Below are 72,089 nucleotides of genomic sequence, written 5' to 3'. Positions count from 1 at the left end.
GGCAAAAGCAGGGACTTTCCTGCTCGGGACATCCTCCCCTTTTGGGGAGCTGTTCTCTCTCTCCCAGGTCGTGTTGGCCCTGAGAGAAGGCAGAGTGCATCTGAGGGCACGTGGCTCGGGAGACTCTCGAGTAGTGACCTGAAGGCCTCTGCTGGACGTCATGGCTGGCCAGGCCCCTAGGGGTGACCTGTACCTCTTTTCTGGCAGATCGCGTGGACTCTGGGAGAAAGTAGTTTGCAACTGACGGGCACTTGGCTCCGGTGACACTCAGGTAGTGACCCTGAAGGCAGCTACTGGACCCAGAGTTCCAGCCCCTTTGGGGGTATTCAGCCACCCTTGCCCCATTCCCTGCTGCTTCCAATAAACCTTTTACTCCCCTTCCTGAGGTCTGCGGGTGTCATTCTTCGCTCACTGTAGACAAGAACTCGCCGGGGTTTTCTCTCAAGAAACCCCCGTTTCAAAAGGGTTGAAGATAAAAAATATATCGCATATGTGACCAAGATAGTTTTATATAAAACTTAGGTAAAAGACTTGGGGTAGGCTTCTATTAAGCCTGCCTCTTTTAAGACCACTGGAGGCCATTCTATTCATAGGTATATTTGGCCCGTGGTTACTAAATTTTGTCCTTAAGTTTGTTTCAACAGAGTTAAAGCCATCAAGCTCTAGATGATGCTCCAGATAATTTCCCAGATAAACATTTGGGAGCTCCTTGGACAGCCTTGGACACCTCAAACATCCAATGATCCAACCCCCACAACGACTTCCTCCTACCCTCAAGGCTGGGGGCCCCACCTCTCAGCATGGAAGTAACTCAAGATTGACTTTCTTTGTCCCCATTCCCTAGGTCTGACCTGTGTCAGAAAGTTAAAAAGGGGGTGGGGGGGGTCCTTTTTATTCTGTGGACAGGGTTACATGGATGGCCTCATATCTTTTGCTCTTTTATGCCCTGTGCTAGTAGCCTAATCGCTCTCATTGGACTTTGTCTCATTAACTGTCTGACCAGATATATACAAACGCGCATACAGGCAATAAGATTAATGGTACTCCAATTCAATACAGTAGTAATCTGGCCATCATAAAAGACCAAAATATGGTATAAACCAAAGATTTATTTTATGAGTAACAAAAGCCAGTGGGGAATGTAATAGAAAAAGTTTGAGGAGATTTAGATACTGGGTTTTGGAGACTGATTTTTATTAGGTACAGGGACTCTGTACCAACCAAGCATGGTGGTACATACCTGTAATCCCAGTATTTGGGAGGATGAGACAGGAAGCTTGCAGACTCAAGGACAGCCTCAGAAACTTAGTGAGGCCTTCTGCAACTTAGTGAGGTATATTTTTTTTTTACAACCAATCAATCAATAAATATGGAGGTATAGCTCAGAGGTAGAATGCCCCTAGTTTCACATCCCAGTGTCAAATACATACACACACACACACACACACACACACACACACACACACACCTCTGCTGAATAAAAAATATTTAGAAAGTGCTATTTTTTAGAGAATCATTGTTTTACAGTCATGCCAAGCTTTTTAGACATTTAAGATTTTCCTTTTTAGTTGTTGATTTCAAATTCTAAAATATTTCATGGGCTCCTGATAAATCATCTGCCTCTTATTTTCTGTGTTCATTTTTTATTATTTTCTGTATTTGTGCAAGCTCCCGCCTACCTCCATCTGTTAAGTGATCTAGTTGAAAAGAAAATTTAAAAAATAATTTTGTGCAAAATTCCATTTCCTTAAAAATGTTCAGTAGCCATTATTTGGCTTACTTAGATGAGAAAGTGTTTTGAGAAGTTTCAGATTCTAGTGCCAATACTTCGATAAAGATTAAGGTTTTCTCATAAAACAGAAAATACTATGCCATCAAAACAACTTGTATTCATGTGTGGCATATTAATCCCCTTTGTGGTTTAGCTAATAGTATGTGAGAACTGTTTTGTCACTTGTAATTCTAGAATATCCAAAATTTGAAACTTTCAAATATTTGCCATTTACAAAGAGAGCTGTAGTTCTTGTAAGCTATAAAGAAGTTTGTATTTCAGTGTAGAGATATTTTGTTCTCCTTCTATGTGAAGAAGGAATAAGGAAATTGTTCTCTTAAATAGCTAAGTGGTATTATATACTTGAGGATTAACCCTGAAAGAATATATTAGGTGTGATTAGGATGGTGATCTCTGCAGCCCTCTCCCTAATTGAAAGAGGAGAAAAATCACATAATATGGTAGCATTGGCATCCATAAAAAGTTTAAAAAATTATTCTTTGTAAAATTTTGATGATATTTAAATAATGAAAAGATGCTAATGATATATTTGCACCTGTCTTTTAACCATCAATAAATGGTTAGCTAGAGGTAAATAGTCGGCTTTGGGATGATTCAAGTGGGATAGGATGGTTATGTTTGAAAATGTTTACTGAAAGTATAAAATAATTCATTGATAAAGCAGAAACTGATATCAGGTGCAGTTTGAGGTTTTTATTTTAGATAGCCCCAATTATGGTTTTCTTGAAGTGAAAATTTTAGTTGTATAGTCCATATAGTTTTATAAAAAGTATTAGTACATCTAGCATGTAGGATATTCTTTCATTTCTTTTCTTTCTTTATCTGAATTAAATCTAACTTTCTGACTATACTATCATAAGATGATACCATTAATTACAAGTCAGTCCTGGAGCTGAAGGAAAAGAACTTGAAAAGACTACTGTAGATAAGTTCTAGAAAATATTTTTGATATTATTATCATCATTAATTTTGTAGCATATATTGAACTCAGAGCCTTTCTACCTCGAGCTATACCCTCAGCCTTTTTTTTTTTTTTTTTTTTTTTTTTTTTAATATTGAGAAGGCATAGGAGCAACACTCAAACACAGAGGCATGGGTAAAAACTTTCTTAACAAGCCAAGCATGGTGACCCATGCTTGTAATTCCAGTACTTGGGAGGCTGAGACAGGAGGACTGGAGGTTCGAGACCAGCCTCAGCTACTTAGTGAGGCCCTCTAAAACTTAGACTCTGTTTCAAAATAAAGAATAAAAAATAGGTCTGGGGGTGTAGCTCGAAGGTAGAATATTCCTGAGTTCAATCCCCAGTACTGAAAAAAAAAATTTCCTCAACTAGACCCTGATGGTACAAGAAATTAAAATGAAGATCAATATGTGAGACTGGATTAAACTGAAGAGCTTCTGTGCCGAAAATGAAACTATCAATAACTTTAATAGAGAGTTGACAAAATGGGAAATCTTTGCCAGCTACTCTTCTGATAGAAGACTAATATCTATAGTATATAAAGAACTCAAGAAACTCACCACTGAAAGAAAAGCAACAGCAAATAACCCAATCAAAAATAGCCATGCGAGCTGGATATAGTGGCCGGCAGTTGTAATCCCAGCATTTGGGAGGCTGAGACAGGAGGATCACTGTTTGCAAATATCCTCAGCTACTTAGTGAGGCCCTTTGCAACTCAGTGAGACCCTGTTTCAAAAATAAAGAATAAAAAATAGGGCTGGGGATGTAGCTTGGAGGTAAAATGCCCCTGGGTCCCATCCCTTGTACCGCAAGGGGAAAAAAATGGGTAAATGAACTAAATAGACACTTGACAAAAGAAGAAATACAAATTGCCAATAAATGTATGAAAAAATGCTCAACATCACTAGCAATCAGAGAGATGTGAATCAAAACAACCCTGAGACTTCACCCAACCCCAATTAGAATTGTAATCATTAAAATGCAAAAAGAAACAAAAAACCCCCCAATAAATGCAGGTAAAGATGAGTGAGGAGAAGTAGGCAAACTGTGGAGGATCCTCAGAAGAATTCGAGTGAACCTACCATTATGACCCAGCAATACCGCTCCTGGGTATCTACCCCAAAAATGGAAACCCAACTACCAGAATAATATGTGCATCTGTATGTTCATAGTCACACAATTCACCATAGCCAAACTATGGAACCAGCTAAGATGTCCATCAACAGATGAATGGATTACAAAACTGTAGGATATGTACACAATGGAATTTTACTCAGCCATAAAGATACAAAAAATTACATCATTTGTGGGGGAATGGATGGAACTTGAGAACGTTGTGCTAACTGAGCTTAATCAGTCACAATAACTGAAAAGTTTAATGTTCTCCCTAATTTGCGGGAGCTAGGGAGAAAACAGGACTTCAGAAGGACTCTAGACAAAGGAGAGAAACCTTAGGTGAGTATAGAAGCCAAGCTAACTAAGGGGGATAGGAGGGAAGAAGGAAACCCCTCAGCAAACTTGATGCACGTACACAAACTTATCAACGTCAGTCACTGTGTTGAGCACTGGAAGGAGGGAGGGGGAAGGAATATGGCAGGAACTGGGGGAGGGCTCCATGAGTGCTAGGAGCATGTCTGTCTCAGTCCCTGAACTTTATTATGATGTGTGATTACAACGCATCAATTAAAAAAATGAAACAGAGTCTTGCTGGGTTGCTGAGAGACCCAGTAATTTGCTGAGTCTGGTTTCAAGCCTGCAATCTTCCTGTCTCAGCCTCCCAAGTACTAGGATGACAGGAGAGTAACACTGTGGCCCCCCCTTGGATACACTTATTAATTTTGTTCAATTATAAAGTATTTGTTAGGCACCTACTATGTGTCAATGCTTACTAGTTGTGAAGCTCTGTAGTTACATTTCCTGCCTTCATAATTTTTTATAGATTTATTGAGTAATGGAAACTGTTGCAGTTGAAATGCGTTTGGTATGTGTGGGGAGAAGTAATTCCCCCATGCAACAACACAAACAGAAAAACAGAGAAAAACCACGAGTTCTTGTTCTGAGCTAAGTATAAATACGCATTAGCCCGAACTCTTGCTGAAGATCTAAAGAAGTTTATTAAAAGATAGAAATACAGAGAATAGAAACAGCTCCATACTAGACTGGCATGGAGGGATGACTCGAATGAGTACACCAAAGGGATCACACGTAGACTCGGCCTTTTTTTATACCCATGACCTCCATCTTGTTCACGTAATTCTGATGTAGTGAATGTCCCTGTTAGGTACCTCCCCTTAACCCTGAAAGGTACCTCCCCCAATAAGGTGTGGAGAGGTGTCTACTTTCATGAAGGTAGACCCCTCCTACCATCTTAGCTAGCTTATCCAATCATGTAGATCTGTCTTTAGATAGAGAAAGGCCTAGTTCTCTTTTCCTATTGACTTGCTAATTACATGTAGCTAAGTCAATCTAACTTTCATTAGCTGTCTGCTTCCTGACCAAAGCCAAGCCTTTCTCTCTCCAGGTCTGCCGCCATCTTGACACAATTATTTTTGAAATATATTAATAATCATTACTTTCTCAAATCTTCCTAGGCCATTCCCAATACTGGTACAGAAACGTGGCACTGGTGTTATATAAGACCATACAACCAAACGGAAATCACTTTCTGAATCCTTGCTTTCATTCAGCTTTATACCCGAATTCTTAGGGCCATTTTAGCTAAGTGATTCTTTTTGTAAATTACTTCAGTGTCTTGGCTGGGATGTTCACCTTTGTGCCTTTTGAACCTTGATTTTCAGGCCCCATTTGAAAAGATAACATAGTTAAACAACAGAAAGTTTCATTGCCTTCTAAGAAGGATCATTGCCTCAGCTTTGATTTGCATTTAACTACTTCTGGAAATGAGGGTTTTAATCCAAAGATCTTGTTTTATAAAGCTTAATGGCCGCCTACAACTTTGAAAATATGAATCTCACAGCTTAAAGTTTTCGTTTTGTTGCATTGAATATTTTCTGTATGTCAGTCTTGCCCAAGTTGATGAGGTTCCATCTCTAATATGTCCTGTGCTTACTTAATGAACTTAGACTTTTTTGCCATCCTTGGGATATAAAATGTCATACCTAAGTGTAAGATATTAATCATCTCTTCCACAGCCAGATTGCTAAATTGATATTTTGCAACTCAGTTGAATTGGAGGCAAAAGTTTACACATGAGAAAGCAGCTCAGACTGAGTTGTGACTGCAAACCTAATGTTTAAAAATGTTCCTTGTCTATGCTTCTCTCATTTTCTTGATACTGAACTTCATCTCCCAAGTCCCAAAGTCCATTTTAGACTTTTACTTTATAATATACAACTCATTATAAGATGCAAAATCCTTTGCTTCAGTGACTAGCCTTAGAGTGCCAATAAGGAATGGTAAATGTAATTTTTATCAAGGAAGATGACCCAGGGAGTAGTCAGGAATAAATGAATAAAAAGCACCAAACAATGGTAAGAACTTACTCCTCTGCAGAAGGCAGGAGGTCTCAGGAGAAGTCAAGACTCAATGCCTAGCAATTTAAAAAAAAAATACAGGGGGAAATGTCCTTCTTTCTTAATTAAGAAAATCAAGGTCACTCCAAAGTTAATGTGGCAAAGTGTATTCACTTTCTGGTAGATAATCATTTCCAAAGAAGAGGAGATTTTGTCTAGATGGTTCTTCAAAGATATAAAATAAGAAGTACTTCCTTTAATTCCTACAAATTATTTGTTAGGTCCTGAAAATAAACTAATTTGAAGTATACACTACTCTTGCATATAATGTTTATTAAATCACAGAGTGTGATATTTAGGAACTAATTTTCAAAAAATGTTACAATGTGTTGGCAGCCTCTTAGGCTGCCATCATATTACAATTTTTAACACTTTTGAGTTATATACATAGTAAAATGCTATGGCATAAATTTAGGGAAAAAAGGGAACATTTTTCCTTTTCTCTTCCCCTCTTTTATATTGATTTATTTTGGATAGGTGTATGTGTATGGATGGAATTAGTCTTAAGATCTAAGTGCTAAGTCAGTACCAATCCAACAAAACAGTGTTCTGTCCAAGTGTAGGTAAGTCATCATAAGGCTTTTCGTGTACAGGCAGATACAGTTGTGATAAAACTACAGGGCATCAAAGTTTGATGGGCCTAATTGCAAGATAGATGGGAAGAAAACTACCACCCAAATTAAGAGCTCCATAGACAAGTATTTCTTTGGATAGCTCTCAGGTGTGACTTCAATTCTGATAAATGCCAAAAAACATGACCAAATGTGGTAGCTTCAATACTTCCAAGAAGTGTGCATAAACTTGATGGAAACGAAAGGAGTTTGTTGCTGCCTATTATTACAGTATCTTAAGCTGTTACTGGATTCATGGAAGGCGGTAGATCAATCATCTCCAAAGTTAATAATAATATGTATTACTTCAGTGTTAGAAGTATTGATTCACACTAAAGATGTTTGATTTAGTTTATAGCACTGTGTTAATTGCGCATTTTATTTTGTTAACAGTGCAGAGGTGTTTTTTTTTTTTTTAATTTTAATACCTACAATGCTGTGTTTTCATAGGAAATAGGTCCAGCAGCTCAGGCTCCTTTCCGCTGACTCTCAACAAGTGAGAGAACGGGCTGGCACTTCAGCTGAGTCAGACTTTGGCTTCCTTTCTTTTCTGATCATTTTCCTTCACACATTTTGGGAAATGACCTCAGCTCTTAGAGTACTTAATATATGCTCAATAGGGACATTAGTTCTTTTTGGCAAGATTTTGCTCTTACCTCGTTTGTTTACAACAATGCCAGCAATGTGCTGGGTGACCTTATAGACTCGTTCAGTTGTGCCATGGTAACATTTGTGAAGCATTCCTGTTTGAAAAGCCCCCATTCCCTTGAGATCGAAGATGTCACATGTGCATAGATTAGCATCATGTGGCCAAAGGTTCGACTCCATATTTTCTAAAAGGCCTGGAGAACCTGTATCAGGTGTCTTCTTTACCTTTGTGCTTGTCATGTTGGTGAGTTACTGGGAGGTGTCTGTTCTAAACAAGAGGAAATGAGTACTACATTCTAAATGACTATTAAAAAACTTCACCAGTATCCAAGCAAGCTGGTTTAATTAGATTGCTACCAAAGGCTTTGCTTGCCCATAAAACATCATAGAGGCATTTTTATACAAAATCATTAAAAATAATTTGAAATATGCCATGCATTATTATGTGGAAACTTCAAGATTAAACACAGCTCACAGTATGGCCATACGAGGAAATCTATACCACAGATCTTCAGCATTTAACCACTGCAACCTGGAGAATTGACACACACCATTGTTTTGTTCTGTCCAGTTGTTCATGAAACTTCCTGTACCCATCACATTTTTTAGCTTAGAAAAGTAATATCCCTAAGACGATTTAAATAATAAATTTATTCTTAACATTTTTAGGAAAAATTTAGGAGAGAAAGTGATTTGGGGTTTGTGTCTGTATTGATAATACTTGATTTCTACTTTTAGTCTGAAACTTGAATAATTTTCTACTTATTTGTTTGGAGTAGTTTTCCCAATAAGCTACTTTTCTGAATATATTTCCTATGTAGTATAACCACATAGGAGAGGTGCATTTTTTTCCTCATACATAAAAACAGATTTATATGTACATTAATCACAAGAGATTGTTCTGTTTTTTCCATTAAAATAATTAGGTTATACTTTCATTGATATTTCTAGCAGGTAAAAGAACAAAAGTAAATTATGTACCATGTGCCATCATATTTGATATGAGCCTAGAATATAGAAAATATATAAGCTTAAAATACTAGAAAAATAGTGTAATTTTAAAGAAGTTTGGATCAAACATTTTGTTATGTGATTATGATTTTAGGGCACGATCAAATTTATATGGTTTAATAGTAAAAATTGAAACACTTAAATTTTTATACAAATTTAAATGTAAAATTAAAATTTCTTAGGATAATTATTACTATTTAAGAGCATTTTGCCATTTGCCATTCATGATGACTGCTTTTTTTTTTTTGCGGGTCTGGGGATGGAACCCAGGGGCATTCAACCTCCGAGCTACATCCCCCTGCCCTATTTTTTATTCTTTATTTTGAAACCGGCTTTCACTGAGTTGCAGAGAGCCTCACTAAGTAGCTGAGGCTGTCTGCGAACCGCAATCCTCCTGTCTCAGCCTCCATAATGCTGGGATTACAGGCGTACGCCACCACGCCCGGCCCATGATGACTGCTTTTCTAATTTAGAGATTATTATTATTGAATCAAGATGATTAGCATCTTGATTCAGTGACTTCCACTTCTTTTACATGCAGGACCACAGGCCAGAATTAGATTAAGAAAAAAGAGATGTTTGATCCAGGTGTGGTGGCACTTGCTAGTAATTCCATTCCTTGGGAGGCTAAGATAGGAGATTCACAGATTCATGGGCAGCCTCAACTGCTTAGTGAGCTCTTCTACAGCTTAGTGAGGCCCTGTTTCAAAATAAAGAATATCAAAATAGAATGGCAATCTTTCAGAATACAAACAACAACAAATACTGGCGAGGATGTGGAGAATTGGGAACTCTAATACATTGTTGGTGGGATTGCAAATTAGTGCAACCACCTTAGAAAACAGTATGGAGACTCCTCAGAAGAATGGGATGAACCTACCATAGGATCCAGTAATATCACTTCTGGGTATCTACCCAAAAAAGTGGAAACCAAACTACCAGACTAATGCATGCCTATGTTCATAGCTTCCCAATTCACCATTGCCAAACTATGGAACCAGCCAAGATATGCATTAACAGTAATTGGATTACAAAGCTATGGGATATGTCCACAACTTAGCCATAAAGAAGAATAAATTATGTCATTTACAGGGAAATAGATGGAACTGGAGAACATTATGCTAAGTGAGATTAATCACAAAAAGTAAAAAATTTGGCTGTTTTCCCTAATATCAGAAGTTAGTGGGGGAAGGATCATAGGAGGAACTCTAGATGAAGAAGGAGAAACTATAGATGCTCAAATAAGGCAACCCAACTGAGGGGATGGGAAAGGGACATTCCCTCATGTACATGATGTACATTTACACACATATCAAAATCAGTAAGTCAAACATGAGAAGGACGGAGGAGGGAGGGATTGGGGTGGGAATTGGGGAAGGGCTAAATGAGTGATGTGTGCAGGTATGCCTCCACCATCTTGTACCCAATTAACATGTATGACTACAATGCATCAATAATAAAAATTTCTAAAAAATAACAAATAAGCTGGGCGTGGTGGTGCACACTTGTAATCCCTGAGCTTGGGAGGCGGAGATAGGAGGATGGCGCAGGTTCAAATTCAGCCGTGCTGGATTAAGAGACCCTGTTTCCAAAAAAATATATATAAAAGATAGGTCTGGGAGTATAGCCCAGAGGTAGAAGGGCTTCCAGGAACCCCAGTACCACCAAAATAATAATAATAATAATAATAATAATAATAATAATAATAATACAATAAAAATAAAAGACAGTTGATAAATTCCTTAGATCAGATAACTAGAAAATATCATCTGAGTTTTTAATGTATATTTTTCTATAGCTTTCTGATGATACCCTTAGTGTTTTCTTAATAAAGGCCAAAAATTTTAATTATAAATCAGTTTTGAAACTGTAGAAATTAGTGAAGTATATTTTCTTTTCACAAGTGTAGAAGAATGCAGTTCAAACCAAATAATATGTGAAAAATTTTATAACTATAATTTAATAGTCTTTGATCTTAAAATATAATGCTATAAAATACAGTTTTTGTTATTAACATTTTAGTTTTTGCTTACTGAAGGAATCATTGAACATTTTATTTGCAAGAAAGGGCTTTTAAAAATCTTTAAACTTTTCATGGGAACTGGGGGTTTGTACTGAAACTTACAATTAAGTCATTGTGTGTGGGAGATATTGCAGATTTGCCAGTGCTCATATATAATCAGAGACATGGAGCTGGGAATAGGATTTATCCTCTGCTAGACTTCCTAGAGAAATAAACAAAGCAGAATTTGGGAAAGCCTAGGAGAAGAAGTAACAGTTGGTCTTGGGATTCTCTAATTGGTCACAATTGGCTTAATAAAATATATATATTTTATTATCTTGATGAAGTCATGAAATTCAAAGCATAAGATTTATTCTAGGAATGTGATATACTGTAGAAGTTTGCTTCAAATAAATCATCCTTTGAACAGTTATATAATCCAATGTTGTTTGTATTTTTTATAAGCCTAAATTATATCAGAAAAAATCCAGAAACAGTATAAGGGCTGTTCTTACATTTCTAATACTGATTAACGATAGATCTTAGGAAACACCAGCAGTTAACACTACTCAAAATCTTGACCTGTTGCCAGAATAGCTGGATGTAATATGATAAATTAGATCTGTATTAGTCTATGTTTTCCAGAGACACAGAACCAATAGAATATATATGTATAGAGATACATGAGAAGAGATTTGTTTGGGGAACAGCCTAATCTTCGATAACTGTTATGATTTTTGAGGCTGAGAAGTTGTGAAGCAAGCTGTCTACAAGTTGTAGACCCTGGGATGTGACAGTAGTATGATTCAGTCCAAGTCCAAGATAGCATCCACCCACAAGGAGGGTGGATCTTCCCAACTTAGTCTACTTCTGGAAACAGCCTCGTAGACAGAGCCCAAAATAATATTTTACTAGTTCTCTAGATACTGCTTAATCTAGCCAAGTTTATACTACAATGAACAACATGTAACTGGAAAGAAAACTTCTTGGGTAAAATCATCTGTCCCAAGACAGGGAAATAGGCTGGAACCCAAATTAGGCCCATTTCTCTTTACCCATTTTCGTAGTCCTAATGATATCTCTTCAGAATATTTCAAACATTTTTAATGCTTAGTCCCCAGTTTGTGGCTCTGAACATGAGAAACCACATTTATTCTATTTCAACATAATCTCAATTGTCTTGCCCAAAGACCTAAATGAGTCCTTTTGCTAAAAATGTACTAATACAGCTAAGTGTGATGGCACACACCTGTATTCCCAAGTACTTGGAAAGTTGAGACAGAAGGATCGCAGGTCAAGGCCAGCCCTAGTAAGTTAGCAAGACTGGGCAATTTAGTGAGACACTGTTTCAAAATTTAAAAATTATAAGGGCTAAGAGTATAGCTCAGAGGTAGAAACCCATAGGTTTAATCCCCAGCAACAAAAAAGAAAACAGCATAAGAACACTACGAATGTACCAAGAAACATTGTATTTACTAATGAGACTTGGTCTAATATAGGCTTCCATGACACTATTTTACTATTTTACATATGTCTTAGATATTCTTATAAAAGTATTGCTAGCCCTATAGGTTATAGAATGTTTAAATCGTATAAAGATAAATGAACTCTAATTTGAGCATTCCATTTACTCATGAAGCAACTGACTGCCAAAGAAGTTAAGGAACTTGTCCTAGGGGACTAATATAGGCAGAACTGTAACTAGAACAGAAATATCATATTCCCTCTTTGTGTTACGTTAATTACACTGCTTGGGGGCTAAATGTATGATAGAAACCTGGGTCCATCCTACTTGCAATACATCTAATTTTTACTTTTCACATGTATCTTATTCTAATAATTATTAATTACATACGTGTAGAGATTCAAATGTTAATCTAACTGTGAAACCCAGGGAGTTAGAATTTACAGTATGAATTAAGGCTACACAACCAATGGGGAGCTGATATAGCAAATTTCAATTGATATTTGCAAATTATTTTCTGCATATAAATTCTTTACACTTTTTCTGTTTTCCTTTTTAGTGTTTGGCAAGGTAAGTACAGCTTTTTAAAATCCAGGCTAATTTTCTATATACTTAATAATAATGATAAATCAGATTAAGAATTAATCTAAAAAATTTCAGTGTATCTTTCTCTTTTTATATGGATAACTTTTTAAAAATAAACCTCACAATCTGCCTAGAATGCCTAGTATGTCCACACAATTACAATTTCTTTTTACTTTTTTAAAAGTTCATTTAAAAAAGATGCCTGTGGCAAGTGAAAACTTCTATCTATTGTGGTGACATGTGAACATGTGCCTAATTAAGTTTAAAATTAAAAGAAAATTTCTTGTGTATAATACTTATATATTTACAAATACATGGATAGTTTAATAGGTTTATTTGAATAATCTACATATTTTTAATAACAAGATTTTATACAACTTGAAATACATGAATACTAGATAATGGATAGAAAATTACTGTTGCAATTTTCAAAATTTTCTACTTTTATTAATATAGAAAAGTTAGAATTTTTTATGTTTTTCTTTTTTATTGGTGTACTATAGTCTGACATCATAATGTGAATCGCGTGGACAATAGTATATATTACACAGTACTTGGTGCCCTTCCCCACCCACTTCCCCTTTTCCCAGTACTGAGTGTCCAGGTTAAACAATGTTATATTCACATATATACACATATTTGAATGTATATTTTCCAATTAATTAAACTCAGCCTTCTTTTTCCCTACCCCCTTTTCTGATTTTGCTGAGGTTTTCCCTTCATTATCTGGAGTCTCTCTGGTATCCCTAATACTCCCTAGCTTGAGCATATTAAAGAAAACATATGTCCCTTCTCTTTCTGAGCTTGGCTGATCTCACACTTAACATGATGTTCTCCAGGTCCTTCCATCTTCTGGCAAATGACATGATTTTGTTATTCTTTATACCTGAGTATAATTCCATTGTGTGTATTTCCCATAATTTTGCAATCCATTCATCTGTTGATGGAGACCTAGGTTGGTTCCATATTTTGGCTGTTACGAATTGTGCTGCTATGAACATGGGTATGAATATGTTACTGTAGTTCTCTGACTTTAACCCCTGTGGAAAGAAACCCAGGAGTGGTAGAGCCGGATCATATAGCTGATCCATTCTCAGTTATCTAAGGAATCTCCATACTGATCTCCATAGCAGCTGAACTAGTTTTCACTCCCACCAACAGTGTAAAAGAGTTCCTCTTTCCCCACATCCTTGCTAGCACAAAATTTTCTAATTTCTTTAAAAAAAAAAAGATACTTTTTTTGTGTGCTTTACTTACTGTCACTATGTCTACCTTATTTTTAATATTTCTCATGATAGATCAACTGATGCTTTTAGGGTCCCCTATTCTGAGAATGAACCATTAACAGTGAAAATAAGTTAGGAATTTAGATTAAAGCGTCTTGCAGTTGAGCATTACCACAAGTTAGATTTTTAAAAATAGTTCTTTGATGCTGACTTGTCAAGTTATTTACTTTCAGCTAAAACATAAGTACAGAAAAATTCACTGAATTAGATTCTAGTTTAGGATGTTTTCCCTGTAATTGGATATTCTTAGATAATTCAGTCAACCAGTCCCTCATGAATTATTTATCTTGTAGTCATTTCTTTTTTTTTTTTTTTTTAACCCAAATGACTTTATTTAGTTTGGAACTGGGATATCATTTTGACCAGTAGAAGAAAGTCAAGACAGGGTGGAAAGGAACTGGAGAGGAATTGTTTTTCAAGTCAAAACAACATTTCCCTGGGTTACTTAATTTTTGTGAAAGTTTCAACCAAACTCTTGTGTCTACCATATGTTCTGAGGTTCAGAATCATTTGGTTTAATTAAAGACAATAGTCCATGGGAAATAAACAATGTTAATAATGGTGGAAAGTGTTGGAAGAGAAACAGGATACATACACAGGTGATAAAGTGTTCCTTAGATCAATCTAGAACTTATTGTGTTTTTACCATCTCCAATCTTGAGCTTTTGTGGGATTCTGTGAAGCTAATTTGTAGTAAGTTCTTAATACTACCTACCATCCTTTAGTTTGTTGACTGCCTAAAAAAAGGTAATGTACATACTCAAAGTTTTGTTATCAGTCATTATTCTCAAACTTCCTGAAAACATATTAATAGTCTAAGTCCATTTGTTGGCTTGTTCAAATTACATTGAAATAATTGACTCTGGAATTATTTCAATGATATTCTCTTTGATCACATTTCTTATAAATCTATTCTGAATTCATTGCAAATAATTATGAAAATGGATATATAAATACCATTTCTTATCTCTATTTCCCGTTGCTACTGGACATTATATACCTTTTATCTTCCTGAGATTTTTCTGGGGCAGCTAAGTAGGCAATAACTAATGACCAATTCCTAAATAAATTCTCAGCATGAACCTAATATTAAAAAGATATTTTTCAGCTAAAGCCTGGCATTCTCAATAAAGGATTAATGTTAATGATGGTACAGAAGAAAAAAGCAGAAACAACATATTAATTTTTCATAGGGACCAAGCTTTCCCTTTTCACCATCAGCCACAACTTTATGATAATGAAATGACTTTTTTTCTTATGTTTTGAAATTAAAAGACTTTATTTTTAAAAGCAATTTTAGGCTTATGAAAAAACAGAGCAGAATGTTCAGAGTTCCCACATATTTGCTCTCCACTAACCCCTCATGCTGACAATTATTTATTAGTGAAATCTCTCATTGGAGTGCTACATTTGTCCCAACTGCTGGCCTAATATTGATGTTTATTATTAACTCAAGTCAATAACTTAGGCTCATATTTGTGCTATACAGATCCATGGGTTTTGCAGAATGAATAATGTCACATATACAACATTTCCATAACACGTGGAATAACTTTCCTATCCTAAAAATTTTCTGTGTCCTACTTCTTCATTCTTCCCCTTCCGCCTAAAATGTCTAGGGAAACTGATCGTTTTATTATCCCTGTGGCTTTTCCTTTTTCAGAATGCTATGCATTTGACTTGACTATATATAGCCTTTTACAGACGAAAGCTGTTCATTTAGTAATATGCTTTTAGCTTTCTTTCATTATCCTTTTATGACTTGATTGCTCATTTTTTATTGCTGAATAAATCCAATTATAAGGATGTACCACAATTTATTTACTCGTTCACTTATTATATGATATTTTAGAAGCCTTGAATTTGTGTTTGGGTATACATTTTCATTCATTTGGGTAAATACCAAAGAGCACAATACTGGGTTGAAATGTAAAGTTATTTGTACATTTGTCACATGCTGTCAGACCATTTTCGAAAGTGGCTGTAGCATTATGCCTGATGATCAGCAGTGAATGCGAGTTCATGTAGCTCTACTGACTCGCTAGCACTTGCTCTTGTCAATATTTGAGATTGAACTTTTCTCTCTCTCTTTCTCTCTCTCTCTCTCTTATAAATATACTATTTTATTCTAAGGGAATATTTCTGTGGTTTCTGCAAAGGGAAAACGTAAAAGTGGTTAAAAACAAAATAACAGAAAGCATGATTTAGTTATTTCTTTTTTATTATTTGATTTTTTTTTCTCCTAGGGAAAATATGTAATTTTATACAATTTTAATAAAATTTAAAAAGCTATGATGGAAGGATAGGAGAGGAAGAAAGCTGAGATTGTTCAATGGAGGAGCTACATATGAATATTTGTAATAGCATAAATACAACATGATTAACCTGGACACTCTCTTTGGGGGGCAGGGAAAGGGAGGGGGGGCATGAAGCACAATGTAAATGTACACCACTCTCAATATGTTCCACTTATAAAAAATAAAAATTAAATAAAATAAATAAAAATTTAAAAAGCAAATATGTGGATACAACATATACAGCTACCCTTATGAAGAGTGGCCAATAATCACTATTTTCTCTTACAAATTAGTTTAGGGTTCTGGGCAACAATTGGAGGAAAAACAGATTTTCTGATAAGTCTGCTAGTAAACCATACAGAAACATTGGGTGTAATAGTCCTGCTACACAAATTTTATATTTTGTATATGCAGTGACATTATCCCCATCTATAGTTATATGAAAAAACCAATATTGTTAGTATAGTAGAGAAATAGTTATACCTGAAAGAAAACTATATGCATCTTTTAACTGAGATTGAGCATTTTTAATAAGTGTAAAGTCGTGTTTTGGGGTTAATTTTAACATCTCTAGGACTATATGTTGTTTTGGTATAATATCTGTTCAGATATTTTATGCCCTTTTTAATTGGGTTTTTAAAAGTTAAGTTTTAATGGTTATTTTTATATTTTGAATATAAATATCAGATCTATATTTTGGAAATTCTTTGAGTCATCTTAATCATGTATGTGTATGTATTTTGTTACTACTGATTGAACCTAGACATCGCTATCACTGAGCTACATCCCTAGCCTTTTTTAAATCTATTTTAGACAGGGTATGGCTAAATTGCCAAGACTGGCTTCCAACTCAGCCTCTTGAGTAGTTGAGATTACAGCCTTGCAACAACACCCCCGAAACTTCTTAGTCTATTAATAAATTTCACAGAACAGAAGATTTTAATAAATTTCAACTTTGAAATATTTTTTATTGGTGTATTGTTGTTATACATCTTAATGGTATACAAGATGATAGAGGCATGCATGCATAACTCACTCAATTAGCCCTTCCCCAATCCCCACCCATTCCCTCTCCATCCCTCATTCCCATGCTTGGCTTAGTGACTGACTTTAATATGTTTGTTTAAGTACATCCTGTGCTTTAGAGAGTTTCCCTCTTCCCCTCTCCCTTCCCCTGAGTTAGGTCGCCTTATTTGCTCCTCTATAGGATCTCCTTATTTATCTAGAGTTCCTCCTGTTGCCCATTTCTTCCTAGCTTTCTCATATTAGGAAAGCATCCGATTCCCTATTTTTTGAAACTGACTAATCTCACTTAGCATAATGTCCTTCAGTTCCATCCATTTCCATGAACATTATGTAATCGTGTTCTTTTATGGCTGAGTAAAATTCCATTGTGTACATATCCCATAGTTTTGTAATCCATTCATCTGTTGTTGGACATCTTGGCTGGTTCCATAGTTTGGCAATTGGGAATTGTGCGGATATCAACATGCCATAGTCTGGCAATATTAGATCAACCTTACAGAGCTAGACTATATTCTATTTTTTCACTTTTGCATTTTATTTGCTAATATTTGTTTATAATTTTACATGGATATTTTTCCAAAATATTAGTTTGTAGTTTTCCTTTCTTGTAATGTCTTTATCTGGTTTTGGTTACAGGGTAATTGTGGTATCTTGAATGAGTTAGGAAGTAAATCTTGCATATATTTTCTAGAAGAGATTATAGAAAATTTACATCAGTGCTTCTTTAAGTATTTTTTAAGATATGTCATTATAAACACAAGGTATAATTCATTCTATTTAGAAAAGGTTTCAGCCATTGATTAAATTTCCTTCTTGCAATAGTTTATTATGATTATTTCCTCTTGTGTAGTTTTGGTAGGTAGAATGTATCTTTCAAGAAATTGGTCTATTTCATCTAAGTTATAAAATTAATTGACCTAGGGTTGTCTGTAATTCCAAATTATTATTCCAATCTTCATGATATCAGTAGTGAATGTTAATGTTAAATTACCGAGATTAAAATTGTATACAAGTTGGGTGTGGTAGTGAATGCTTGTAATTCCAGTTCTTGGGAGGCTGAGACAGGAGGATTGCAGGTTTGCAGCCAGTCTCAGCAACCTTGTAAGGCCCTCTGCCACTTAGACCCTATTTCAAAATAAAACATAAAAATAGGGCTGAGGGGTATAGCTCAGAGGTAAAATGCCCCTGAGTTCAACCGTCAGGCAAAAAAAAAAAAAAAAAAAAAAAAAATTCACAAATTAACAAATCATTAGCCAGAGAGACAAAAAGAAAGAAACGAAGAAAACAAAACTTCAGTAGTATTTATCACCAAAACCACTATTGAAATGAGACAATACTAATGATATTATAGAAATAAAAAGTTTTATAAGGGAATATGCTGAACAACTATAAATATGTTAATTGGATAACCTAAATGAAATGGACAAGTTTCTAGAGGCACACAAAATTCTGAGCCTGATGTAGTAAGATATAGAACATATGCATTCACCTATAACTAGAAAATAGACTGAATTACTAATAAAATTATCTTAAAGAAAAATCAGAACCCATATGCCTTCTTTGATGAATTCTATCAATACTTTAAATAAAATTAAGCTACATCTTTTACAAAACATTTTAAATTTTTTAAAATTAAGAAATAAAAAGAAAATACTTTCCATGTCATTATGGGAGAAATTACCCTGATACCAAAACCAGACAGGAAAACATAAGAAAATAAAAGAAAACTTCAAACCAATACTATGTATGTATGCAGGTGACAAAAATTATAACAAAATAATATCAAATAAGATTTTTGGAAATGTTTAAAAATTGTTACATACCATTACTAAGTGGGTTTTATTCCAGAGCTACAAAAATGTTTCAATAATTGAAAATCAACATAATCTGTCATATTGACAGGCTAAGAAGAAAAATCACATGATCATGTCAATTGATACATAAAAGCATACAACTTTCTGAACACTATTAGGAGAGAATTTCTTTACTTTATAGATGATTTAGCAAAATCCTACATGTAACATGTACGATGGGAAAAACTTAATGTCTCCTTATAATTTGGGAATATTCAATGTATTTCCACATTCACTACTCTTATTTACAATACTGCTGTTAAGTCTTAGTCTGTTTATTGAGGCAACAAATGGTGTTGTAGAAACAACTAAGAAAAAGTTGTAAACCTCGATCTAAACCTCACATTATTTATAAAATTAACAAAAAATATGTCATGGAATTAAATGTAAGACATATGGTTATTAGAAAATTATAGGAGAAAAGCATTGCAATCTCAGACTAACCAGAGTTCTTGGGATGACATTGAAAGTATCATTCATAAAATTGACAATTAGGCTTTGGCAAAATGTAAAGCAACCTCTATTAAAGATTCTGTTACAAAGATAAAAAGACTAACTATAGAGAAAGAAAATATTGTAAATCATATATTTGAACCAGGACAACTATATAGTATATAAAAATAACAACTAATTCAACAGTTAAAAAAATCCAATTAGAACATGGGAAACAGGAACGAACAGACATTTTTTCCAAAGGACACCTACAGATGGCAAATTAGTACATGAAAAGTTGTTCACCATCATTAACCATTAGGGAAATGCAAATTAAATCCACAATGAGATAGCACTACACACTTATCTGAATGGCTACACTAAAAAGATAGCGACAGTACTTCAAGAAGAATGTGGAGAAATGGCATCATTATCCATTGCTGGTGGGGGGGAAATGCTATAGCAAGTCTGGAAAACAGTTTGACAGTGTCTTTAAACAGCAAACATCAAGTGCCATACAACATACCAATGCATTCCGAAGCATTTATCCCTGAGAAATGAAGACATATGTTCACACAAATACTATACATGAATGTTTATAGCAGCCTTATTCATAATGGCTAAAAACTAGAAACAACCCACATGTCTCTCAGTGAGTAAATTGTGTTTTAAAACCCGTGGTACATTTATCCCATGCTCTTACAGGGAAGGAAGGAGGGGAGGGAATGAGGGAAGAAAACAGACCAAATGATGTTATGTGCACATATGCTTGTATCATTCAATCTCTTGGTCATGTATGAGGATGGAAGAGGAAAGGGAAAGAGGAGGTATGAGATAGGAAAAACAATATGTGAATATATGAATAGATCACTAGGAATCTCACTGTCATGAATAATTACAATGCATCAACAAAATTTTTTAAAAAGACAAAAGATAGCAAGTGTAAAGATCTGATAAAATTGGGGCTTTCATGCACTGTTGGTAGGGATGTAAAATATTACAGCTACTTTGGAAAATACCTAGCAGTTGCTCAAAATGTTATGCATATCAATTATCATATAACTTAGCAATTATACTCTAAGTATATACTCAAGAGAAATTAAAACATATATCTACTCAAAAGTTTGCATAAGCCCGGCGTGGTGGCGCACTCTTTTAACTCTCGCGCTTGGGAGGCGGAGACAGGAGGATCGCGCAGTTTCGAAGCCAGCCATGCTGGCTTAAGAGACCCTGTTTCCAAATAAAAATATAAAAAATAGGTCTGGGAATGTAGCCCGGAGAAGGGTTTCCAGGAACCCCAGTACCACCAAAAAAAGGAAAAAGAAGTTTGTATGCAGATGTTCATAGAAGCATTAATCATGCTAATAAAAAAGTAGAACAACCCAAATGTCCATCAGCTGATAAGTGGTTAATAGTGTGTGTGTGTGTACATGCACATTGGTCATAAAAAGATATAAAGAGTATAAAAATAAATGAAATATTTCTTGCAACAAGATGAATGAACCTTAGAAGCATTGAGTTAGGTTATAGAAGCCATATATTTTATGTTTAAATCTACGTAACATGTACAGAATAGGCACATTAGCAGAGATAGTAAGATGGTGGTAACTAAGAGACAAATGAGAGGGCATGGGTGAATCTTAGTTGGCATAGTTTTTATTTTGTGTTAATGTAATATTTAGTCATATATTTTAATTATACCCTTTAATGTCTCAATTATATATTTCCATTTTACCTCAGCATATTTAAAATATTAAATAAAAGAACAGTAATTTAAAATAATAAAAATCAAAAGCCATCAACACCAGACAACACAATTGTTATATCTCTTTTTGTCAGTATTCTTATTTATATAGTCAAATAACTTTTTCTAGTTTGTTAAATCTGTTTCTCTACTTTATTCAGTGTTGGTAGGAAAAATATTATGTTAATATATGAATTTATCACTCTGAATCTCACTATCATTCTTACTCATTCTTAATTGTTAACTCATTCTTAATTGTTAACTAATTTTTGTTTTATAAATTTTATTTAATTAAATAATTTTTGCACTTGTATTGGTGCATTATAATCTCACATAATAATATAAATTATGTTGACAATGACATACATGCACACTCTTCGTGCCATCCCTCCTCATCTTTCTACCTTCCAATACAGAGTACCCGGATTGATGTTGGTATATATTCACTTATATACACATAGTCTATGGTATGATTTCTATTAATAAACCTAAGTCTTCCTCCACCCCTACCCTTAGATCTCCTCCCTGGCTCCCTTGACATTTCTCTTCATCATCTGGAGTCTCTCTCGTATCCCAGTTACTCCGTATTGTGCACATATTAAAGAAAACATATGACCCTTTACTCTCTGTGATTGGCTAATTTCACTTGACATCATGTTCTCCACGTCCTTCATTTTCTTGCAAATTATGTAATTTTATTTTTCTTTATTGCTGAGTAAAATTCTATTGTGTGCATTTTTCATAATTTTGTAATCTTCATCTGTTGATGGGCACCTAGGTTGGTTCCATTAATCAATTTTCTCTTTTACTTCTTTTTTCAATTTTTGTTTTATCCCCCATCCCGGCTGATTTCTTTATTTTTGGTGTTTGTTAAATGGTAGCCTGTTGTGAAAGACAAGGCACATAAAAAAGTGAGAGAAACATATCATTCCCCACCATCCTCCTTTTAAAGCTTTTCAGATTTGCAATAGTTTTCACTACATTCACACCGAGCTCATGTTGGGTAACTCATTTCTTTAATTTCTGGTTTGTCCTTCTTGGATTTCTTACTGAACAAACTAATATGTGTATACTTCCTCATATGCCCTTCTTCACAAGTGCATAATAATCCATTTTGAAAATTACTAAAATGTATACTCAACCACTCTCACATGTATGGATGTTTTCTCACATTTCAAAATGAGAATATTTTAATTTAATATCATAATAAATATCCTTGTGCATATGTATTTTTATATTGCTGGATGTATGTATTTCAGGAAAAGTTCATATAACTAAAATTTCTCTGTGAAAGGTTAAGAACACAATATAGTTTTCTTAGTTATTGCTTAGCTCTTGCTTCCCCATCGCCTCACTAATGGAATATGTTTTCATAGTTTTAAGTTTTTTGCCAATCTATTATGTATGAAATTGATATTTAAATGTCCGTAAATTAATTTGCATTTATTTTAATGAGTGGATTTGAACATACTTTCATATGTTTAAGAGCTATTTCACATTTTCTATATATATTGTATATTGACTTTTTCTCTGCTTTTCTATTACGTTTGAGTTATGCGTCCCCCCATGTTGAAATTTTTACATATTATTTCCCATGCAACCTGTGTGTGTGTGTGTGTGTGTGTGTGTGTGTGTGTGTGTGTGTGTGATTCTTTGTTCTGAAACAGGATCTTGCTAGACAAATCTCGCTAAATTTCTGAGACTGGTCTTGAACCTGCAAAGCTTCTGTCTCAACCTCTCAAGCAATGGAATGACAGACATTTGCCACCATGCCTGGCCACAACCTGTTTTAAATGTGCTTTAAAATCTTTTTTTTTCTTTTTTCTTTTTCTTTTTTGGTGGTACTGGGGGTGGAACCCAGAGGCTTTCTACCTCTGGGCTATACTCCCAGACCCCTTTTATATTTTATTTAGAAACAGGGTCTCACTAAGTTGCTGAGAGCCTCACTAAGTAGCTGAGGCTGGCTTCGAACCTATGCCATCCTCCTGTCTCAGCCTCCCAAGCGCTGGGATTACAAATGTGCGCCACCATGCCTGGCTTCTTTAAAATTATTTGATCAAAGCAAAAAAGAAAGTACTAAACTACTCTATACATTCAAAAATTTTTAAATAATTATAATGTATGTCTTACTTATAAGGATTATTGTTTCTCATAGTTATACTCATTTTTATTATTCTCTCCTGTACAACTTTCCAATCTATAACATTTCCTCACTAAGGTTCTGTTTGTACATTTTTTTTTCTTTTTGAGTTATGTGGCTTTTTGATACTTTTTTGAGTTTGTAACAGTTTTTGAATATACTTTTACTGATACATTATAGAATGACAGCCCATAATTATTTATAGTTAGATGAGTTGGGTATGATGAAAAACTAAGAATTTAAAATTGTTTATAAATCTTCTTTGAATAAAAGGTAATGAGATTAGCTTGCCAATAAATAGTTTTGGAGTATAAAGGGACTTGAAGGAATTTATTATACATTAGTATACTTTCAGTATTAAAATATGACTTTCTAGTAACAACTGTGTTTACCTATTAAGTTTTATGTACTTAGAGATTCTAGACTTACTGAATCATGAGACTTACAATGTCCCCCTAGAAACTGTCACATTCTATGTTCTCAAAGTAACGTTTTCGAATCGATCTTTTAGCTATAAGCATTAACAGAGGAGAATTTTGCTCTTCCATTATGGTAGCATATTTTTTTTTCAGCACTGGGGATTGAACCCAGGGGCATTCTACCTCTGAGCTATACCCCCAGCCATATCTTTTTATTATTTTTTGAAACAGTGTCTCACTGAGTTACAAAGGACTTAAGGTTTTGTTTTAATTCTGGCAACCTCAGAAAATTTTGGTCATAGTGCTTCGTACTTTACAAAGTTGCTTTCTAGCCCCATCATTTCACAATTAAGAATATTCTGAGCTGGACGTGGTGGCGTACACTTGTAATCCCTGAGCTTGGGAGGTGGAGACAGGAGGATCGCGCAGGTTCAAAGCCAGCCTCAGCTATTTAGCGAGGCTCTCAGCAAATTGGTGAAACCCTGTTACGAAATAAAATATAAAATAGGTCTGGGAGTGTAGCCCGGAGGTAGAAAGCCTTTGGGTTCTACCCCCAGTACCATAAAAAAATGATAATATTCTGAAAGTCTGGGTCATATATAGGAATGATTCCATATATCTTTACTAATTATGGTTGTTCATTCTTGGACAGCTTTCAAAACTATCACATTTCCCCACTAAGATTCTGTTTGTGTAAAAAAAAAATCACAAAACTAAAATAAACCATGGCTTTTTTTAAAAAAATCATCTGCTTTTTATTTACTTTTAAAGTATACAAGAAGTTATAAATAATGTTTGTGGGGGTTACTTGGGATAATAACCTTTTATATGGAGAATAACATAAGAGAAAACCAAAGTAATAGATCAAAAACTTTGAATGAAATACTAAAATGCAAAATAAATCTAACAGAAAATAAGTTGCTATCAATATCATTATATGTTCTGCTTTGATGTGACAAAGTTAGGCAGAGAATATTTATATTTCCAAGCTGTATAATAAGTCCTGCCAAATGCCCTATGTATTTATTCTAGCCCATCCGTAGCAATAATTTCTCCTATTTTTCCTAAAAATTATAGTTTAAAAAAGTTTCCAAAGAATGATTCAGTGTCTTGGAACAATCAAATTTCGTGAGTAAGTGTCTGTTCATGATACTCAATTTTTGGTTTTTAACATTTTTAGTGAGTAAAAATCATGAGCAGTAAAACACACAGATTTTCTGCTCAACATATCTTGACAAATGTACACACCTATGCTGTCAACACCTTGCTAAAATATGTCTTTTTTCCCCAAACATCCTTCTGCTCCTTTTCAGTTAATCCAGTCCTCCACAAAAGGAGCTGCTGTTTTGATTTGTATCACCATGAATTAATTTAGCCTGTTCTCAATTTGTTCACCTTCTTTATAACTCTGGTTTTTATATACTCCAATTCAATTTAAGAAATGCTTATTGAATCTTTTAATGAAAACAGTACGATAACATGTTCATTCTTATCTTGTTTCTGTGCTATCCCTTGATCCTCATATTTGCCCTGTTCCTGCTTTATCACATCGTGTTTTGGATAAAGAAGTGCAATCGGGAGACAAATATACCTTGTTGTAGTCCAAGATGCGGCTGTATGATAAGAGAAGAATGTTTTCTGGAAAAATCTTTCGGTGTTGCTCATTATGTATTGGCTGTATTTGGACTGTGGGAACCTTTTTTGACTCATATTTGCAATAATTTCTAGACATGTATAATTCTGTGGAGAAATTCCAGACACAAAAATAGATATAGGCCTACATATCCAAAAGTGAAGGTCATTTTAACAGCAGTGAAAAACACTGGTTTAATAGAATCATGTTAATTGCCTGATGAAGCATAAGAGATGGGAAATATCATAAAGTTTTCCTGAACACCATCTGAAAATGCTTCACTTAAATGTTCTACAACTAAAAACATGCAGAGTATTTAATAAATCCATGCAATTTACCAGTTGGATAAGAAAATTATTATTTTAATTATAGTACATAATGTATTGTTAATGAAATGTTGTGGACATATGTTATGAGGCCACATTTCCTTTTTGAGATTATTTTCTAAAAAAAAAAAAAAAGGAAACTAAAAGAGCTCTCACATGTTTTCAGGGCTTGATTCCTAATTAATTCCTAATTGATTCCTTTATTAATCCTAATAAAGAAGATTACTCAATACTCATTGTATACCAATAGACTAAGATAAATATAAAAAATTGAATATTACTACCAGGGCAATGTGAATACAGAGAGGAAATTACACACACATCTTTTATAAAGATCAGTGGTGATCCTACATTCTTTCACATGGTTTCTTGTTTGGAATTTTTTTTTTCGGGTCTGGGGATGGAACCCGGGGGCATTCGACCTCCGAGCTACACCCCCTATCCTATTTTTTATTCTTTATTTTGAAACCAGGTCTCACTGAGTTGTGGAGGGCCTCACTAAGTAGCTGAGGCTGTCCACCAACCGCGATCCTCCAGGTCTCAGCCTCCTGAATGCTGGGATTACAAGTGTGCGCCACCATGCCTGGCTTGGAAATTTTTGTTAAAAAATGTAGATCTACACTTCATTCTAAAGAATAATATTGCATGACGAATGAGTGAGGGGCATGGGGTAGAGAAGTAAAGGATATAAAAAGAGGTGTTGAATATAGGCACTTATTAAGGATTTTGTTGGGTATTGACAAATTACTAATGTACTAGAATGTATGATTTTAAAATTTTGGCTTTTTAATGATAATACTGTAAAGCTCAAAGTACTGGGAATTGTAATACTCATCCAAACCCTACATCACTGTTTTCCCTAAACATTCACTAGATTCATTTCTGTGACATTTCTAAAATGGCCTCATTGAAAGTCATGCATATAAAGTAATGTTATATTAGAAAATACAAAAGCATCGTACTTTCAAGAGCAGTGCATTGCTTTTAGAATGAAATTCTGGTCAAATTTATTAAATGTCACTGCAACTTATGAGGATTTGTATTTCAATTTGTGATGGGTAAGAAATATAGATCATAAATGGAAGTCAATGTGCTGTGATTTTTTTTGAAGGGAAGTATTATGGTTTAATGATCCCATCATAAAATCACTATTATATATTGTGAAAGATTTAATTCAATATTCCACTTATCATAATACAAACTTCTCATGGCCTTATAATAAAAAAATATGGTCTATCTTAACTTTTGAATTTGTAGGGTCTTAAAATCATGGGTGAGGAATAATGCAATAGAAATCTTCGACATCTGCTCAGGGATGAAATAATCTTTTTCTAAACAACATATCAAGCCTGTATTTCTTATTTACCCCTACATGTACTGTAGCACTCTCAGTATTCTGTGAAGTAGATTATTGTAATGCAGTGGTAAAGTAGAGAATGCGAATTAATACTGAATTTGATACATAAAACGCTTTCTCTTTCCTTAACATCTTTCTGCAAAATTCGCATCATTTTGTTAATCCCCCTTGCTTTGACTCTTGGACAGGATGAAAGAGACTTTGAGGTTACTAGAGGAGGGCATAGGTCCAACACTCCAACATATAGGCACAAGTAGACACTTCTTGAGTAAGAGCCCAAAACTCAGGCTATTAAAACAAGAATTAGTAAGTGAGATGACATTAAGCTTAAAGTTTCCGCTCATTAAAGGAAACCATCAAGAGTCTAAAGAGAGAGCCTAAAAAATGGAAGAAGATCTTTGCCAGCTATTCCTCTGGTAGATGGCTAATATCTAGAATAAATAAATCACTTAAAAGATTTAATACTAAAAAACTCATAACCTAATCAAGAAATGGTCAATTGAACTAAATAGACACTTCACAGAAGACAAAATACAAATGGCTAATGCATACATGAAAAAATGTTCAACACCATTAGGAATCAGAGAGATGCAAATTAAAACTACTTTGAGTTTTCATCTAGCTGCAGTCAGAATGGCAATCATCTAGAAGTCAAACAACAATAAATGCTGGCTTGGGATATGGGGGAACAGGAACTGTTTTGCACTGTTGGTAAACTGTAAATGACTACAACTGGAGATTAGTGTGGTGATTCCTTAGAAAACTAGAAATGGACCAACCATATGATCTGACTATACCACATCTGAGCATTTTTCCAAAGGGAATGAAATCAGAATATTATAATGATATATTCATATTCTGGTTTATCACAACACAATCCACAGTAGCCAAATTATGGAACCAACCTAGTTGTCCATGAACAGATAAATGGATTACCAAATTATGGGATATGCGCACAATGGAATTCTACTCATTAATAAAGAAGAACCAAATAATATCACTTGTAGGAAAATGTATGAACCTGGAGCAAATTACACTAAATGAGATGAACCAGTCGCAGAAATTGAAGTTATTTGGTAAAAAGAAGCCTAACATACATAAATAACTAACAGGAGACGGGCGTGGTGGCACAGGCTTGTAATCCCAGCATTCCAGATGCTGAGACCTCAGAATCACGGTTCATGGACAGCCTCAGCTACTTAGGCCCTCCGTAACTTACTGATACCCTGTTTCAAATTAAAGAATAAAAAATAGGGCAGGGGATATAGCTCAGAGGTAGAATGCCCCTGGGCTCCATCCCCAGACCCCCACACACAAATAAATAAATAAATAAATAAATAAATAAATAAATAAATACATAAATACATAACACTAAATTCTAAAGAAATGCTTCACCTCTGAAAAAATTTGCATTGTAAATCATTATTGTTGCCAGGCATGGTGGCACACACTTGTAATCCCCGCACTTGGGAGGCAGAGACAGGAGGATCATGCAATTTCAAAGCCAGCCGTGCTGGCTTAAGAGACCCTGTTTCCAAATAAAAATATAAAAATAGGTCTGGGAGTGTAGCTCAGAAGTAGAAGGGCTTCCAGGATCCCCAGTACCACCAAATAAATAAATAAATAAATAAATAAATAAATAAATAAATAAATTATTATTATTTTTTGGTATTAGGAATTGAATTCAGGGACACACTATCTTTAAGCTACATCCCAGTATGTTTTTTTTGTTTGGAGATAGGGTCTCTCTAAACTGCCCAGGCTGTGCCCAAACTTGCAGTCTTCTTGCCTTATCTTCTTGAGTTGCTGGGATTGCAGGTGTGTGTGTGTGTGTGTGTGTGTGTGTGTGTGTGTGTGTGTGTGTGTATTATAATAAATCATTGAATAATCTTTTATGAGTATCTGCATCTTTTATAGTCAAAGATTATGTGTTACAAAAGTAATACAGTTAATCCTCAAAATAACCATCTGAAATATTTTTTCTATTATGCCATACTTTTCTATGCATGAGTTTCAATGAAACCATTCATTGAATTTCTGTGCTTTTTGTGTCATAGCCAAGAAATCATTGCTGGGATCAATGTAAAAGAAGTTTTTCCTTATGTTTTCTTCTTGGAGTTCTATGATTTGATATCTTACATTTAAATCTTATCTATTTTGAGTTGATCCTTGTGTATTCTGAAATATAAGGGCTCAATTTCATTCTTTTGCCCATTTCTATTCGTTTCTCAACACTATGCTTTGAAAAACTTCTCCTTTGCCCGTATGTATGCTCCCCACTCTTCCTGAATATCAGCTGACTATATGCAAATGGGGCTTTTTCTGTGATAGCTTTAATTTTGTTCTCCTTAGATTTCCTTGGATGTTCAGTCTTTTCTGATTCCATATGAACTTAAGAATTGATTTGTTCCAGTTCTGTGAAAGTGCTATTGAGATTTTGACAGTTATTGCATTGAATCTATATATTGCTTTTGCTGTGCTATTGTTTGTATATGTGTTTTTTTTTGGGGGGGTGTTGGAACCCAGGGGCTTTCTACCTCCGGGCTATACTCCCAGACCAATTGTTTATATTTTTATTTGGAAACAGGGTCTCACTAAGTTACTGAGAGCCTTACTAAGTAGCTGAGGCTGGCTTCGAACCTATCCTCCTATCTCATCCTCCCAAGTGCGGGGATTACAAGTGTGCGCCACCACGCCCGGCTTGCTTGTATATGTTTTTTAAGAGAGTATCTTCAAAGTTCATGTTTCCTCAGTGTTCATAATTGTCAATGAGTATCTAATATAAATATTTGTGATCAATTATTAATGATTTAAAAATTATGAAAATGAGTTTTGGGGTTTTTTTTGCAGGTGTGGGGATGGAACCCAGGGGCATTCAATCTCCAAGCTGCACCTCCCCTGCTCTAGTTTTTATTCTTTAATTAAAACAGGGTTTCACTAATTTCCGGAGGGCCTCACTAAGTAGCTGAGTCTCTCTGCGAACCACGATCCTCCGGTCTCAGCCTCTGGGATGCTGGGATTACAAACGTGTGCCACCATGCCTGGCTTGAAAATGAGTTTTAAAACAAATTCTTTTGTTCTTTCCTTTAATCACTGTAATCTAACTAAGAAGCCGTTCCTACATAATTGTGGGTGTTAAGGATATTACATGTCCAATTAAAATGACATGGCATTTAAATAGTTGAATTAGAAAACCTATTGGTTAACCATATTCAATAGGAATCACCTCTACAAATAGAGCTTACTAACTGAAATAAGCAAAGGTAGACAATATACAATACTAAATGTATTCTAGTTATTTTACTAAATTATTCCATAGGCATAACATTAACTTGATATTCTGGTAAATTACTCTAATTCTTAATTATTCTTAATTATTCTCTTAATTGTTCTCTCTTACCTGGACAATGCAAGAGACTGAATCCAACCTGTCCTAACAATTCATTTATGTTCTGCTGCTTCATCTTTATTCCTCCAGTTATTTGGTTATCTTTCTTTCTAAACCTTCCAGTGCCACCTTCCCTCTTTGGCATAGCACTAGTCTTCAAGCTTTATTGTCTCATATTCCTGTTCACCCCCTTCAATGTAGGCATATCTGCACTCCCATTCTTGTGGAAACACTATTCACAATGGCCACAAAGTGGAAAGAACCTAATTGTCCATCAGCAGATGAATGGATAAAGAAAATGTGGTAAATATATGCAATGGAATCCTATTGAGCCATCAATAGTCCGTGAGTGGGACTAGAGATCATTATGTTAAGTGAAATAGAAAAAGGACCACATAATCTCACACATATATCAAAGCTAAAATGTTTATCTACTAGAAGTTGAGAGTAGAATGGTATTTACTAGAGGCTGGAAGGAGTTTCATATTCCATGGTGAAAAGCTGAAAGCTTATTTGTGGAGGTTGTATACGTGTGGTACTGGGGATTGAACACAGGGCCACTCTACTTCTGGGCTGTACATCAAGCATTGTTTTATTTTAAAACAGGACCTCACTAGGTTTCTGAGGGCCTCAATAGGTTGCTGAGGCTATTCTCAAATTTATGATCCTCCTGTCTCAGCCTCCCAAATACTGGATTACAAGAGTACAGCATCATGCCCGGCTTGTTGTGAGCCTTTATAATTAAAATATGTTGAAATTTGTTAAATATGTTTTCTGTATCTATTTATATGATCATGATTTTATCCTTAATTCTCTTAATGTGTATGTCACACTTTTCTTTTGTGTATGTTGAACCATTGTGGATATCAGGGATAAATGTCAGTTGATCATCCTGTAGGATCCTTTAAATATGCTGTTAATTGATTTTGTTATAAATTTGTTGAGGATTGTTTCATCTATATTAATCAGGAATATTGGTATAAAATTTTATTTTCTTATATCTTTCTTACTTGGTTTTCATATAAAGATAATGCTAGCCACATAAAATGAATTTTAAAGTATTTCCATATGCTTAATTTTTTAGGAGAACTTGACAAGGATTCCTGTTAGTTCTTTAAATTTTTGGTAGAAGCCACCTGTGATGCTATACAGTCCTTGAATTTTCTTTGCTCAGAGGATTTTGATGACTTACTAAATCTCCTACTCTTTCATTCAAATCAGATTTTCTATTTCTCATGATTTGCCTTTGCTTCATTACATGTTTCTAGAAATTTATTCACTCCTAAGGTATTTATTTCGTTCTATAATTGTTGATAGTGGTCTGTTATTGTCCTTTATATTTTTGTATGTGTTGTAAAATTTCCTCTTTCATTTATAATTGTATTTGAGTCATCCTTTCTTTTTTCTTAGCCAAATAACTGAATATTTGTCAGTGCTGTTAATATTTAAAATTTTTAATTTTATTGATTTTCTGTTGTCTTTAAAGTCTCTATTTTATTTTTTATTCTATTTTCAAGTCTGATTTATCTCTTTAGCATTTTCTTCTTTCCACTCACTGCCTTTGGGCTTTATTTTCTTTTGTCTAGTTGCATGAGGTATAATGTTAAGTTTTTGTGATCTTTCTTCTTTGTAATGTAGGCATTTACCACTTTAAAGTTCCCCCTTGAAACAATTTTTGGTGGATCCCATAAGTTTTGATAAATTGTGTATTCTTTGTTGTTAATCTACTTTTTTATTTTCCTTACTGGTTTTCAGGAGCATGCTGTTTAATTTCGACATGCTTGTGCTTTTGTAGATTTTTTCCTCTTATTGACTTCTAGGTTTATACCATTATGGTTAGAAGGTATACTTAAGATGATTTCAGTCTTTTAAAATTTGGTTAGAATTGATCTGTGATCCAACATATTTGTTCTAGAGGATGTTCTGTATGCGCTCAAGAAGAATGTGTTTTCTGTGTCTCTTGACTAGAATGTTCTACATATGTTTGTTAGGTCTATTTGCTCTAATATTATAAGGTGTTTCCTTATTGATTTTCTGTCTGGATGATCTACAGGTTGTTTAAAGTAGGGTATTGAATTTCTCTACTGTCACTGTGCTGTTGACTATTTCTTTTCTTAGTTGTATGACTGTTTGCTTTATGTGGTTAGGTGTTGTGTGCCTATACATTTACAACTATAAATTACAAATGCTACGTGAATTGTTCTCTTCATAATCATATAGTTACTTTCTTTGTCTCTTGTGGCCATGTTTATTGGAATATTCTTTTTTTCTGATTTAAGTATAGCCACCTCTGATCACTTTTGGTTACCATTTACATGAAACATCATTTTTATCCCTTCTTTTCGGTCTTTGCTCTTCCTTAAGTTTAAAATGAGTCTTGTAGGTAGCATCCAGTTTGGTCTTTCTTTAGAAAAAACATTCAACTTATGTGTCTTTATTTTTTACTTTTATTAGTGCATTATAGTCTTACATAATGTAGTTTATAGTAATAGTGACGTACATGCACACAGCACTTGGTCTACTGTGAATTTTAATTTGAGAAATTAGTATACTTACATTTAAGCAATTGGCAGTATCAAAAGACTATTGATATTTTGTTATTTACTATTTCATACTTTATTTCTTTCTTCCAAGATTGCTCTTTTCCTTTATGATTTGTTGATTTTTTGCTGTGATATCTTTTTATTACTTTTCCTCTACCTTTCATGTAGCTATTAGGGAGGGGTGTTTTTTTTTGGCTCCCATAGTGCTTACAATGTAACATCTTATAACATTTTATCTGTGGCTGGTATTCATTTTCCATGGGCAGTACCATGAAGAAAAGTTTCTTGAGATACTTTGCACCTTCTTTTTGAGTGTCTCATAGGATTTTTGAAGAGAAAGTTTTCAAAATGGTGCTAACCCCAACTATATCTACCACCTCTAAAGTCCTTATACTCTTTTCTTAGATTGTTTTGCTTTTAAAAATTCTCTTAAAAACTGAATGAGGGGGATCATGCTGAGAGCAGACACACTGGGGTAGTGTGTACATTCTTGTAATTACTAGTCAACATAGAAATCTGGAGTAACTTGGCTGAATCCTCCTGCAGACGAGATCATTATGGTACTGGTTGAAAAAGTGACAAGTTCGTTGAAGAAACAAAAGAGAAAGAAAGCAAAGAAAAGAAGAAAAAGACAAAGCTGAAAGCTAGCCCCCATATAGTGAAGACATTCAAGCAGCCCATTGGAGGGTCACCTGGGGAACAACTGAGGCTTTCTGCCAATAGCCAGCATCAACTTGCTAACCAGTCAGTAGCCATATTGCCGGTAGATTCTTCAACCCCCAGTAAAGCCTTCAGACAACTCAAGCTCCAGCCTACATTTTAATTACAATTTCATGAGTTACTCTGAGCCAGAACTACCTAATTATAAACCACTCCCAAATTCCTAAGCCACAGAAACTGAGAAAATAAAGGTTTATTTAAGAAATTGAATGAAATTTTCTTACTATCTTCTATGATATCCAGTGGTACCTTCTCTAGCTATGCCAGTGTTTAGAGCCTGATTTTTCTTTGAAGGTAACAGTTAACCATCTCTTTCTAGATTTGTGGTTAATTTTTTGACCATTAACTTCACTTCTCTGTTGGATACAGGAAAGTTCATTAATTTCAGTATCCCCCAAATTGTCTTGTTGTAAGAATGGGAGTTATGTTCTTTTCAGCCCTATTTATCTCTGAACAGAAACCAAAAGTGACACTTAACACATTTATTTATTTATGTTCCTAGTCAGAGAGACATACACCGCATACAACTTTCTACTACCACAAGTAATGCTACAATGAACATTCTTTGATGTTTTACTGCATGGTCCTTGGTGAACATTTTTCTGGGTTACAGGTCCAGAAAATAGACATACTTAGCCATAGTATATGTGTTGCTTAATTTGGTCAATTGCTGCCACACTGCTCTCCATAATAGCAGCACATCTCTACATGTCCACCAATGGTGAATGAAATATATTTCCCCGTCCTTGCCAATATGTAACATTATAAAATTTGCCACCCTTTGCCAATATGAATGTAAACTGGCACAACCTTGTTTTAATATGCATTTCTCCAATTACTAATGATTGTAAACATGTTTTTCTCTGCTCAGTATACACTGAATTTTTGTTTCCTTGGCTTGCATATTCTTTTTATTATTTTGTACTGGGATTGAACCCCAGAGCATTCTAAGTCCAAGATACAGCCCAGTCCTTTTTATTTTTATTGGGAAATAGGGTCTCACTGCTTTGCTGAGGTTGGCCTCGAACTTGTGATTTTTCTGTCTTGCCCTCCCAAATACTGTGATTACAGCGTGCCACCAAGCCAAGTTAGCTGAATTTTCTTATCCTTCACCCATTTCCATTATGTTTTATTGTTGTTTTGCATTGGCCCATCAATTATAGACATTACAAATGCTTTCTATCAACAAGGAGCCTGGAGTCACTTACTACACAGAAATCTTTTATCTTGATGTAGTCAATTCATCACATTTTGTCTTACAGTTTGTGCCTTTGGGTCCTTAAGATGTTTTCCTTTACCATTGGTCTACAAAAATTATAGTTTTTGAAATCTCATTACCAAACTTTGATATAGTCTCATTCATTCTCTCTCTCTTTCTCTTTCTCTCTTTCTCTCTCTCCCTCTCCGCCCTATGATTCAAACATAAATTAACCTTGATATTTGAGACTTAGAAAAACAGTAGTTCAGCAAGGTAGTATAGTATAACATAACCACATTTGCCACTTACTGGTTGTACCATGTAAACTTACAGCCTCATTATAATATCTGACTGGGAAATGGGGATAATACTACCACATCTATCTCAGATCATTATAAGGATTAAATGTAATAACTGGTTTAAAAGTACTTTGAAAATTGTGTATTGTAACACAAATGCAAAACCATGGTGTGATCAGTTTGCATTTTTTGGTTTCATTTTACTGAGGAGGTTGACTTACAGAAGTTTCAATATATTAGTAAATATTACTGAAAAATAAATTTTATGCTCAAATAAAGTTGTAATTATAATTTAAGCCAGCTATTTACTATGGGATTTCTTAGAATTATTATTATTTTAATATATATTGAACTTTTTCAAGAGTCATGCAGTAGATTTTTCCTTACCAGTATTTGCCAAATGGACCTTTATTTATGCAATACCTATGAATATCTCCCAGAAAATATTTTATGAAATTAAAGTTTGAGAAAAATTGGGTTATTAGAAAACACATGAGATTTTTTTTTCATACTTCAGTTCTATTATTATGTAAGACTTTAGAAAAAGTTTTGAGTTTCACTTTCTTTATCCTAAAAACAGGGATAAAGACTTACATTGAGGGTTATTGCAAGATGATGTATTGATGTTATTAGTATTGAACAGTATCGCCAGGCATGGTGGCAATCCCCACACTTGGGAGGCTGAGACAGGAGGATCTCACAGGTTCAAAGCCAGCCTCAGCTGCTTAGTGAGGCTTTCAGCAACTTAGTGAGACCCTGTTTCCAAATAAAGTATAAAATAGGTCTGGGAGTATAGCCCAGAGGTAGACAAACCCCTGGGTTTTACCCCCAGTACCACCAAAAAAAAAAAAAAATATATATATATATATATATATATATATATATATATGTAGTATCAGTATAGACATTAATTTCTTATCAATAATTTATATTAATCAAACCTCAGTTTTCTCTTCTTTATAAAAGCTTACCTGCCATACTTTTTTTTTTTTTTTGGAAACCCTTCGACCTCCGGACTACACTCCCAGACATATATATACATATATATTTTTTTATTTTATTTATTTATTTTTTTAAGCAGGGTCTCTTAAGCCAGCGCAGCTGGCTTCAAACCTGCGTGATCCTCCTGTCTCCGCCTCCCAAGCTTGAGGATTACAAGCGTGCGCCACCACACCCGGCCTACCTGCCATCCTTTTAATTATCAGTCTCTCTGTCTTCTTTTCATTGTGTTTTCATTTAGTATATTCATCCCTTTATACATATGAAATGCTTTGGTTACCTCACTCAGATTCTGAATTCATCACACAAGCAAAATGTGTTTAATTGAATTTTGTTCAATGAGAAGTTGAATTTCTACTCTTTCTGCATATTATTCTAGAACTTTTCTAAATCCACGAAGCTACTAGCATCAGAGGCCAAAGTCATAGTTATGCAAAATCAATTCTGAAAAATTAAATCATTTTCAATTTATTGGGCAGAGAAGAGCATTTTTCCTTCCACGGTGCTCTTGCCATGATGTCTTAAACCTTATAGATTTAGAGTCAAGTAGAATTTCTTTGAATCTGACCTTCATAGCCTTCCAGTTTGGAGAGTGATTCTTGCTAGCCATGTCTTCTGTCCTGTCACCTCTCAAATGCTTGGATTGCCAGTAGCCATTTCAGTAAATATTGGACAGGAGACAAGTTGGTAACAGTCTTTGTCATTTCAATTTTTCACATAGCGTCTTTGTGTAATAGTCCTTGCCATTTCAGTTATCCACACATTTCCTCTCTCTCTCACTCTGGCTCTCACTTGCTCTTGCTCCCTTTGTGTGTGTTAGTGTGTGTGTGTGTGTGTGTTAGTGTGTGTGTCTGTGTGTGTGAGTACGTGTCTCTGTCTCTGTGTGTGTGTATTCTCTATGTGAGTAAAAACTATTCTCAGCAGCCAGCTGCCACAGGCCACTCAGCTGTAAGGAAGCACAGCTTCAGAACTGTCAAACACAATGGAAGTGAAACAAATCACAAAGGCGGCGGTAGGCTCTGAGGAGGCCTGGAGAGCCCACTCCAGCCCGCCAGGTTGCTATGGCTCTGCAGGAAGGCCGGAGGTGGGGAGGCACGTTGCATCTGCTTTTGCAGCCCTTCTCACAGCAACACTAGCCATCAAAAAGATCTCTCCTGAAGCCAGCCACGGAAGGGTTGATTATCAAGGAGCAGTGGAAGCCAAGCCAGTCAGCCTGTCCCTTTGACACATAGGAAAACATAAAGGTACTCGAAGGCTGAGAAGACCGACTTGGCAGTGAACGCTGCATGTGTGCCTGCTCTGGGTGTTATTGATCCACTCTGACCCCTTCCCCAGGAAACGAGTGGAAGGAAAATGACTGCCAACTCTGCATCGTATGCCAACGAAACAACAGTGGACATTGCTCCGGAAACTCTTGGCTGGAATATATTTAAAAAGTGAAACCTGTGCTTTTCATAAGGACGGAGTTGCCTGAAGGGTACCTGGACCAGGGAGCCTACTTTTGCTCCATTTTCTTATTTGGTAGTTAGGATATAGGATGGTATGTACTGCGAAAAAATAACTCTGGAGCCTAGAACAGAAACATACTGAGCCAGCCTCTCCCAAGTCTGAAGCTACTTCTAAGTGGGTGGTATATTAAGCATTCACTTTTTCAGGTCCCCAGGCTCTGCTGACATAGTTGTTTAATAAGTCTTACCCTAGGAACCTGAAAATGGGAATGCCTGACGTACTGCAGAATGTACCTTTTAGGCCTCAGGAGAACCTACCTTTTGATTTCTCTCCATATGAGTGGCAAATTAAAACAAAGAGTTCCTTTGAATTTATTTCGGTCCCAAATGCCAACCCCTGAGCTGTGCAGAGATTTTATTCACATTCAAGCACACTGCTGCACAACCAACAGTTCCTTCTTATTACATGTGACCCCTGGCTGGCTCTTCCTGCTGGTGGCTCAGCATCCTAATCCGTACAGTGTGACCCTTTGCCTTTGTAGCTCCGGTTGTTCAGTAAGGGAAATAAAGTCGCCATCACTTCACTGTAGGAATTTTTGTTGCATGTGGAGAACTGCTTTCGCTTTAAGTTCCTTCGAATATTTTACTTCAGTGGGAGGGAGAGAGAGTCAGTGATCATTTTTATGACACTACAAATTTGTGAACAGCTTAGTGGAAGTTAAAGGCAAAGTAGTATGATTAAGGGGATTAGAGGTTCATACAAAACACTTGACGGAGTTAGTTATTTTGAGTTGGATAGATGAAGGCTGTATAATTATAGGCAAAAATGAAGTTTTGCAGTTCTAGAGGGATAGAATCAGTCTACTTAAAGAGAATTTTGCTTGCAAAATTGACAAAACATTGAGGTTGACTGGTGGTGAACACTGGCATCTTAAATTTAAATTAATGGAAAGATCACAGTCCCGGGGCTGGGATCTAGTGTTCACTTAGGTTGGTTGATCACTGTGTGATCTCTAGTGTTCATTTCTTTCCTTGTTGGCCTTCAGCGATACCAACAAAATCAATGTTTTCGGAAGATTTCTTGGGTCACTTTCTGCTCCAATACCTAGCAATCCGGTAACTTGTAAATGTTCTATTATTGCTGTAGTTCTTAGCACTGATTACCAAGTGTTCCTGCTGCTCTCTTTTCTGGTATTTTTTCTGACACCTTGTAACTGAGGAAAACTCTATGACTAGCTCTTACAAATTAAAATTTTTATAAGAACATCTGTAAGCAGAAATGATATTATATGTCACTTCTGGGCCAGAGCATTCATTTGCCAATGCAGGACCCTCCGTAACTATTTTCACCTTTTGCAATACTACCAGAAAATTCAAGATGAAGGCTAATCCCATCAGCTTGGGCTTCCGAAGTATTTTTGTGGATAGCATGCCACTGCTACCCACTGGATAGGTACCATGAGTGAACAATAAATATTTATGATGTTAATGCACTGAGTTTGGGGGCTCGTTTGATATTGTAGCATAATTTCATTTATGATTCCTGCTAAACCTGCCTCCCTTGTTAGGCTTTAACTCTCTAAGAGGAAGATCATATTGTCAACAGACTTTGAAGATTCTCACCTCACAACTAAAGGTGTTCAGTAAATGCATTAATTGTTGACATTTCAGGAGAGATTTTGACATAGTAACTGTGGCACAGAAGGTAAAGAAAGGAAGAAAGAGTTACTTTTCAAATGTCCAATAAGATTCAGACATAGGCATTATTATTATATTAGACATAGGCATTATTATTATATTAGATATAGGCATTATTATTATATTAGACATAGGCATTATTCAAGCAAACACCAAATGGTAACATAAACTGTGTGTGATGACACATACCTGTAATCCCAGTACTTGGAAGGCTAAAACAGGGTGATTGAAGGTTTGAGGTCAGCAATAACAGCATACTCAGTCCCTCAGCAACTTAGTGAAAACCTCTTTCAAAGTAAAATTTAATGAGCCTAGTGTGAGACAGGCATATTGGCACACACTTGTAATCTTAATTGCTGGGACACTGAGACAGGAGGATCACAGGTTCAAAACCAGCCTCAGCTACTTAGTGAGGCCCTCTGCAACTTAGTGAGATCCTGTTTCAAAATAAAGAATAAAAAATAGGGATGGGGGGTGTAGCTCGAAGGTTGAATGCCTCTAGGTTCAATCCTCAGTATCACACACACAAAAAGGACCTTGTGTGGGAGTGTGGTGGGACGTGGGATGTGTCTGTAATCCTAGTACTTGGGAGGCCAAGACAGGAAGACTGCAAGTTCGTCGACAGCCATAGCAACTTAGCAAGGCTCTGAGCAACTTAGACTGTTTCAAAACAGAAAATGAAATAGGGACAGAGGTGTAGTTCAGAGATAGAATGCCAGTGGATTCAGTCCCTAGTACTACACACACACAAAGAAAAAAGTGAAACATGCTAACACACTTGAAAATGTGTGATACAATATTATATTGCTGGTTATTATAACTACAAAGATGGCACACAATAGCTTTATGCTATTTAGTTATGTCCACACTTTGAACAAAATCGGTAAACTATTTTAAAATTAATATGAAACATAGATATTTAATAATATGAGATGCTTATTGACTTTTATTCAGTAAATATCTAAGTCCCCCTGTGTGTCAGCATGTGCTAAGATGCTGTGGATGCATTAGTAAATAAGATATATGTAGTGCTGTAATTACAGAATTAATAATCTAACATACTGAAAAAGTAGATAAAATCTATATGTAAGATATTTAGATACCCTGCCTTTATTCAGTGAAAAGTAATGCCAAAATTTTATCTTCAAAATTGCACCAGTGATCTAGCAATTATGTCCATATGATGTTGGACAAATAGCTTAATTTCTTCTACTGTGGAGGATGCTTTATGACATGGTTTCATCAACCAGTTATTTTTCTGTTGTCATTTATATAATAGCTTTATTTTCTCTCATTTGACTCAACGTTGTTTGTCTTAAAGTTTCACATCACCACTGTGCTTGCCTTAAGAACTTGTGTTTATTTATCAGATGCCACAACTGAGGACAAAATTGTAATTGTACTATGACGTCTAGCTTGGAAACATCAATATATAATCTTAAAAATTTTACATGAATTCTTTTCAGTGTAGTTTCTACACTATAAATTTCTACACTATAAAGTTAGCATGTTGAATTGTATGGTCCTTAAAGATCTTTCGACTCTAAAATCCTGTGGCTTTAAGGATTCGTTTTCCCTTTCTATAAAGAGAGAAAAATTAAATCTCTTGGGTCCAATTGAATAAGGGAAAATGAATCTCTGAATACGTATTACCAACCTCTTGACAGGTTCCGAATAATTATACTCTATAAAGTCAAGACATTGTGAATTATCTTCTGTACAACTGAAAATCCCAGGGTGTGTAACTCTTTGCTGTATTACAACATTCTGAGTCAGTTACCACTATTATCTATTCAGAGAACGTTCAGAGCACAACACTTTGTCACTTATAATCAGGAGTTCTTCTAAACATTAAAATAAATAAAACAACCTAAGTGACTTGTTATTTATGGTTTTACTGTTCTCTTTGTCCTTAGTATGCTTTAAAATGTATAGTTTCATTTCCTGCCATTTCTTCTACTTGCTTACTTTTATGAACCGATGTTTGAAGGAGCAGTTAGACTTTGATTATGTCCACCTGTCCCTTTCTAAAATCTGATCACTTATGCCCCCGTGTAAAGGTACCATGATTTTAAAGGCCTGTGTTGCCACCTTGTGGATAACTGATGGCAGTAATAGAGTATGTGAGAATAATCTGGAAAATATGATGGAATTTGGATAGTTCTACCTTGTCAAGTTTTAATTTCATGTGTTTGTTTATTAGAACAAAAAATAAGATCAGAATAAATGTCATAGTATGTGCCCTGCTTTGTTTTCTTAAAATAACTAATTGGAGACTAAGATCATTTTGCTGTTGCTAGCAGCTCATCCTGGGTTTTAATATAAAACTAATATACTATCAAAGTTACAACCAAAAAATTTTCTGCTTTAATATTATACAAGGAGTTCCAGTTAGAATAGCTGAGATTCAGGGGCAGATTTGTGACTGCATGCTTTATCATCCCTTTTTTTATTGGAGTAGTGTAGTCATACATCTTAGTGGAGTTCAAGATGGTGGAGGCACACACACACACACATCACTCATTCAGCCCTTCCCCCATTCCCACCTCATTCCTTCCGCCCTCCCTCCTTCTCATGTTTGGCTGATTACTGATTGACTTTGATATGTTTGTGAATGTACATCATGCATATTAGACTTTAACATGCACAAAATTCTAGAGAGGATACCATCCTATTTTAAAAAATTAACAGTTTCTTTTCTTACATCATACATACCATGTCCTCAGATTCCCAGGGAATGTTAAACTCCAAGTATTATGTAATTTTCCTCATAAATACAACAACATATATGTGATAGGGACAATTTCCAAATAATCTCTGATGCCTCCTGCCCTGTACACTACCTTTCCACTGAGCTGGTTGAATGGGATGAGCAGGACTGTTTTTTATATGTTGAACCAATTTTTCATTCCTGAGATGAACCCTACTTTGTCATGGTGTATGATTTTCTTGATGTGGTTTTGAATGCGTATTGCTAGTATTTTGTTTAGCAGTTTTGTGTCTAAGTTCATCAACGATATAGGCCTATAGTTTTCTTGAGCTGCTTTTATTTTGTTTTGGTATTAATGTGATGTTGGCTTCATAGAGTATATTTGGGAGAGTCCTGTTTCTTTCTATTTCACAGAATAGATCGAAGAGTATTAGGATTAGCTCTTCATAAAGGTTTTATAAAATTCACTTGGGAAGCCATCTGGTCCTGGCTTTTGTTTGATGATAGGCTCTTTATTGATGCCTCAACCTTTTTCTATTTTTTAAAAAATTTTATTGGTGCATTGTAGTCATACATCTGAATGGGGTACATGAATATGAAGGCATACATGCATGTATCACCCAGTTAGCTCTTATCCAATTCCCGCCCCACTCCCTCCTCCTCTATCCTTAATTAAAATTTTCTATATCTTCTTGACTCAATTTGGAAAGGTTGTGTATCTAGAAATTTGTCAGTTTCTCCTAGATTTTTCCATTTTGTTGGAATATAGTTTTTCAAAGTAGTTTCTGATAATCCTCTGGATTTTCATGCTGTTGGTGTTAATATCTCCTTTTTCATCTATTATTTTAATAATTTGGATTGATGCTCTCTTTGTTTGGCTAAATAGATTAGTGGTTTATCTAGCTTGTTTATTTTTTCAAGAAATCAGCTTTTCTTTTGTTGATTTTCTGTATTGTTTTTTGTAATAATTCCCTGTCTTCTACTGGCTTTGGGGTTACACTGTTCCTGTTTTTCAAGAGCTTTGAGGCTTTAGATAAAGCCTAGTTCATCTTGGAGAGAATGTTAGAAGAAATCTTTCTGTGATGGCTCAGAATAAAGTGAGAAACATTTTATTGCAAATCAGAGGAAGAAGAATCCATGTTAGGTAAATACTAAAAACCTTTGAAAATATCTTCTGCAATTATTTGTAAAGCAGAACTTGTAAGCAACGAACCTGAATATTTTGCTAAAATAATTTGCAAGCAAATTGTTAAAATGGCATCCTGGTTTCTTCTTGCAACTTGTGGTAAAATGTGGAATAAGAGAGAACTTGAAGTGAAGAACTATTAAGCAAAAACAAACTTGATTATTTGGGAGATTCTCAGCCTAGGTAAAAAGGCAAAGGATGCTTAAATTCAGAATTTGCTTCAAAATATTTGGTATTGCTAAGAAACCAAGGATGTGGCCTTACAACCTTTTGTTAAAATCTCAAAACGATCGGAAGGTCATACTGTTATCACATGAAATGTTATTTCAAGAGATTAATGGTGTGTCTCACTGATACTCTCAACCAAATCAGAAAACCTAGACAGCAAGAGGCATTGCCTCTCAGCTATTCAGCTAAAGCTGCTACATTTGCGGTAATTTGGTATACAGCAATAGAAAACTATACAGTACCTATATAAGTGATAAAAGTATTTGTACTGTAACCGCAGTGCCATTAGAGCAAGCACATAACAGACTGTATTTAATATTATGAAATGCTGTTTAATTCCATGTTCCCATAATTAAAAAAAATATTTAAAAAGGAACAGGCTTATTGAGATACAATTAATATATATAAAGCTCACTCTTTTAAATGATATAATTTGGTGGAATAAACACCTGTTTATAGCAGATTTCCTGGAATTAACCTGTTTTGTGTCTTTAGTCTACATGAATCCTACTTTTGCTGTTCAGTCTATATTTGTTAAGGAAAGGGTTATTGGTCCTGTAGTCCATTCTAAGTACTAGATTTATCTGCTTTCTTCTGATGTTGGTTATCTTGCTCTTCTATCCCTAGGATTTTTGTACTATTAAAATATATGAAAGTTTCATTATAAGTGGATTAAGTTTCTAGTCAATGTTTATTTATTTATCTTTGTGGTACTGGAGGTTGAACTGGAGGGATGTGGTTCTACCTATGAGCTATACTCCCAGTCCCATTTTATTTTATTTTATTGAAATAGGGTCTTGCTAGAGTGCCAAGAGTCTTACTAATTTGCTTGAAGCTGGCTTTGAACCTACCATCCTCCTGTCTCAGCTACCCAGTACTGGGAATACAGTTGTGCGCCACAGTGTCTATTTCTTTCTTTCTTTCTTTCTTTCTTTCTTTCTTTCTTTCTTTCTTTCTTTCTTTCTTTCTTTCTTTTTGTGGTACAGGGGATTAAACTCAGGGATGCTCTATGCCTGAGCTATATCTCCAGCCTAATAATAATAATAATAATAATAATAATAGTTATTATTATTATTATATTATTATTATTATTTTGAGACAGAGTCTATTGAGATAGAGTCTAGCTGAGTTTCCCAGACTGGCTTTGAATTTCTGGTCCTCCTATCTCTGCCTCCCCGGTTGCTGGAACTACAGATGTGTGCCACCACATCCAGTCTGAATTCAATTTTCAAACGAGAGAAGTTTCAATGTGCTTTACCACATTCTGTATTAGAGAACGAGGCATCTTTCTCGTTAAGCCACTTCCAATGATTGATTAGAGAGTTCAGATGGTATTAGCTTAATGCCTATGTTTTAAAGTTGTTGCTTAAACTTTTACCCAAATGTTTTCATGATAGTAAGTGTTGCAGAGATTCATTCTAGTGCCCCCCCCCCCGAACTGAAGATGTGGAAAGACGGAAAGCTGTACATGTGACACTTCCAGGCACTTAGTGCACTTGCTGTGCATTAGGTTCCAGTAATTAGAAACATTCCCATGACAGATATTTGGAAAAGGTAAGTGAAAGCCTCAGCTTCTTAGGGCTTTGATTGTTGATGTTAGCCTGCATGGCGTTGATACGTTGGGTTCTTTTATAGCAGCGTTCAAATGACCATCATTAAGTCTGTAAATGTGAAAGAAGCAGTTATGAGGCTGATTTCCTGCCTGGATCATAGCCAGGTTGTGTGCTTCTGGAATGAAGATTTCTAGTGCTTTCTCATGTTTCCTTTCTTGATTGTGACAGAGGTAACTGCTCTCCTGATGATCCAATTTAGTAGTTCCCCTCCCTCTAAATTGTTCCTATCAATACAGATTTGGGCTAGATCTCTCAGCTCCTTCCAAAGAAGTTAGAAGCATAAAGTTCATTAATTTTTTGTAATTAAAAGACTTAGATTCTTTTCTTTTCTTTTTCCTTTCTTTATTTTTGATACTCTGCCTTGATTGATACAAACAAGGATGAATCTCAGGAAAATAATATTGGGTGGAAAAGAAAGTTGCTAAACAAATACATATTGTATCATTTCTTGTCTTTCAAGTTTGGCACACAAGAGACTAATGTTATTCAGGGATGCTAATGATCATAGTGAAGGTATAAAAAAGCAAGAGGATTATAAACACAGATTTTAGCATAGTGTTTTAATTCTAAGCAGGGAAGAAAAAAAAACAGGATTGGAGTGGATGTCACAAAGGTCACTTTTTTTGTGATATTGGGGATGGAACCCAGGGGCATTCTACCTTCGAGCTACACCCCCAACCCCATTTTATTTTATTCTTTATTTTTGAAACAGGGTCTCACTGAGTTGCAAAGGGCCTCACTAAGTAGTAGTTGAGGCTGTCTGGGAACCGTGATCCCCCTGTCTCAGCCTCCTGAAAGCTGGGATTACAAGTGTGCACCACCATGCCCGGCTCAAAGGTCACCTCTAATTAATCATAATGCTTTTCTTCCTTTCTTTCTCTCTCTTTCTTTCTTTCCTTCTTTTTTTATTTGCGGCACTAGGGATGGAAAACAGGCATCTTACCTCTTAGCTACAACCCCAGCCATATTTTTTTTTATTCTTTATTTTGTAACAGGGTTTCATGAAGTTGTAGAGGGCCTCACTAAGTAGCTGAGGCTGGCCACAAACCATGATCGATCCTCCTGTCTCAGCCTCCCAAGTACTGGGATTATAAGCATGTGTCCCCATGCCTGGCTATAATGCTCTGTTTCTGAAACTGGGTGCTGGATGCCCAAGTGCTTGTTGAGTCATTAGTCTTTGATATCATAGATATATAGATAGATGTATCATAAATAGTCTTTAATATCTACCCATTATTTATTAACATTTATGGCAGTGCTCACAACACAAATATCAAAAAATTAGCATAGACCATATGCATGAATCACAATCAAATCAGTAAAGAGTATTTTTTCTAACAAAAGTTATAACTTAAGAAAATAAATAATTATGGCAGACCAGAAATTTCCTTCTTTATTATTTACATATATTTAGTTAATGTGTCAAATTTACTGACAGATGTGTTTGTAGAAACAGCAAAAGAAGAGTTCATACGGACAGAGGAGAGAAGAGAGAAATCTCATTATTTTATAGGATGCCTGTCTACATTTTGATGTATGTTAATGATTTCATTGAAATTATATTCATTACACTGGGCGTGGTGTCACAGGCTTGTAATCCCCGCACTTGGGAGGTGGAGACAAGAGAATCACGCAGGTTCGAAGCCAGCCACACTGGCTTAAGAGACCCTGTTTCCAAATAAAAAAGTATAAAATAGGTCTGGGAGTGTAGCCCGTAGGTAGAAGGGCTTCCAGGAACCCCAGTACCACCAAACAAAAACAAAAACGAAACCAAAACCCAAAAAGAAATTACATTCATTAAATTATAAGTCAATCTAGGACACACACACACACACACACACACACACACTCACACACACATATACATATATATATAAATATCTTACTTTCCTTTTTATAGATGAGGGTTTAGAGCAATTGTTTAAATATTTGTTCCCCATACAAATAGTAACAGTAGATCTCATAGCCCAAATTGGATATTGAAACCTGTGTTCTTACCTTGTCACTAGCATATAGATATATCATTTTGCAATAAAAGAGATTTTGGCCTCTATAATTTGGTCTTCATATACAAAACGTAACTGACATCAGTTTCTAGACTCTCCTCTCTCTCGCCCTTCATACCTTATATTTTTATAGTGTTAGGGATAGAATTTATGGCCTTGGGCATATAGGCAAGCACTTTCTTTCTCACTTAGCTACATCTGCAGCTCACATTTTGTAAATTTCTTATGACTGTATTATCAAAGTATAGAGCATGGCATCATGGACTAATAATGTACATTAAAGTTTCTGAGATATCCTATAACTAAGAAATTAATCAACTATTTGTCTGCCCAAATTACCCAACTTGTTGGATCAAAGAAAACTTTTAAATCAAAACTATTGATATCCCATGGGATATTCTTCCCAATAATATTATCATCTACTAATCAGTATTGCTCATCCTTTCTTCCTTTCTTTCCTTTCTGTCCTTTCTTTTCTTTTCTTTCTTTTTGATACTGGAGGTTGAACCCATGGGTTCTACCTCTGAGCTATACCCCCAGTTCTATTTTACTTTTTTATTTGAAGACAGGATCTCATTAAATTTGTGAGGCTGGCCACAAACCTATGATCCTCTTGTCTCAGCCTCCGAAGCACTTAGATTATAAGTATGTGCCTCCATGCCTGGCCTGATGGTTTCTTTTTTGAAAATTGAATTGACATTTTATATAGTTCTTTAGATGTGGCAGCTAATGTTCCAAGTGCTTTAAAATAACTCATTTATGGTACATAACAACACTCTAAAGTAAGTACTATTAATAATTCCATTTTAGAGATGAGGAAATTGAGGGAAAAATTTTACTACTAGGATATGATGAAGCTGGTGTTCAGGTAATCCATGCTTTAAAAAACCAAATGTTTCTTTTTTTCTTACCAAACTCTAGTTAGACTCCTCTGAATATTCTTCTCACCTAGATCCCAAACTTAATCTGCTGAGCCCAGTTTTCAACAAAGAGTCCTGCTAAGTTAGTTTAATGAGATCCCTCTACTCTGAGAAAATTCTTTATACAGTAACCTTGATATCTAAATACTTGGCCTGTCTTTAGGAAGAACACTTTTAGGTCAGTTTATCAAGAATCTTTCACCCTCATTACCTAATTAAGCTTCTCTTACTAATTTTTCATCTACTGATCCCTTTCCTCTGCTTTCTGGCTACAAATCGCCAGCTATCTTAGCTGTGCTCAGAGCAGAGTTCAATTTCTCCCGTTCCCTCATTTTAATATTCTTGACCTCTGTTGCCAATTTTGATAAGTAAAGGCTTTGTTATCATTTTAACAAATCTCAGAATAATTTTTATAGAAGATTGTAATTGGCAACCCTCACAGCAGCCCTTTCTTCTAGAGTTATAGAAATGACAACACAGACAGTATGAGTTTTTATTTACCATAATGATGTACCATATAAGTGGTAAGAATAGCAAAAGCATAGTGTTTGAGATAATGTTCTGGCAGTGACAGAAGAAAGAGTATGGGTCGTTGTCACATTCTCACCGGTACATCTAACCAGTTGTTGATAGCACCTAATTTACTGATCCTTTTAGGGTGATTCCTTGTATAGTCTACAGAGGTGTGGAACAATTGAAAATTAGAGATGTGCAAATGCTGGATTTGCTTAGTGATATATTCATTTATACAAGGATATTATTACAAAGCTTTAAAAATAAATACAAATTTTGATAGAAGTCCGAAACACTTTAGTGTTATATATCCTTTTGGCAACCATTTATTCAACAGATACATATTTAATGCTTCTTGGGTTGCTAGGCACTATCCTGGGTAACACAGATGCAATTTTGGACAAAGCAGAACATATACATGCTATAGATTGAGGATATAACGTTCATCAAATGAAGATAGACATTGATCAAATGGCCAATCAAATACATGTTAAATTACAATGCCAGTGATTGCTAGAGATGAACAGTATACGATACTTGAAGAAATATTAACAAAAAGATGTCTCTAGTTGGGCATGATGGCATACACCTGTAATCTGAGTACTTGAGAGAGGCTGGCACAGAAGAATCACAGGTTCCCAGTCAACTTCAACAACTTAGTGAGACCCTGGTTCCAACAAATAAAACAAAATCTATGTGGGGTGTAGCTCAGATGTAGAATGCCCCTGAGTTCAATCCCTAATAGCAACAATCAATCAATCAATCAATCAATCAGAAAAAGGATGTCCCTTAGATTAAATTATCATAGAGGGCTTCCCTCAGTGAGAGACTTATGAACTCCGAGTCTAGAAATAGTCTATTTGGGAGACTGTAAAAAATTACACTGAGTAGTTTATACACAGCATAATTTTTTTCTTCTGGGTTCTGGAGACTGAGAAGTCCAAGATCGAGGTACCAGCAGATTCAGTATCTGATAAACACCTACTCTCTGTTTCATAAATGAAGTTTTCTGCCTGGATCCTCGCATAGTAGGAGACAAATTCTGTTGAGCCTCTTTTATAAAGACACTAATCAGGAGGCTCAGCCCGCGTGACTAATCATCTCCCAGATGTCACATCTCACAGCATTACTGGATTAGGGATTAAGTCGCAATCTATGATTTCAGGGCCAGTAGGCACAAACATTGGACTAAAAGAATATGTGGCTCGAATGTGTAATGAAGGGGATCGTGGTTTAAGATAGTCACAGGCTAGAGCATCCAAACTTTTGTATATCATATGAAAGATCATGTATATCATATGAAAGATCATGTATATCATATGAAAGATCCAAATGCCAGTGTTATAAAATATTTAAGCATTTTATTTTATTTATTCTTTCTTTCTTTATTTTATTTTTTTCTTTTTGGTGGTACTGGGTTTCCTGGAAACCCTTCTACCTCTGGGCTACACTCGAAGACCTATTTTATACTTTTTTATTTGGAAACAGGGTCTCCTAAGCCAGCGCGCGGCTGGCTTCGAACCTGTGCGATCCTCCTGTCTCCGCCTCCCAAGCGCAGGGATTACAAGGGTGCGCCAGCACACCCCCGGCTATTTAAGCATTTTAAACCATTGAAATATTTAAAGGGACAGGGTAATGAGCAGTTGCAATATGAACAGACTTGTATTTGGATATGGTTGCTCCAGTGTTTTGGAACATCTTAGAAGAGAAACATGAATCTCTTCAAGGTAGCTTCAGATAAAGGATGGTTGAGGTTGAATAGAAAGTGAGCAGATGTGAGAGATAAAGAATAAAAGTCAATACTGTTTGTTACTAGATTGCATAGGAAGTGAGGGGAAAGTAGTGGGAAGATCTAGTGCAGATTTGTTTCTGAGTCTTCTATTCTGTTTCATTGGTCTATGTGTCTGTTTTTGTGCCAGTACCATGCTTTTTTATTACTATAACTTTGTAGTTATAACTTTAAAGTTTTATTACTATAACTTTGTAGTTATGTTTTATTACTATAACTTTGTAGTATAGTTTGAAGTCGGGTATTGAACTTTGGAAGAGAAACCCTTTGGTAGGCAATGATTTGCTTATGAATTCAACTAGGAGCCTTGCTAGCTTCTGGTTCTTCAGAATTATCCAAATGGAAATGCCAAAAGGTAATTAAACTATAAAGATCTAGAGTTTAAAAGAGAGGTCTGGGCTTAAAGTCTAAATTTAGGAGTCATGGATGGCCATTGATACACTGGCATGGATGTGATTTTCTTGGGAATAGGTATAAAGTAAGAAGAAATGCACCGAAATTAATCACTGACATAAATTAGTGATCATTTATCAGTGCTTGAGCCTCCAATGAAAGCTAGCAGAGTGGACAGAAGCAAAAGAAGAAAATCAGGAGAGTATGTTGATAAATAAAGCCAAGATAGTATAGTTATTTTGCTATATAGTATTTGACAATATTCTTTATGATATATGTGACAGTCAAGATATAACTAAATAGAGCCAAACACTGTGGTGTAAGACTATAATCCCAGTACTTGGGAGACTGAGATAGGCGGATTACAGGTTCAAGACCAGCCTCAGCAAGTGAGCAAGATCCTGTTTCAAAATAAAATAAAAAAAAAAAGATTGGAGGTGTAACTCACTCATAGAATGCTACTGGTTTCAATTCCTAGTACTACAAAAAGAAGAGAGAGGGAGCTGAACAGATTATGGGTTTTCGTCAGTGGCTAGGATGAGCCATTTTGAGAATATTTTCTCTGGTCTTATTAATTAGATAAAAGTCAAAGTCACAACCTATATATTCTTTCTGCAAATAAATACACTGCAAGGTTAACAGAATAGTTACTTGTAAGATTTCTGTCACCTACTCATGAGTAAATTTGGTGTGACTATAAAGAAATAATGAATTTCTTTACAGTACCTTAATTACTAGTGCTTTAGAGTCATACTTCATATGGCCCAGAGAGAAACGGAAATCTAGAAGTATTGATCATTATGGACTCTGAATTTGATAAAATATAATTAGCCTTATTAACTATTCTTATAGCACTAGAAACTTAGAATTTGGCCAAAATATCATATATTCGTTATATTAAGTCAAGATTATGCTTAGTTCCTTCTCACATTATCTTTATGATCAATTCATCCAATTGTCTTTTTTGTCTCTCTTTAAGTTTGAGAAATTTCCACCAGCCACCGTGCTGCCTATGACTTTACTCAGTTTCTTTTTTCAGAATGGCCTAACCTCAGAATATAGCTTCCTTTTTTCTAGTACTTAATATTATAGTACCAAAGGTTGTATAACATCTTGTTCTAAAAACAAGCACAGATATTTCTTTATTTTTAAAAATTATTTTCATATGAGCACAGAATAATTGTATATTTGTATATATTTGTGTTTATGTCTATAACTCTTTCCTTAAGATAGAAATGTGTGTATTTAAAACTCTCAGCATAAAACAAGAGGAAAAAGCTGTACACTAGAGCAAAAGCAAGGCAGTCATGTGTGACAGCTACCAGAAAATGCTCCGTTAGAGTATCATTTTGGGAAAAGACAAATGAATCTAGAGTTCCCTAAAACTCAGCTTAGGCACAAATAGGGGAATACATTTATTACTAATTTCAATTTTACAAAATCATGAATTTTCCCCCTTTTTTTTTTTTTGCGGTACTGGTGATGGAACCCAGGGGCATTGTACCTCTGAGCTATACCCCCAGCTACACCTCCTATTTTTTAAGTCTTTTTATTTTTGAAACAGGGTCTCACTGAGTTGCGAGGGGCCTTGCTAAGTAGGTGAGGCTGTCTGTGAACTGAGATCCTCCGTTCTCAAGACCTTTCTTGATTCATTGCTTATACACTATTAAAATATGAAATAGTTGTTTCCTTGAGATAAAAATTGTGAATGATTATTAGTGATTAACTCAATAGGAATTCATTATGAGTTACTGTGATAGATACTTTCATATGTTTTCTTTATGTGAACATTATAAAAATATACACAGAAAAATATACATAGAAACATTTGTTTTTCTTCTTGTCCCCAAGTCTATAAATAATTTGAAACCAGAGACATGACCTTATTCATCAGTGACTAGAACATAGTATATATTTAATACACGCTTGCTAAATTGAACTGAAAGCTGGGGTTCCATTGTCATTCTGCACAGTAAGAACTTTTTACTGGTTTAAAATGATCTCTGATTCAGAGCTTTTTGTAGTGTCTAGGTGATTGGCATACCCTAGATCAAGGAAACTAATAAGATATTACTCAGTAACACCAGAAATACCGTAAGATGTTATCTTTCTACCCATAGAAGCATAAGTACTAACACAATGCAAATATGCTCAATATAGTTTGAAATCAGGTACTGTGATGCCTCCTGAATGGTTCTTGCTGCTGAGAACTACTTTGGCTATTCTGGATTTTTTTTATTGTTGTTCTAAATGAATTTATTTAGAGATATGGGAAGAAAAGACAAACCTATATTTGAAACTAGATTTAGAGAAATTATACCTTTGAATAATCATTCATTGATTATTAAGCAGAAAATAACAATATATTATGGCAAGAGTTGACTAGAAAACTCTGCGAAATGCCAAGCATAGTGAATGATATGGAATAAGGTACTCATTGTTGGAGGTTCTTTTCCCCAGGGTCAGATTGTCAGTTCTATTCTTTATCTCCTGTATAGATCCTCTCATTTACCCTACTATATAGCTTTCTAAAGTCCTATTGTTTTCCATAAACTTAAAAATAATGAAGAGCATAGGTATTTCTCATTCAAGGTTTCAGTGTTATATGATTGCATCACTTGCTACAGAAAATTGACAATTGTTTTTAGTAGCTTATTAATTTTATTTAGAATTATCTAGAAACCCAGAAAAGTATGCTCACGTCTACTGATAATCTTTGTTAAAACTAAGAGGTTACTAAGGGTTGCCAAAAATATTAAAGTAGTTATAAACTGCATGTTGATTCATTATTATTTATGTTAAAATTTTCTGGTTTCATAAACTTTCCTAGCAGCTTATGGTAAATTGTATTATCATCTTTTTAATTTTTTTTATTGGTGCATTGTAGTCATACCTCATAATGGGGTGCAAGATAGTGGAGGCACACATGCACACATCACTCATTTAGCCCTTCCCCACCTCCCACCCCATTCCCTCCCCCTCCCTCCTTCTCATGTTTGGCTTAGTGATTGACATGTTTGTGACTGTATATCATGAACATTAGGAAATTTCCCTCTGCTCTTTTCCTATAAGGATTTTTATATTACTGTTATTATGGCTCTTGAAGTACTTCTTGAGAGAAGGGTATATTTCTCCTTCATTGCTGTTTGGCCAATGAGATTTGAGTAGATGTGATGTTTAATTAAGCAAGAAGCAGAAAAAAGGCAGGGCACAAGGCTTTACTCTCATATCATGGAGGCTGAAAGCCAGAGAGCAAGTCAGGGGAGGAAGAACCACGTATGATCCCCAAGGCTGTAACCCTTGCGTTGGCCTTCTTCGGCCACACCCTGCCAGCCTAGGCCACCATCCACTGCTGGGATTATGACCCTCATGACTCAGTCGCATCAACTCCAAACACGAATTTATAAGCTCTTTAATTGCCATTTTATATCTAAGTCTAATGCCTTGGGAAAGAATGAGTTTTACATGCAGGAAGAGAAAAGAATGGACATTTGTGACAAAGAAGGTGAAATATGATTCTTAATTTTGCTCATTTACTCATTCTTCTTTCCAATAAGAGAGTTTAGGTATTCTGGCCTGTTGACATTTGACTGGCCATGTTTCTTATATCCCCATTTCTTTCTTATTTCTTTTTTATTGGTGCACTATAGTCTCACATGATAATGTAGATCATGTTGACAAGGGCACATATTCATACAATGCTTGGTGCCTCCCCCGTGTGTGTGTGTGTGTGTGTGTGTGTGTGTGTGTGTGTGTGTGTGTGAGAGAGAGATACTGAGAATTGAACCTAACAGTGTTCTAGCTCTGAGCCATACCTTCCAACCCATTTTTATATTCTTTTTACCTTTGACATAAGGTCTTAGTAATTCATTATGCTTTGGCCTGGAACCTGTGATCCTCCTGTCTCAGTCTCCCAAGTACTGCACACATTATGGCCTCATTTCTCATCTATTGATTTTGGGCTTCACAGTATGATTTTCCCAATGGAATGTGAGTTGATTTGACTTCTGATTAGAAACCTGCCAGGTTCTTGCTTGTTTCTTTTCACCAGAGGAATAGCATTTTCCGGAGCGTGTTACAGATAGAGATTGCTCCTTTCATCTGGTCCTGAATGAAGGCAGCAGGGAGTAGTGCTATAGCTGACCCATAGCTGAATAAAATGTGGGGAATAAATAAATATTTGTTGTAAGACACTGAGGTTTTGAGTTTGTTTATTAACATACAATATGACATCTTTCAAAGCTTCGATGAATACAGAAATGCCTTCAGTTGTATACCAAAACGTATCAAGAGAATGCATGAATAAATGTATGAAAGAATGTATGAATAAATGAATAACATTGAGAATGAAAATAGTCTCATTAAATGGGAAGTAACTATGATGAGAGAGAGGCCAAAGAGAGATACAGACTAGTTGAATTTAATTATATTGAAGTAGGAATAGCTTATGGATATAACAAAACCACTTTCTAATTTCTAAATTATTGCTAAAAATATTATGCTGAATTGACTAAGTCTCTCAATATGCACAAACTCACAGCTTTTACATAGGAATGGTTATTTGGCCAAAAGACAGCCAATATTTTTCCTGATCTGCAGGCTATGATTTAAAGAACAAAATTCCAACTTTGTCTAGATGTGGTTACAGTGAATACATACCAGTTAAATCATCTATATAGAGAAGTTTAAATATGATGCAGAAAAGTATTGGATACCTAGTAGGGGAATAAAATGAAGAAGGACATAAAGAAAATACCAGTAAGAAGTCATTAGTAAATAAGCGTCATAAATAAGCCGAGGGCACATGCCTATAGTCTGAATACTTTGGGAGTCTGAGACAGGAGAATCCAAAGGAGCATGATTACTTAGCAGGACCCTTTTTTATTTGTCTATTGTCCATTTCTGTTACAGACTCAAATTATCAAACCTCCAGGGCATAGAAAGAAAATTCCTTTCACTGCTAAAATATTTCGTAGGGGTAGGTGAAGGATGGCTGATACGATCCCCCTTTTGCTAGCAACGCTCCAAAGACTTTGTGTGTTGAGTCTACATAGCACTTCGTGATTTTAAGCATGCAGGTGAGCGAAGGATAAATTAATGAGGTTGTCTGCAAATTATTTCAGCTAATTCAGAAATCAATTCTGTAGAAACAGGTTTAAAAATTGTTCCCCATGCATCACCATATTTATTTATCAAAATTAATGTTGGCAATAAATAGCAGTCATGTTCAATCCTTGCAGATGAATAGGCTAAGGAATAGAAGAAAGTAAGTTTCCAGAGGTCAAAGAGCCAGAAAGGAGTATTAACTTACCCATTCACAACATTTTATTTTATTTTATTGTGGTACTGAGGATTGAATCCAGATGTGTTCTACCACTGAGCTACATCTAAACCCCTTTAATATTAGAAAACAAAAACAAAAACTAGAAACAGGGCCTCACTAAGTTGCCTCAAACTTGAGGTCAGCCTCAAACTTGGGATTCTTCCGCTTCTGCGTTAGCCTCCTCAGTTGCTGAAATTACAGGTGCGCAGCACTGTGCTTGGCCCATTTACCACATTTTAAATTAGGATCCACCTAGCATATTCCAGACAGTGCGCTAGATACAGATCTACACCATGAAATGCATACATCAGTTCTCTAAGACCCATTCTCTTCCTTCTCTATGTCAAATTACACAAATGTCAACTTATCTTCATTGTAGGGTATACATCTGGGAAAATTTATTTTTGAAGCATTGCATACAAAATTGGAGACATGAAACCAGGCATCAGATCTTAATGCAGAGAGTACCTTCTTGTGTCTCACATAGTCTTTTTATTGGGACTGAGCGCACAATACCCCAAAATATGACAGTATGAAAACAGAATATTTCATCCCAAGACATTCCTCTTTGACATAATGATAATTTCAAACTGGTTATTTTGTGAAACAACAGACATATTAGCTTTGAAAAACTGTCCTTTTGTAAGAGAAATTTACTTAGGAAACCTCTACTTGCTTTTTCTGACAATTTTCCTATCACCAGGGCCTTCACAACATCCTATCTTTGTTTAATTTAACAAACAACTGTATTTAAGCTTTTTCTTTGAGATGTGCTCTAGAGATTTATGTATTTCTTTTAATTTTCTCCTATGCATTTATATAAGAAAAATATTGTTTTTTCTTCAATAGCTGTAATTTCTTAGATGCAAACAAGACAGATTAACAAGATAAAAATAAGTAAAAATTTATTAACATATATAAAATATACATGTTATATTATACATATGGTACTGGGTAGTGAGCTTGATGGTTCTACCTCTGTGCTATACCCCTAGCCTTATTTATTTATTTATTTATTTATTTATTTATTTATGGTACTGGAAATTGAATTCAGGGGCATTCTACTTCCGAGCTACATCTCCATCCCTTTTATAATTTGTTTAGGTTTGAAGCAGGGTCTCGCTAAGTTTCTGAGAGTCTCACTGAGTTTCTGCAGCAGGTCTCAAACCTATAACTCACCTGTCTCAGCCTCCCAAGTATTAGAACAACAATTGAGTGCCATCACACCTGGCTTTTTTTTTTTTTTTTAATTTTGAAATACGGTTTCACTAACTTTTTGGCATGCTGAACAGGAACCTGCAATTCTCCTGTTTCAGCTTCCCGAATACTGGGGCATGTGACACTGTGCCTGGCTTATTAATATGTATATTTTGTGTATACATGGGAGACATCTAGGGACTGAGTAGATGATAAAAAGTGGCTTTGTATTTTTGCTTCTATAGTATCTTCAAGAAAGAATGATCATTTTTTAGAAAACTGATAAGACAAAAGAAAGGTCTTTGAATCTCTTGGAGTAGCAAATGGTGGGAAAAAAATACATGACAGATAAAGGCTAATTAGTAAAACTGGTTAATGTATATTCCTCTGGCAGAATTTCCAGGTGAATACAGGTCAAAAACTATCTTTATGGCTAATCTTTGTTCTTTCTGGTACAAGAACATAGAGGATATCTGTTATCTTTATAAATCCATGTTCTACGTTTAGCCAAATAGAGGGAGGGCAGAGAACTTTCCTGCATATGCTTTTCTTAATTTCCCTCAGCTCAAACTTTCACGTTTTGGTGTGGCATATTCTATCGTCCCAAATACACACGAGGTGTGTGTATGATTATACTTGTTTGTTTTTCTTCCATAAATCTGTTTTTTTTTGTTACAGGAACCCCCAGTAAAGAAGTATGAGGGTAGAGAATATTTTTTCTTCCTAACACATCATAAATCTAAACACAATTGTATTTTTACTTTAAAGCTGAAATCTATAGTGTGTTAAACTTTCCTACATTCTGATTTAAATTTTCCTTTTCTGTAAAAATGATTTGCTTTTACTTTATATATACTAATCTTTTAAACACGTTTATGAACACCTTGCCGAATCAGTCAAACCTTACAATGTCTTTAAGTAGATCACCCAAGGTCGTGGAAACAGATAAGCAAATAAACTTTTCAAAGAGTAACATTTACTTATTTGCTTAATGAGTATTCACAATTTATTTTTAAGCAGTTATTTATGCACCAGCGAACATGTTTTCTTTATTCTTTTGTGTGTCATAAAAGGACGCAAAAGAGTGTTGTGATCCTAAATTGATTTGAAGTAATCATGTGCGAACTTCCATTGAGAGATGGGGAACTATTCCATGTGGGCACCATTGCCGTTTTGAATACAGATAAATCCCTCTTGAGAGAGCTGCTTTAATCTCAAATTAATTGTATTTCCCTTTCTGACTTCTAATCTCAGCCTCTACCAATTAGCAGCTGTGAATACTTGGGCAAGTTGTTTTTACCTAAGTCTTTATTTCTCCAGCTGTATTAATATAGCTCCTACCTATCTCAGTGTTATTTGGAGAATCAAGTGTCATGACGCATATGCAGACTTTTATCCCAGTGAGTGCATGGCACATAGGAAGCACTAATAATGTGTTTTATTATCAATACATGTTTCTGCAATAAAATCTATTTCAGGAAATGATTTATTGATAGACCGTGTGTCTGTTCAGAGCTTTAGATTCATGCAGCTCACTGCTCTTATCTTGGATTCACCAATTGGTATCGATGTGACCTTGAAGAGATTATTTCACCTCTGTCTCAGTATTCTTTATCATAAAACGAGAATAAAGAAGTATGTTCATTATGAAAATACTCTGAAGCTTAAATTGAATAACATGTAAAGTGGTAGGCATATCTACAAAAATTTTCAGAGCCTCTCATATGCTAATGTGTTTTATGAATCTTTAAGAGAGGACTAAGTACTGCAATATTTTCTACACCTATTTGACTAAGTAACTTGTTTAGTAAAAGAGTATCTCTGAAAATCACTTCTAGTGACGAGATGTGTTTACTCGTATCCCAATTAAAAGGCAAGGAAATACTTCCAGAGATTCCTTCATGCTAAAAAGAGGAACATTTAGGATAAGAAATTCAGGAAGAGACATCTGGGGATATAATTTGAGTCTCTGTAGAATCAATATGTACTCTTAGTTCCTAAGGGTTTCTGGAATTGAGAACATTATCTGTGTGGATTGTGTAGAAACAAAAAAACACTAAAAAACAGTCTTAAATCTTACACCAAAAAAGGAATCTCAGGATACAAAATCCTATTATCAGTTCAGTTGTGTATTGTGATACAATGCAGAAAATACTACCCCCAAGATTGACACTTTGAAATCTGTGTAAACAGCGAAAGCAAGAAAGTCTGAGAGTCTCTTATTTGACCCCTAAAGGAAGCCTTGAAAACAGAATTCCTCTCACTATTTTTCCCTTTGAATCAGACCATAAAACCCAGCAAGGGTACCTCTGACCTCCCTCCTTTCTCCCCTGATGGACAGGTATATGCCCTATGTCCCACAAGGATGCCAAAAAGAAACTGAACAATCTTGTCTTGCTTTGTTTCTCCCAGTTTTGTATCAATACATCATATAATTTTGTCCTCCAATCATATTTCTTATGACTGCTCATAAAAATACACAGATCTCAGATCTTTGTGTCTTCTTTTCTTTCCTTTTTTGTGTGTGGTACTGGGAATTGAACCTAGGGCTTTGAAATTTCTAGACTGGCACTCTACACTAAGCTACCTTCCTAGAGTCCTTTTTATATTTTATTTTGGGAAAGATCCTTACCGAATTGCCCAGGCTGGCCTTGAAATTGTGATCCTCCTACTTCAGCCTCCCAAGTACCTGGGATTATTGCAGGAGTGAACAACCACAGCTACCATAGATATGCATTTCTAGAGTCTCCCTTGCCATATAACACTTGTCTGAAATAAACGTGTATGTTTTTTCTTGTTAATCTATTTGTTGTCATGGGGGTCTCAGTCATTAACCTTGCAATAGTAAAGAAAAGTCATACATTTTCTCCACTGCAGTTCACCAAATGCAAATATTAAACTCGGCAGCTTGGTGGGGAACTTTAACATATGCTATGATCTTTATACGGTAAATGCTGAATAAACATTCATTGATGAAATAACCAGAAACTCAAAAGTTCTTTCCTAGATACTAGTCCTCTATTGGAGGGGTAGTTGGCAAAAACTTCCCATTCTGTTTGCTCTCTTGAGATTCTTGATAGTTTCCCTTGCTGCACAGAAAGTTCAGTTTAATGCAATCCCATATATTGATCCTCCTTTTAATTTCTTTTGCCTTTGGGGTGTTATTGAGAAAGATTTTACCCATGCTTATGTGTTAGAGTGTTGGTCCTATGCCCTCTTCAAGTACCTGCAAGGTCTCTGGTCAATTTCCAGGTCTTTGATCCATCTTGAATTAACTCTTGTGCAGGCTTAAAGAGTGGAATTTATTTCCATTTATCTACATATGGATAATCAATGTTTCCAGCACCATTTGTTAAAGAGACTATCTTTTTTACAGTGTACGTTTTTGGCCCCTTTGTCAAAAATCAATTGACTGTGTGTATACAAAGAACTCACGAAACTCACCCCCCAAAAACAATCTAATAAAAAGAATGGGCAATTGAACTAAATAGATACTTCACAAAAGAAGATATACAAATAGCTAATAAATGTATGAAAAAAATGTCCAGCATCATTAGCAATCAGAGAGAGATATATCAAAAATACCCTGAGATTTCACCTAACCTCAATTAGATTGGCAGTCCTTCAAAACACAAACGGTCACAAATGCTGGTGAGGATGTAGAGAAGTGGGAACTCTAATACATTTTTTGGTGGGATTGAAAATTAGTGCAACCAATTTGGAAAATACTACGGAGAATCCGCAGAAGAATGGGAACAAACTTACCATATGATCCAGCAATGCCACATCTGGGTATCTACCCAAAAGATAGGAAACCAAACTACCAAACTAATGCATGTGTATCTATGTGCATAGTTGCACAATTCACCGTAGCCAAACTATGGAACCAGCCAAGATGTCCATCACCAGATCAATAGATTACAAAACTATGGAATATGTACACAGTGGAATTTTACTCAGCTTTAAGAAAAACCCAATTACGTCATTTAGAGGAAAATGAATGGAACTGGAGAACATTATGCTAAGTGAGGTAAGTCAGTCATAAAAAATAAGAAACTGGATGCTCTCCCTAATATGCAGAAGCTAGGGAGAAAATGGGTCATAGGAAGAAATCTAGATGAGAAAGGAAAACCCATAGATGAGTGAAGAAGGAGAGAACTGAGATGGAAGGGGGAAGAGGAAAACACCTCAATAAACATGATGTACATTCACAAAGTCAATTGGTAGCTGAGCACAGAAAGGGGAAGGGAAGGGAATAGTGTGGGACCTGGAGGAGGGCTAAATGAGTGCCGTGTGCGCGTATGCCTCTACCACCCTGAACTTCATCAACATGTATTAATACAACGTACCAAGAAAATGAAATTTAACAAAAGCTCTTTCCTCATGGAAGCTACATTCTAGCTGTGAAAGATGGAGTTAATAATAAATTACCATATATGGTCTAAAATTAATCTGTATAATGAGGATTATTTCTGACAAGTTAGTAGTATTCACTGAAGAGGACTAAAATAATTTGAGTAGGTGATGTAAAAGTTGTATTTGACCATAATAGATGGTTTGGAGTCAACCACAGGATAAGATATTAACCTTCCATATAAAAGAAACTACCTGAATGAATTTGTCAACATGTAATTAAGCATTTATTCTTTGAGCTAATATTTCTAAGCACTTTGTGTCATATACTATATTAGGTACAATGGAACAAAAGCACATATACCATTGCTTTGACTGTCCCATAATGTCAGTGTAGTTGGGAGACCGATATAACCATATTGAGTTATGTACAGATCTCAGTTCTGAATGGAAGGAAATGAGGATGGAGTGAGGAATCTTGGAGAGGATTCAATGAGGAGGTGACATTTAAATGAGTCCTGGAAAAATGAGCAAGATATGGTTATGTATCTTTTATGTGTCCAGGCGGTGAGGCAGAGTGAACGGCAGAGAATGAGACTAAAAAGACATAGTGAGGATTGATTATAGAGGATTATCATACCACATTCAGAAATCTGGTCTTTGTATACATAGACAAATTGGGTTTCACTGGCCTAATGAGATCAAAATATGCAAATTTAAGGAGAATGTGTATGTAACATGCCACCAGATTTCACAGCTTTTACAGAATTAAAAGGAGGACATTGGCCTATGTGATTAGATGTCAAGAAATCACTGAAAGTCCTGAAGGAGAGAATTTATCCTTTCTTTCCAGTGTTTATTGAGTGCTTACTCTATGCCAGTGCTGAGAAAAGGGCTGGACATAGAGTAAATGTAAATAAATGTATATCTTTGTGATAAACAGATAATTAAAAGCTCCTCCCTTATGGAACCTAAATTCTAACAGAAAAATAGATAAGAGGAGAACCCCATTATCTGTGGACAATATATCTGAAAGTAGGATCAAAAGTATAGACTCCACTGATAAGGTGATATCTGAGCAAAAACTTAGAGAAGATAAAAGAATTGAGATTCATTAAAATGTAGGTTGAAAATTATTAGTATGATCTGCTATCGAGAGGGAAGTAACCTAAATTCAGGGATCCCCAAATTATTTTAAACTTGACCTAATCCAATTTAAAATAAAGTATCTGAATTGTCAACTCTCACTCTGTAGGCATTCATTCTATAAGATGAAGAACTCTATGGGACAATTCCAAAATAAAGTATAAAGTATAAAGAACCACAGTTTGAAGATCAAGGAAAGGGGTCATCACAAAAGTGCTGCACTCTGAAAGTTCATGTCTATGTAAGGCTGAGATAACCCCAAGGAGGACAGAAGAGTTTGAAGTTCTTAACTTTTCACACTGAATGGACATATCGTTATGATGATTATTCCTTTTATGTATGTGTGGTACTGGGGATTGAATACAAAAGCTTTCTGTCTCTGAGCTACATCTCCAGCCCTGGTTTTAACATGTTTGTTTTGAGACAGAGTCTCACAAAGTTTTAAAAGCTAGCCTAGAACTTATGATCCCCTTCCAGACTATCTGGGATTACAGATGTGCATCATTGCCTGGCACGATCAGTGTTCTTTATAAGCTGTAAATCACTATATAAATGCAAATTTTTACTGTTCCTATAAATATGAATTCTTGATTTTACAAGTATTATATTGGCTATCAAATTTTAAATAAATGATCATATGTATTAATTGGATAATGTGTTTGGTAGTGTTATTTTTTTTAATTTTTTATTGGTGCACTGTATTCATACATCATAGTGGGATACAAACTTTTGTAGACTTACATGCACACATCGCCCAGTCAGCCCCCACCCGATCCCCACCCCATTCCCTCCCCATCCCTCCTTCCCATGCTTAGCTTAGTGGTTGACATCTAGTATTATAGCAATTTATCCAAAATTAAAGATGATAATCTCACATAACAGTTTCATTTGTCTGATACCAAGCTTTTGATAACTTACAGATAACATTTCAATACTTTGTTTTGCTTTCTTTCTTACCAGAGAATATTTTTTTCTTTTTTTTTAGATGAAACTATCATATATTTATATATTTATTTTTCAGAAAAAAAATCTATCCTAATATGGAATATGGACTCTAGATACCCAAAACGATCTCAAAGAGGAACAAAGCTAGAAGATATATATTTTCTGATTTCAAACCATATAAAGCTACAATAATTGAAACAGTGTAGTACTGTTTTAAAGGCAGATATATAAACCATTGGAGTTAAATAAAAGCCTAGAGCTAAATTCTTCCCTATATTATCAAGTTATTTTTGACAAGGTTTCCATGAACATTTGTTGGGGGAAATAATAATCTTTTAACTAAATATTGTTGAAAAATAATAATTACATGAAAAAGAATAAAATTGGACACTTACCTACTCCCATATACAAATATTAACTCAAAATAGATAAAAGACCTAAAAATAAATCTTAAGACTATAAACTTTTAGAAGAAAATCTGGGTCATAAAACCTCACAACATTGAAATTGGCAGTGATTTCTTGGATATGATTTCAATGGCACAGGCAACAGAAGAGTATACAAACTCCCTAAGAAATAAAAAGTATTGTATATCCAAAGACAACGTAAACAGTTAAAAGTTACTGATTGAATGGGATAAAATATTTCTAAATGCTATATCTGAAGGTATATGTAATATTCCAACTAGAAATCCTAAAAATTAACAACAATAAAAGCAAACAATACAATTTAGAGATAGGTAAAAGACTAACATAAGTAATGAATCTCCACAGATAACTAATCTTAGTTGTCTGTTGGATGGAAAATCTTGTTTCTCTGGTTCTGGTGTGTGTTACCTATTTCTTCTTTGTAGTTAATTTCTTTGAGTATTTTCTCTAGCGCTGGTTTTGAAGACATAAATTCCTTCAGTTTCTGTTTGTCGTGGAAGCTTTTTATTTCTCCATCTAATTTGATAGAAAGTTTTGCTGGGTAGGAAATTTTTGGCTGGAAGTTGTTTTCTTTCAGAGTTTGGAATATGTTACTCCAAGCTCTTCTGGCTCTCATGACTTGGTTTGGGAAGTCTGGAGTGATTCTAATTGGTTTGCCTCTGAATGTCACTTGGCCCTTTGTTTTTGTTGCCTTTAAGATTCTCTGCTTGGCTTCCACATCGGTAATTTTGACAATTATGTGGCGTGGGGATCCTCTTCTCCGATCCTGTCTAAAGGGAGTTCTATAAGTTTCCTGGATCTGTGTATCAACCTCTTGTTCGATGTTCGGAAAATTTTCTGTTATTACTTCCTTGAAGAGATTGTTGATCCCTTTGGTTTCACTTTCTTTTCCCTCCTCTATTCCAATTATTCCTAGATTAGCTCTCTTAAAATGGGCCCATATTTCTTCAATGTCAGATTCCTGCTGTTGGATATTTTTTTCTAGATTAGAAACTATGCGTTCATTTTTGGAATGATCATCTTCTAAGAGCGAGATTCTGTTCTCCATGTGGTCTAATTGGTTGTTTGTGCTTTGAATTGAGGCCTTTACTTCATTAATTGCATCCTTTATCTCATTTTGGCTCTCTCTGAGTTCTTTTCGAAGCACCTCTATTATTTCTACAGTTATTTTCCTGATTTGATCTTCTAGAAATCTCTGATTTTCTGTTTTATCGGGTTCTGATGTTGTGGGGTTGTGGGCATTCATTGCTCCAGTGTTATTCCTCTTTCCCATGATTTCAGAAGTTTGTGCCTTCTCTGGGTTCTTCCCTTGGGTCACTATGACTTCACTTAAGGTGCTCTGGATCTCGAGTCTGTAGTATCTCAGACCCCACTACTCCTTTACTGGGTTGTATCACAGAGTCTCCGACCCAGGAAGTCAATAGAGGCTGCTTTAAACTATGGGGGGTGCCAGGTTGCACGTTCTCTTATGGTGTGATATCTCTGCCACTGCCACTCCCCCACTGGGTCAAGTCCCTGGGAGTACAGTACTGGGATTTATCCTCTGTGGCCTGCAATTTGACTCACTGTTCTTGAGTACGCAGATGTAGCTGTACTGGCCTCGGTGAATTCGCTGCTGCTGCCGCCGGTGGCAATATGGCGCCGCTGCTATGCCCTCAGCCATGAGGCTGGCTTATTTCTTCTTGGTTTTGAGTTCCACTCTAAGTCCCTGCAGCGTGTGCTGAGCTCAGCCACTGGGAGCTTTAGATGCTCCCTGCACTGAAAAATCCCGCCTGGCTGTTCCACAGAGGCTCACCTAGGCTTGCTTTAGCCATCTGGTGAACTCGCCGCTTCCACCTGCCGTATGGCGCTGCTGCCGCGTCCTCGGGCGTGAGGCCAGTGTATCTCCTCTGTGGCTCTGAGCTCTGTTCTCAGTCCGCTTTCTCTCTGGAGCCTGGTGATTTTTTTGTTTCTCTGGTGATGGTGTTTTCTGGCTATGAAAGGCGCTGATTTTGTGGTAATGGAGATTGGTTGTTAGCGGGGCTCTTAAGCCCCGCTCTTCTCGGTCGCCATATTCCCAGAAGTCCTTTTTTTTTTTTCTCTAAATAAGAGATGTTATATGAAGTTTATATGAGTTTCAATCGACCCTGTGAAAAAGGTTTAATATTTGTATTAGGACTCATAGAATTTTTAGTCTTAGAGAATGAATACCTACTGAGTGAGAGTTGACAAAAAACTCAATTTGTGGTTTAGAGGCCTGAGTTCTAATTTCATCAAATAATTAAATGTGCAAATTGCTTAATTCACCTTATGACCTTGGGCTTTAGTTTCTTAATATGTAAAACAAAGAGATTGGATAAGATTGGTATTTTCTAACTTGCTATCAAAGAATACTCTTCTAGCTCTTCTATTCAGATATCTAAAGTTACACCAAAGAAGTTTACATGGCCAAAATACATTAAGAAAATACTGAGTTAATCAATATTATATACAGACATCTGTTGCTATCCAAATTCATTTTACTGTATTAATAGACATTTGGTTTCATTAGCCAAATGGTTTCATAACTTAATTGTCAATTAAATTTGATTGTCTCTTTAATATAGGACAGGATACGTGCAAAGTTTACATTAGTGATTAACTTTTGAACTTTCTTTTCCTCCTAGGGATCAAACACCTGCTTGGCAAGTGCTCTACCACTGAGCTGCATCCTCAGTTCCTAATTTCGGTCAGTTTCTCACAATTTTCAGGGGCACTTGTTCTACTCATTGCATTGTTCATATTAGACCTTTTATGGCATAATCCTGATACTTATAGATAAGGGATAGAATAGCCTGCGAAAAAAAAGGATACAAAATTTTTTCAAGTCCATATGAGAAATGTGAAATGACAATAATTTGAGTACTTCTTCCTGATTATTACAGTTACTAATAATAATTAATATCCCAATTAAATTTGTGTTAGTCATTCTTAATGATAAGCTCTTATAAGTTATATTTTAAGGGCAAGAGAGAATATTTTAGATGATTTTTCATACTTATTGCCATATGTTTCCAGGAACATTGTTTTTATTTACAATCTCATTCAAAACATATGGATTCATGTTTTAATTTTGTTTGAATTGTTTAGTATAATAAATGAATAACTGTTGGGTGCAATAGTATATACCTGTAATCCTAGTACAGGAGGATCACAGATTCGAGCTCAGCCTCAGAAACTTAGCAAAAACCCTCAGCAACTAAGTGAGATTCTGTATGAAAATTAAAAAATTAAAATTAAAATGGCTTTGGAATGTAGAATGCCCCTGGTGCAATTCCCAGTACAAAAAAAAAGAACTGAATCTGTAATTGTTTTAATTTTCCAGTGAGACAGAGGACATTCTGTGCTAGCTTATGATCCTGTAGGAATTCCAAGAGAGTATGGGGAAGCAAACTCATTTTGATAGAGTGTTTAGTACTACAATCACAGCAGAGCATTTGTTGCATCTTCCTGGCTCTTTGTTAACACCTAGACACGTTCCCATCTTGTAAGCAGCTAGCTGGCTGTAATTAAGCATGAAGTAGCTCTTACTCTGGAATTGAGTTCTACTTGCATATGGCAACTGTGGCCATACTACTCTGATTAATATATCTGTGTATCTCCTTTCTTCATGTTATTCTTCCGTAAGTGTTTTCACCCAAAGAATAACCTTGAATTTGTTGCCTCTTTGTAGAAGTTGTTCCACAAATGATGCTGAGTACTAGAAAATAAACTCAAATCCCTTATTTTCAAGTAAGGGGAAAGAGCCAAGGGGAAAGAGCCAATTCCAAAAAGAATGACTGATATGTTTGATTTTGATTTTCCCCATCATAACATATACAGTATGATGACCTGTTGATATTTAAAATATATAGTATGATGGACTATTGAAAAGTTTCCTTGCAGCCTGGAGTTGATATCTAGTATCATGTTTTGGAAGCTACAGCTTTGGCACCCCATAGGTTGTTTGCTAGTCAGGTCAAGGTATACACTTATTGAGAAAAACAGCCTTCCAGTCTCTGAAAAAATGAAATTGACAACTAATTTATTTCTTCCCCCTGAAAATATTTATCAAGTATTTGCTCCAGGCCAGTACTACTGAGAATAAAAGAATGAACACAGTAGACAAACAAAACACAGAGCTTATTCTAGGGGGTTATCTTTTATGGTAGTAAATACTAGAGAAAATATAAAAAAGAAAATGGAGGACCCACTGAAGGAAATATCATTGTCTTAATATTGCAGTCAGGCAAGACCTCAAAGACCTAGATATTGAGAGAATTAGCAGTTTCGATATCTGGAGGATGAACATTCAAGAGAGAGGAAATCAGGAGTGGAGAAGTCCTAAGTGGCACACAGATTGGTGCATTTAAGGAAGAGCGAAGAGACCAATGCAGCTGAGTAAGAGTCAGTGCAAGTGGAAAAAATAAAGTGAGTGTTTAGAGAATCTATAGAAAACCATATTGTATATTCATTTGCATTGCATTGGAGGACTTAGACTAACACCCTGAGTGAGATGAGACACCACTGAGGACTCTTCAACTGAAAAAAATGTGACTGAACTGGCATTTTAAAAAAATGATTCAGAGGGCTGGTATGTAGCTCAGTGGTAGAGCACTTGCCTAGCATCCAGGAGACCCGAGGTTTCATCGTCAGCACTGCAAATAAGATTATTATGTCATATTCATTGTGATGAAAATTGGTTTAAGGGGATCAAAAGTATAATCAGGGACAAGATGAGCAGTTATAGCAATGTAGATGAGAGACAACAGTGGTTGGCACCACAGTAAGAAGCAACTATATTCCACATTTGACTGTTGTTCCCATTGTCTTACCAATAGAGCCTAGAAAAATTTTGACATAGAGACTACATAAATGTGTATATATTTTAAAAATTAAGTGTACATCTTAATAAATTAATAATAATGTCAAATACGGGTGATAAGTAAGATAAAAAATGAAAATTGACCATTGCATTTAACAATGTGAAGGTCATAGGTGACCTTGATGAGTTACTTTAATATCAGGGAATAGATATTATCACTGATTTTATAGTAATATACTGATTTTAGTATAATTATTACTATATCTATGAAAAATATACTAGTCAGTTACATTTAAGGTTTTTATATTGCCAAGTACATTTTTAATGGTAAATGCACATTGATAAAGTCAAGGAAGCAGCTGAATTAGAAAATGTGATACAGTCCAACAAACAGAGCACTAGAGGTTTGGAACCTGAATCCTAGAGTTATATCCATGGTGTGACCATAAGCCTCAGCATCATTATCTGTAAAATGGGAAGGTAAGTCCAGATGATTTAATTTCCTTTCTGTATATGACAGAGTATAATTACACTAAAAATGGTATTAACCAATGCAGTTATAGCTACAAGCTGGGGTTATATAAAGTACAGAAAAAATGTATTTGCCCCCAACCAGTCCAAAAGAGATGATGAGAATGGAGGGAAAATTATAGAAAATATATAGGAAGGCTGAAGTCCTTTAAATTTATGTGTTGGTAAAACTGTGATCTCATGAAACTTTCTCCAAAATTTCTTGAAGGGAATATGATGTATTTGTAACTTATCATTTAAAACTGGATAGTTGAAATTCTTAATATATGGAATATTCATCTTTTCAATTTTTATCTTATTTGAAAATAAATTCCTTAGGCCCAGCAGTAATGTTCAAATATGGCATTGCCTACGGAAATTTCAGACTTTGCCCCACAGCACAAATAACCATAAACAGGCAAGTGTTAAGGAAAGTAGGTTTTATTTGATGTCGTATGAAGTGTCTGCTAGTATAGAACACTTTGGATTGCAATTTATTCCCACCTGTTTAAAGTTTCCTCCTGAATTACTGGTTGTTCACAAGTTATATACCCCAAACAGGATAGCTTTCAGTTTTCTTTCAATTCTCAATATATTCCCCAAAGCAATGCCATATTCTTTTCCATGCTCAAAGAAATGTTGGCCAATTGTCCTAGTTCTTCTAAGATTTATGAAAAAAAGACAGAGGTCAACACCGAAGGCCGAGTGCCTTTTCTCACTTTTCCCATGCACGAAAATTTTCTTCTCTGCCCCTTTAGATTCTCCATCAGAAGGGCCTCAGAAACAAGTTCTCTCTGCCATTTTCCTGCCATTTTTTGTCTCCTGATGTTCTTCCGCCACTGAAGTCACTTGTAGAATTCCTCTTCCCCAAAGATGGTTATAGAACATAGAACGTCTTTCCCCCAAAGCAAGCATAAAACCTGAGTACTCAGAGCCAGTATCCAGTGGGATAGCCAGAACTCCAGTGCCTGAGCCTACACGACTGCCTCTCAAAAGACAGGTAGTCCAGTTCAGTGGAGAACCCACGGCCAAGTTAGTGGAGTAGCTGCTGACACCTAGACCTGCCCAGTGCCCTGCCCCCAGGGAACATGTGTTTTTTTTTTTAAGACCTGTTTTATATTTTTTATTTGGAAACAGGGTCTCTTAAGCCAGCAAGCCTGGCTTCGAACCTGCGCAACCCTCCTGTCTCCGCCTCCCAAGCACGGGGATTACAAGCATGCGCCATCATGCCCTGCAGAAGATGTGTTTTATCTGTAAGAGCATTCATCGAGATCACCACCCAAACCAACCCTGAACCCTGACCTCTTGGAACTGGAACTTTGGCCCAGAGGATCAGTTGTGACACCAGAACCCAAATTTCTGTGATGCTCTACCGTAGCCTCTAAGACCAGGAATTGCCCAACAGAGAATCCATGTCTCAGTTGATGAAAGAGCAGTGCCTTTTTCATACCTAAACAAGGCCAGTGCCTTGGCCCCAGGGACATGGTCCTGTGGCCCAGGTTAAGAGCTGGAACATCAAGCCTACATGGCATCTAGTCTCCCAGGGAAACAAAGATTTGACTGACCTATATCTTTCTGCCCTCTGGGCTAAATAGATTCAGGGACTCACCTTTCTGGATCAGAACCAGCCCTCCAGAACTTGAGATGCTGAGGAATACCACCTCTCTAGGGGTAAACGCCAACTTTGCATTACTTATATCCCCTAGAGCCTGTGCCATAGCCTTGGCCCACAGTTCCTGGATAATGGAAGCCACTGTACCTAACGTCACAGAGCCTGGACCATTGCTATGGCCTACCACTCCAGGGTCCTGAGTATGATATCCTCTCCCCTGGCATTTGAGTCACCACTGTGCTCTGTTGGTTCAGAAACTCAAAGTGCAGCTGTGCCCAGATTCCTGGGACATGAGCTTCTGGACTACCCTTCATCCCCAGATGTGTGCCCAGTTTTGTATCTTGGCCTCTAGGATAAAAGCCACAAAGTAGATTTCTGCCTGTTCCGCCTGAAATATTGTGGAATACCTTAGAATCATAGTCCTTGGCTTGGTATGAAAACTACATCTATGTGTACCTAAGCAAGTGAACCTATTTTGACAGCACAGACACCACAGTATTTCAATAAGGCAAAGCAAATTGGCAGGAGTAAGTAATTACTTGCCGTTAGTAATCTTGAGTGTAAATGGATTAAACTCTTCAATCAAAAGACATAAAGTAGTTCAATAAATAAAGCAACATGATCCTATCACATGCTGCTAAAAAAGAGACACATTTAGATTTCTTAAAGTTAAGGCATTGAAGAAGATATTGCATGCAAATAGTGACAAAAATGAGGAGGGCTATACTTATTTCAATAAAGTAGATATTAAATCAGAAACTGTTATGAGAGATAGATAGCCACTGTTTTGAAAGGGGTCACATACTCAACAGGATATACTTATAAATGTGTGCACACAGAATTGGAGCACCTTAGTGTATGATACAACAGCTAAATGTGTAACACCTAAATGTCTAACACAAATACCAATGAACATGAATGAAGAAACAGAAACAACACAATTACATTAGGGCAGTTCAGTAGCACACTATTAGCGATGGA

Source organism: Muscardinus avellanarius (genome assembly GCF_963383645.1).
Source record: "Muscardinus avellanarius genome assembly, chromosome: X".
NCBI classification, from domain to species: Eukaryota; Metazoa; Chordata; class Mammalia; order Rodentia; family Gliridae; genus Muscardinus; species Muscardinus avellanarius.
This window is presented reverse-complemented; position numbering follows the sequence as displayed.